The following is a 72089-nucleotide window of genomic DNA, read 5'->3' as shown; positions in this document are numbered from 1 at the left end:
TACTGTCTAACATTACTGTCCCTCTCGTACCAATCCCAAGGGAACACACTGAAAGGATGCCCTACAACTGTTATATTTAAATGACTGCTCTACTGGAGTGATATCTATGTCATCTCATTTGATCTTCACATCTTTATAAAGCAGGTATTACCATCCCTATTTTACAGGTAAGGAAACTAAAGCTAAGAGACAGTAAGTAACAGCCAAGGTGAGTCGATGAGTAGGTGAGCAATGGCTGATCTCTTTTGGCCTCAACTGTCCTCTTTTGTCAAAGGCTGTATCTTTTTCCCTCTTTGCCAGTGACACTCAATCCTGGCTGCTCATCAGAATGGTGTGAAGTTTCAAAACACATCAATGCCTGGGCCTCATCATAGACCAGTTAAATCGGAATGTCTGGGCCTGGAGCTGGCATCTGCATGTTGAACTGTCTTCCTGGTAATGCTAATAAGTAGTCACCACAGAGAACCAATCTTCTCCAGCAAACTTTCATCTCACTGCTTCTCTCTGACTTCCTCAAAGTCAATCTACCTTTTTGTTAGTGTTTACGTTGGACAGTTAGAGCCAACACTGTATCAGTTATCTTAGATTTGCCAATTCCTGGTCACCTGTAACTGTCTCTGTTAACCGAGAGTTTATGATTCTGTGATTGGTACATAGAATGTTTTTTTTTTTTAAATCTAAATTTAGTTGCATGTAGATCTATTTTACAGACAATACTCATAATTCTTAGAAAACTATTTTCCACTCTTTTTCTACTAACATATATCCACTACTTTTTAAGCACTTTTCTGGGGGCTTAGGGGTATGGTAAGGAACAGGTGACAGCAGCTACTAAGTAGAGCCAGGATTTGAATCCAGCCTTTTAACTCTGGATTCAGTTCCCTTTCTTCTTCTTACAGAATATGTTTATGTAGCTATAATTATTAGGGAGAAAGCTATTATAAGCCCTGGGTTGCCTATGCAAACATGAAGTTTATTATTTTATATATTCTGTATATGACTCAATCTTCTCCCAAACATTTTACTACTATTCTATCCATTCTAATTCTCCTTCCAACATAAAGCCTGAAATTCCACTACTCTTTAGAAATAGATATCAAAGAGAAAATGATGATGCTTCAGTAACTATCATTACAGAGCACCTGAAACATACCAGTTCTTTCCTACCATTAATATTGGATCAGTGGCTCACAGATGTCAAACCTAGCCCCTCTGTAATTCTCATGATCAGAGTGACAAGATGGTGACAAGATGGATACCACAGTGCCTTCTCTCACATCTACACTCAAGGCCGACTAAAAAAGAGAAGGACTGCCTGTGCCAGTTGTGTCTGCCCCTTCCATCAAGAAAGCAAAAACATGCTCTGAATTTTCAGCTCGCTTGAGCTTACCATCTCATGTCAATGTGTTTGAGCATCCCCACCTACAAGGGAGACTTGGCAAATGTGTCCTTTGCTTCTCTTGCCTCTGTAGAAATGGGCATGGGAGAAAACTTCTAGGCTCTAGTCACACAGTCTTTAGAAGCCATATTTAAAGTGTACTGCACTTGTGAGGGGATGTGAACCATAAGGAGCGCTAGCCTTTTCTCTTCTGTTCATTCAGATTTATTAAATATTCTGAATGTTTTCTTGGAAAGCACAGAGTTTCAAACCAAGGAAACCAGACATTTCTAGACAAGAAGAGGTCGAACGCCAATGATAGCTCTTTGCATCTGGAAACACCAAAAGGGACTAAGAATTTCAGTCCTGGTGATGGGTAGTAGGGAAGACAGCTGCTCATAAACAACAGAGCTCCAAAGAAGAGGTCTGTGGAAAGGTCATGGAAACATGAAGACACAGTTTTGATGAGAGTTGGCCCTCTCTCCATGTAAACTGATTCTAATATTGTAAAAGTCATTTCATTTTCTAACAGCTTTAATGAGATATAATTTAAATACCATATAATTCACACATTTAAAATGTACATTTCAATGGTTTTTAGCATATTCATAGATATGTGCAAACACCACCACAGCCAATTTGAGAACATTTTTATCGTCTCCAAAGAAATGCTATAACATCACCTTTCTATCCTCCAACCCCTCCAGCTCTAAGCAACCACTAATCTGCTTTGTATCTCCATAGAGTTGCTTATTCTGGACATTCATTCAGATGGAATCATATGATATGTAGCTTTTTGTGACCAACCACTTTCACTTAGCACAATGGTTTCAAGATTCATCATGCTGTAAAATATCTCAAGTACCACATTCTTTATGACAGAATAATATTTCATTGCATAGATATACTACATTTTGTTTACCCATTCATTAGCTGATGGACATCTGGATTGTTTCTACTTTTAAGTTGCCATTGAATAATGTTGCCATGAACATTTGTGTGCAAGTTTTTGCGTAGACATATATTCCTTTTCTCTTGGGAATACACATGGAAGTCAGATTTCTGGGTCATATGTTAACTCTGTATTTACCATTTCAGGAATTGCCAGAATGCCTTCCAAAGTGTTTTCACCATTTCAAACTTCCACAAATAGCATATAATGTTCTTATTTCTACACATCCTCACCAACATTTGTTATCTGATTTTTTTTTTTTTTAAATTCTCACCATCCTGGTAGGTGTGAAGTGATAGCTCATTGTCATTTTGATTTGCATTTCCCTTATTACTAATGCTGTCAAGCATCACTTTATGTATGTATTGGCCATTTTTATATCTTCTTTGGAAAAATATCTATTCAAGTCCTTTGCCCATTATTAATTGGGTTATATTTTTATTGAGTTACACTTACTTATGTATTCTACCTATAAGCCTAACATTAGATGCATAATTTGGAAATATTTTTCCTCATTTTTTGGATTGCTTTTTTATTTTGTTGATAGTGTCCTTTGAAGCACAAATGCCTTTCATTTGGATGTTGTCCAATTTGTTCTTTTTTTTCTTTTGTCATTCATGCTTTTAGTGTCATGAATATTTAGTCCTATGTATGATTCTAAGATTTTTATAGTTTTAGCTCTTAAATTTGAGTTTTTGATCTATTATGAATTAATTTGTGTATATGGTGTGAGGTAAGGGTCTGACTTCATTCTTTCTTGTGTGGCTATCCATTTGCTCAAAAGATTATTTTTTGGCTATTCAGTGGTTTTGGTGCATTCACTGAAAGCTGTTTGACTATGGATACACAAGTCATTTCTGGTCTCTCAACTGTTCCATTGATTTATATGCCTGTCCTTGTAACAGCACACTATCTTGATTACTGTTGCTTTGGAGGTAAATTTGGAAAGCAGGAAGTGAGAGTCGTTCAATTTTAATCATTTTCAAGATTGTTTTAGCTACTTTGAATCTCTTATAATTTTACTTACATTTTAGTATCAGCTTGTCAATTTCTACAAAAAAAGCCACCTGAGATTTTAATAGGGATTCCACTGTATCTGGAAGTCAATTTAGGGAGCATTGCCATCTTAACAATATTAAATTTTTTGATCCATAAACTGCTTCTAATATTGTAAAAGACATTTCTTACTATCACTTCATTTGCCTTTGTGTGTTCTATTTTCAGTTTATTGATCATGTGTAAAGGGGCATATAATATGGAAATAGAGAATCAAAACACAGTGAGTATATGGACAAGGAACCATAATTAAGGAATAGAACATGGTTCCTGTGAATACACCCAGGTAGAACAGTTCCCTGCAAGTTCAGTCTTTTGTGTTCAAGGGGAAATCCTGGAGGAATTCCATTCCAGAGCTTCATTTGGGGTCATCTCTTTCTTCCACATGCTGCAGCCCCTGGGCTCCCTTTCTTTTTATTGCTGTGGCTGCCATGGCAACAGCTCAGATGGGCTGGAAAAGAAAAGCTGAGGCCTCTCTGGAGCCATCATTAGTGCTCCTCTGGCCAGCAGGGGGTGCCAAGAAGAGCAGCCACTCCCACCTTCTGTTTATAACTGCTCATATCCACCCCCAAAAAAGCTGAGGACTGGCAAATAACTGAAAGGTGGCATGTTACTTCTACAAAAAGAGATCGTGGGCTCTCAGGAGAGCTTTTTAAGAATTTGTGAGCATTTCACTAAGAATTCACATCAGAACAACAAAAAAATTTAGGTGTGATTACCTAGATAGGAAAAATTGAAACTTTTAAATTCTAACTGCAAAATAAGATCTTTCCAGAAATCAGAGATCATTTTCCTCTTTTATTTACTGATTTATTTATTTATTTATTTATTTTTGCCACACAGGTTTAATTTTTACATTTCCTGCTCTCGAAAGATTCTCACACATTAGCCTCTCTTCTCTTTATGCACAGTGCATTGAACATCCTAGGGAATTAATAAATGTTTATTAAGTTGAATTCAAATGCCTGGTCTCTAGATAATGAAGCAAATTCTATTTCCATTTAGCATATAGCAGGGGATCACCCACCAATGCTTTCCTAGCACCATAGTATGAATTTCAAGGGGACACAGGTTGTTCTCTTACAATTTCATTTCATCTATGCATCAGAATATTTTACCTCACACACATGGGCAGGCGAGCAGCTATTAAATTAAAATGTGATGCCAAATACACTTTAAAAGAACTGTGGAGAACAAGGTAATGGCCTCCTCTCACCCTCCCAGAGTAGCATCATGGGGATAGTCATGGATTTATATTTCTGGATTTGTATTATGTGGAATAATTTGCACATCTCTGGCCTGTGAGCTTGAAATCTCCACATCTTTGATGTCTATGACCAGCAGTTTTTACCTTTGCAAATCCTTTGGTATGCAACCAGTGCTGCATGATACACATAGTTGACTAAATATTTATCAAATATTCATACAGTTACTCAGCGGATTAATTATTGAACAAGCTTCCACTGAACTATCTTTCTTTTTGCTACAGCTAATTCTCTGTTGCTCAGTTGACATATGTTCTGGGGAAACAGGGAAATAGCCAACTCAGCAAGTTTTATTACTTTCAAGGTTATGCATCTAAGTGTGGGAAAGCAAAACACACATGAAAGCCCACATCACTGATTTGGCTTGCTTAAAAGATTGTTTAAAGATATACATGAACTTTCTAATGGGTTTGGCTTTTTCTTCTTTCTGAATAAATTTCATTTTTAAAGTAAACCTTTCATAACCTATTAACTACTGAAGTAAGGTAATTCTTTAAATAGGTAGAAGTAATTATTATTTTCATAGTAACTTATTACAAAATCTTGTCCTGTGCATCATTTCATTTATTTTTCCATGGGAAATCTAAGACGGCTTCTCTATCCCCATTTTACAGAGGAGGCAGATGAGGTTCTGGATTATCCATTGATATTCCCAAATTTCTGCAGCTAATAAGTGGCCAAGTTGGCCTGGGATTTGTGTTCTGTTTTATCCAATATAGCATAGTTGTGTACATTAAAGGGAGAAAATGGAAATAGTAGCTATTTGGATAAACAGGTTTTTATTTTACCAATTTTTTAAATCATTTTCTGTATTTAGAATTGGAATTATGCTATGTCCTATTCTTCTCTTGTTCTACCAGAAAGAAGTTACTGTTTCCATAAATCAAAGAAGAAACAGGGGAGGGGAGAACCCTGAGATCTTTGGTTGCTCACAGAGCAGATGCTCTAGAGCTTTAGGATAGATAGAAGCATGAGCAGGTTTTTGGTGACACACTGTTCATGTCATCTCCACCAATCAGTCATCAAAACATTAGTTAATTTTAGTGAGGACTGTCAAAATAAGAAGGGAGGTAGAGAGTCAACTTCTGTCACTAGCCAAGTATATGGCATTGTATTACATAGGACTTTTTTTTGATATCTTTAACATAAAAGTTACTCTCCCTCAGAGAATGCCAATTTCTTTATGGAGTTTGATTTCTACTTTCATTTAGATCTAAGTAATTCACATCTCCTTCAGAGAGGGAAAATAGATCCCAAGCTACCATGTATCGTGAATCTCGTATTTCCAGATTCAAATCCAATGCACTGTTCTCATTTCCACTTCTTTTAATTAGGTCATCATTTCTTTCCCCCATTAAACATTCTCAAAAAATATTAAAGTTTACTTCTAAATGCAACATTTCTTGACTCTTCTCTAAGAACATTACCATTATCTACCCATTTTGGCAGTCTACTTAAAATCTTAACAGTAGGAATTGAAACAATATTCTTGGCATCATAATAAATAAATATATTGCAATAAAACACTTGAACATGTCTTCAAATTATCCTTTTGTGAAGAAATGTTTAAAAGCAAACTATTTTCTACACCTGTAACAATTAATATCTGTGATAAATTGGCTAGGATTTCGAGGTTACTGACCAACCATTAATTTCTAATGTCTTATTTCAAATAAATAACACACACTACAACATTATCAGCAGATGTGTTTGTGTTGTAAAACAAGGATGGTATATTTAATTAGTGGTAAGTAATACAAATGCTTGACATAAACTCTCGAGACTTCAGATGTGGAGATGTTTTGTGAAAAGCTTTGAAATCCACTGGCATACGCCATTCTTTCATTCAAGACAAATATGTGGGCGAATCAGCAGGAGTCCATTCTGGTTTCCAGAGAGTGCCCTGGAGCTGTCCACAGGAAGGTGCTGGAAAAGGCAGCCGCAGATGGTTCAGGTACACAATTATTTCAGCCCGAAATGCTGCAGAATAATCAGACTCATGCTAGAGTACTGTTACCGTGTCCATGACCTGGAAACTGCTTCATGAAGGTTGCAGGGCCATCTCCAATCTCTTTGATAATTATTTTTAGAGAGACGATTTCTCTAAAAAATAGGGGAGAAGACTCAAATAAGACAAGGAATTGTGTATGTGGTCTCAAAGATAGAAATGACATTGTTAATAAGTACCTGGCTGAATTACTAAATAACTAGCATCTCATCCCAGAATATTTAAAGTTCTTTATTAAAGAATGTAAGTTCAGACTCTATGGATCTTCCTGGTATTTCCAACTCCGTGTTGGAAAATCAAACGTCATTTAAAATATCGGCTATTTACCCCCAGTAGAATTGCCCTCCCAGTAAACTGAAAAGGAAGGGAACAAAAGGATTTGTAGTTTTAGCAATATACAAGGACTGACTTTCAGATCCATGCTAAAGGTCAGGTGTAATATTCAAAAACAAATTAAAAGGCAGCCATTCTATTGGACTCAGAAGATTCCAGCAAGCATTGGGCACCCATGGGCATTGGCTCAAAATGTGTTTATTGTGATCACACCCCAGATGATGCTGCAAGCACTATTAAGGACCCTATTCACCACCATCCTTCTTGCATTATGTATGCAGTTATTGTTTTGCATTATGCACTATCTAAAATGATACAAAAACATTTTGCTGAAAAATAAACCACTGGTTTTATGCTTAACACCAGGATTACAAAATGTGATGTCATGAATTATTCATATCATTCGATTTAATGTAATCATTTTCTCCCCAGCACTAAGCCTCTGTGAATGGTGTCCTATGCAGCCACTGTTTTGAAGAACTTAATACTAGGGGGAGAAACACCTGGCATTAACTGACAGTGAATTAGGCTCATTGTCACTTTGGAAATAAAATTGCAATTTAATCTTTGATCTTCTGTACATCCTAATTCCAAGGAGTATTTATCAACACCACAAAATGAACCAACCTTAGGAATTTATAGGAATATTGACCTTGACATTTAGGCATAGACATAGACAAAAGTGCTCACATATATATGAAATTTGAACTATAGAATGGAATTCGTATTAGTTTCTTTTGAAGCAGTGATGGAGTGTATTTTGAATGTGTTTACGCTAATATCAAATAGATTTTGATACACATTTATAATTTATTTGGATAAAAATATTTCAAAGAAGTACTGACCTTAGGACAAAGCATGTTGAGAAAGATAAATATATCAATGAAACTTAGCTTACAGATTAAAGTAATTTATCTTTAAGGCAGTCAAAAAAAAAAATCAAAACCAAGAGTAAAGAGTGCTTCTGAATGCTTGAAACTCTATAGTGAAAGGACAGACATTGGCTTAAAACTGGTAGGAGCGACTTTTGAAAATCAGAATCCCCTTCTGGTATCTTATCTTTGATTTTTAATCCATGCTCCAATATGGTAAAGTTATTCCAAAATATTTCCATTACCCTTAAATTAGAAGATGCTTCATTGTGGGGTTGAATATAGAATTGTATTATAGTGAGAAAAGTAGAGATCCAACAAACCTGATCCCTATCCCCAGGCTTTTTCCCTGCCCAACTCCTGAGCTTCTGGAAATGATAATATCACCTGCTCTCCCACCCTCAGAACGGCGTAGGGAGATCCAACTGACAAAATGGGAAACAAAACACAAGAGGTGATTCACAAATATGAGGAGTGACTTCAGAAGTGTTCAAGTGGATAACTAAAGCTACTTTATAGGAATCAGTAATAAAGAAAGAAAGGTTTTAAAAAAAGGAATTCACTTAATAAGAAAAAAGAACACCATAACCATTTAAGAATTAAGTGGTATGCAAATCTATATGGGATAACTTACCCATGTAATTAGCAAAAGGAAGAAAAGTTTGTACATAGTGTTAGGAAAGAGCTCAATTACTATTCCAGAATAATTTTTCTCTCCCATGGCACCTAGCATAGCATCATGCACACAGTTGGGACTCAGCCCCTGTTGCCTGATTGATAATAAAGACAGTTACTGTGGTCAATCCAACAGTAATTGAACGTTCGTTTTTTATAAGGTCAGTGTAAAATCTGTCAACTGCTCCTCTGTGATAACAAATGCCTGGGAACTTAAAACTGAGTCTTTACCAAATAATAACAAATTGACAGTGTTCACTACTTCCCAAAACAGCAATAGGGTATTTAAGGTAAGGGAGGCAGAGCAGTGAATGGAAAACATCCCTTAAGCCAATGGCTTCTCGATTTGTTTCTACAACATAGTCTCTTTTCTACCTAATAGCCTAGGTAAAGAAAAAAATTTCTCTTTCCCCCAAATACAAATTATTAGGCATTTTATCTATTAATCTTAGAAGCATTCTCCAGCTAGTCTCATTAACATTGTGAACTGGGCCAGAAGAAACTATGTCACATTATAAGAGTTGCCTTTCTTTCATTTCAAGAGCACCTTGACCTTCTCCAGGAGTCACATCAAATACTCCTATCATGGTTCTCACTGTTTCCCAGGGCAGCCGCCCAATCTACCAGGAGTCCGGCCCAGCCCGGGTGGCCTCAGAGACAGTCTGCCCAGGAAGCCTCTGGGATTGGCTTTTCCTTTGCTCACTGCCACAACTCACTCACAGTTTTTAAAAAAATGATCATGTATTCAAATCCAAAAAAATGTTTGTGCTTAAAAAAAAAAAAAAAAAAATCTGGAGAACTGCGAACCAGAGCCAGTGCTTTAAGCCTCTCGGTGAAGCTACAGTCTAATTACTGCCTGCTGCGTGGCGCAGTTAAACACAATCAGTCAGAAAGCCTTAAAGATACAATATCCCTTTTCACAAACTGTCTGCTTGTCAATTCCAAGTCACCCCCCTGCTTTAAATCAACCAACCACAGAGCTGTTATGAACAGCAACTGATTTTCCATGCAGTGCTGCAAAACAAAATCACACCGTATCCTATTTTTAATGGCCACAGTTTTTCAACTGCATAACAAGAGTTAGCTGGCACTGCTGAGCTGAACGGTATCAAAAAAATGGGTTCAAGTAGAAATAGCATGGAACCCTTGACGTGAACAAGTACAGACCCAATTACAAGTGCATTGTGATGCTCAGTACCAATTACATCCAAATAACAGTGGAGCAAATTTCCCCTTAATAGTTATATTGTAGACATCAACTTCTTTTATTTTTGTTCCTCCAGGATATAGCTTGATACTTAAAGGGGGGAGGGAAGGCTGAATCATAAATATTGTTTTATTAACATATAGTTTATTTATGCACAAAGTCTCTTCTAGGATGTCAGCTTGTAGGGATGTGGCCCTTCGGTCATCACAGAGAGATGTTCGTTCCAGAGAATTCATGGTTTGTCAGGAATTTCACTTGGGAAAATCAGATTTTCTTTCTTGTGTACTACTCATTAGAAACTATCTTTCCTCAAATAATATGCTTTTTAATTATATGAGCCTTAGGGATATAAACAGGCAGTACCAGGCATTTTTTTTCCTCTCTCTTTTTTAAGGAATCCTACCCCCCCTCTCCAAAGAGGCGGGTAAAATTAGGCATTCCATGAATTGAAGGAACTGCCACTTGGGCCCCTGGGGGCTGACATATGACAGGCTCCTTAATAGCTAGAAGAAGAAAGAAAGAGAAATGGGAAAACAGATGAGCTGAATGGAAGTTGAAGAGATGGAAATGAAGGTGCAAACAACAAATTGATCCTTAAAACCAAGAGCCAAGATAAGGGAAGGCAGGGGGCAAGGGAGACCAGATTAAACAAAGCCAAGAAGAAAATGTCACTATAAAGTATGTGTTGTGTTTTGTTGACAGTCAGAGAATCACAGAAACAAGGGCTCTTCAATGTCAGCCTGTCTAACCTTGGACCACATAGTCACCCTTGCTCTGCTGGAACATTCTGCCACAGACAGGCAGCTTTCATTTGTTCCTTGGGTATTAACTTCACTTTCAATTTCTTCCAGGCCAATATGGGCATTATCGTAGTAACAGAGCACCACTTCTTTTTAAGGCCGGACACTCAGGCTTGAGGAAAGTAGCAAGAGAAATTAATGATGTCTCCAGGGCTTTATCACCATGCTTCAGAGGATGGGAGTATCATGTGAGCAAACAGATCTTTGTTATTTGTTCCTTTGCTCTGACCATTTCCTCTTTATTTGGAACTGTGAGACGGAGCACGTGGCCCAGTATTTCCTGCCAGCTTTGTGTCCTCTGCTCTTTCCTCTTTTCCACTTTGGCACGAGCCTCATCCTGAAACAAAACAAAGCCAGATAGGTGTAAGATCAAATTTAAAGTTCTTTAAAAGTCTTCATTCAGAATAAGAGATAAACTAGAGACATGCCACAGATTACAAGTAAGTGTTGGGAGCTACCAACTCATTGAACCCTCTCATTCTAGAGATGAGGAAACTGAGGCCTCAGAAGAACGTGATTCTAGAATACATCAGCTGTCAGCAGGCAAGGCATCAACAGCCGTCATGCCCGGCACTGATTCCAAGACTCGTGGTAACAGTGGGAATGCTATTTATTGTACATAGTGACTCACAAATCTAGGTTATGTGAACTATAAAAAGCCTGACTCAGAGCTCCAGAGAGTAAGGAGCTAATACTATTGAAATATAGGACGCAGATTGCAGTATTAGGATGCTTGTAGGATTATTTTCCAAGGCAGCATTATCCAAAGCAGAATTAAATAGAGTCATATGTCCACTAATGAATATGTGTCAAATTTCATAATGTAAACCCAAATGACTCGTAATGACAATCAGCCTATATACTTCTGGGGATTTTTGGTGAGGGGGAGGGAGAACCAGAAGGATGGCTGAGTTGGGGGTGGAAGGGAGCCAGACTCAGGCAGGGAAAGGAGGCTGGGCCATGCGGAGGGAGCAGGCCTCGGGGAGGCAAGCGAGGGCAGCAGCGCTTGAGGTCCATCAGCAACCAAGGACCAAGACCAAGTCTTTGTTCACCTTTGCTGACTGTGTTTTTTTACTCCAAGAGAAGACCTCAGGACACCTGGGAGAAAAGTTATAAACATTTCCACTCTCCAACTCAAGCATCACCCAAAAATGTTAAGTCAAGTTTACCTTCAGGACCTTTGAATGATTTCAGTCCTTCTGCTTTGCTCAGATTTCCCCAACCTCTGTCAATAGCTGCCATTCCTTTAGTCACGGAGAGCTAGAATGACCTAAAATGCAAATGCTTGGAGGAGGTAACGGTTAATCAGTGAATTAAAAAATAGAACCGATCCATCAAATAGAAAAGACTGATATGTGATCTTTTCCTGTTTTGATTGAGGAGAAAATCTGAAAACAAAGAGTACCAGCCACCTCATGTCAAGGGAAGAAGAAATATTTATTTATTTATTTATTTATTTATTTATTTATTTATGTGTGTGTGTGTTATGTTAGTCATCATACAGTACATTAGTTCCATGATTCATTTTTTATGTATAACATCCAGTGCTTCATGCAATCCGTGCCGCCTTTGATACCCATCACCGGGCTCACCCATCCCCTCACCCCCCTCCCTTGTAAAAGAACAGGAAGCCAAAGACACAGAAAGAAAACTTGAGCGACATCACAACACAGCGGGGGCATGGAAAGAGGCTTAGCATCAAGTGTATTTTAATCTGCAGCTCAGAAAATGGAGTTTTATCCTCAAATGATTTAGGAAGATTTTTGTGGGGGTGTCTGGTAGATGTTATTGGGAGTTTTATTGTTTGTTGCTTCTGTTGTTTTTAACATCTCTTGCTTCCTATAAAGAAATTTTCCCCCCAGGGGATCCTATCCCTGTGACTATATAGACTTAATTCTGAAACACCAGTGCAATTAAAAGACGGTTCTAATTAATAGGCAACAGAATGGTCGTATGTAAAAGATTTAAGCAGTTTATGCTCGGTGTACTAAACGAATCTGAACCAAGTCACAAAAAGCGTCAGAGCCCCATTAGAATTTATCAACTGAGATGCTTGGAATATTTTTCACACTGGATAGTCACATTGCTCTCTGCAATTGGGGTTGTACTAAGAGGAGAGAAAAAGAAAAAGAAAAAAAAAAAGGTCAACATATTTTTCTGTACCAGTAAAATGGCTTCTCATTTTGGCTGAGAAGTGGCAACCATCAAAGCGGAAGCAGCCTTACTGCAGGCATGAGCCTTCCGCTCCACCAGAAACCTGATAGAATCACTGTGTCCAGTTTTCTATCAGGCTGCAGGGCTGAGTGGGTCAGACTGTAGGCCTTGCAGTCAGTCTCCCTGGCTTCCAGCCTGCCTCTGGCCATGTATGAAATGTGGAATCCTGAGTGGGTAACTACTCTCTCTCATTTCGATGTCCTCATGTGTCCGATGTGATCACAGCCCCTCCTCCAGGAGCAGTGGTGAAGATTGCTTTGAGTTCATTCACTTAAAGCACTCAGATTCTTGCCTTGAAGCCCCATGAGCACTAGATGAATTTTGTGTTATGATTATTATCTAGGTCCATCATTACACATCTGTGATGGTGTTGTAGGAAAGCTGCACGACCAAGTATATCCCATATTTCTTATGATTATTTTGTCCAGTGGATCTCATAATACATGTTTGGGAGTTGAGAGAAGAAGCTAGGAAGGCTCACATCTGGAATAAATGCAGTTCTGCAATGTAATCCTGGGCAAACCATTATCATTCCACATTCTCTCTTGTTAAGGGCAATGAGTTCTGATTACTTGGAGAAAAAGGACAACCTCTAGCTCTTCACAGAGGCTAAACACAGTCCACCTCCAATACTGTGTTGTTGTTGTTGTCACTCACTTACTTTTGAAAATTATGTCTTTGATATTCTTACTCCTACCCCTAACTCCCTACCTATCATGGAGCATCTTAGAAAAACAATAGATTGAGAGGTCTGGGCTTTGCTTGAGTCTAAGGGGGGAGAAGGCAGGGATTAAGGAGCTAAGGGGACACAAGTGGTCACTTTGCTAGTCTTGTCAACTGCCCAGTTTCTGAACTTTCTGCCTACGGTTCGAGAATTATCCCCAGTGTGCCGTTATCACAGTCACAGCACAAATGGAGGACTGGCCACACTCAGAGTTTGAATAGGAGGGAATGCGTAGCTACCATGCAGCATCCAGGCAGTGGGGGCTGTGTTTCAAGGGATGGCTTCAGGCTTCTAGTTCTGTATAACAGAAGTAAAGCTCAGGGTCCAGTGTCCAGTAGCAGTGGTCTCTCTACCAGGCTCCACCATGAAACGTGACTTTGGGCTCCATTCCTGGCTGCATAAATAGCTAAGCCTAGTTGTCTGACTGCTTAAGATTTTGTAAGTTGCCTCATATCTTTTTCATAAATGTCTTCCTCCCACATATCAATCATGGTGGCTAAGAACACTGACTGATACAGTGTACATATTCAGGGCTTTTGGAGCCAGACGTTTCCATAAATGTTTAAAAGTAAGAACTGAAGTAAAATCAGTTAAGCAGAGTTCCCTGAACTCTTCCTGACAGGGCATATCTGGAAACTGGATTGACTTCTGAGTACCAGGTAGCGGAGAAGATATCGTCAAAGTAGAACTTGACTCCAGGGTGGCCATGCTAGGATAACAGCGTTGGAAAATCCGTCAGGTGAGGAAGCTACTCACGCTGTTTCTCCAGATAGCAGCTTCTAGGCTGGACCAACACAAAATAACTGAAGTCTTCCATCATCTAATATAATCATTAGTGTTACTTTCCATGAATTAACTACATTCCGGGATTTCAGCATGATTCAACAGGTTAGATTAGATTACAGCCAAGATTCCTTCTCATGATGAGATGCCATTCATGCATGGGAAGACCTAAGATGCAAAACACTGTCTAATATCCATCAATGATGACTTCTAATCATCAGTACCACCATCTAATATAAAAGACAGGATATTTGACCCCACGGGTATAATGTCATGTGTGTTCACCATTTTTTCTTTCTTTGGTTCTCAAAGTTATGGATGGACTACATTCAACACCCAGTAGGAACTCAATCAATACTGCACTGAATTGAACTGAATTATGTCCACGGCTCCATTCAGCCAAGGACACCTTTTCCAATTTCTCAGTTTATCACCCTCCCTGGTTCCTCGACTGTGTTCACCTTCTTCCTGACCCTGAGTTCATTGGCATTGCTTTAATCACTTATCACTCAGTCTCCTTGGTCTATTCCCTGCAGATAAGCTCATTTCAGCTGTATCCTGACCCTAGGTCACCAGTTTCTTTGCCATCTTTGTTTTCTTCCTTTTCAATCCATCTATTCCAACAAGCCATAGTCTCCCATGGCTGCCCAATTACCTTTCTCAGGGTAGAAGCTCAGGAAATGTTTGATGGAATAAATGAATAATTCACTATCTCATAATGACTTTTTAAAACACCCATTGGCTTAATAAAAAAAGTTTATCATTTTTCTGATAGTTCCTGTAGTAAGCACATATTTTAAGTTCCTGTAATAAGCACATATTTTAAACACTTCTTAAAAAAGAAAAAATATTGAAATGAAGAACTTTTAAACATCACTTACATGTGTGCATATTTTTATTGTTGGTCAAAGAACTTGTTTAGAAATAAGGCTTTAGAGACCGCCTGTGGTAAACATTCTGTAAACTTTGAAAAAGGTAGCTCAGCTCATTTTCAATTCTTCTGCTCTTATCTTCTCATATTCTTAAAATTATGGGCTATAATGGCAATAATTAGCATTGCCATAAGCATTGCTCACAAAGAAATGCCTCTTTTCATAATACTAAATAAATGTAGAGGACTTTGCCCTTTATTTAGCAAAACAGGGCCACTTTGGCCTCATATAAAAAGGTACTGGTATTAAGTGATTAGGTATGAGAATTTCCCAATTTGCACTGGAACACTGGAAGTACTGGTTAAGTGATGCATAAGTCTTTCATTTTAAACATTCCTTTACAACATTTGCAAAAATAATGCTACTTCTGTTTTCCTCACAATTGGACAGTTGTTTCATAGGACACAAAGAGCTGAATTCATCAAAAGGATGACAGCAGGTAGCCGTTAAAAATTTCAGCCACTAAAAAGCATTTCTATTAATTTTTATCTTCCTTTAAATATTAATGAATAGTTCCAGTGATAATTAGCAATTTTCCCTAATTACAGAAAATTGGCACTTCACAAATAACAAACTCTGATATTATCTAGTATTGTGCCAGTTTTCCTATTAATTTGGAAATTCAGCAATTATCACCAGAACTATGTAGGTTAAAGTGTGTCACATTCTGGATAAACAACTTAAAATACCCAGCAATATGAGGTTCAATGTCATGGAAGTTCAATAATGGCATTTAAAGAAAAATATATATATATATTAGTGACCACCACTTGCTAGGGCAGCATCGTGGGAAGGATTTCCAAGTTCTGCTTGATTTCAGCCTGGCCCCTACAGACGACATCAGGTTGCAGAAGCTGGACAACATGCCTCATTATCTATTTGAAGAAAACAAAACAAAATTGCAAATTCTCAAATTGGAGAACAGATATACAAAAATGCAGTATCAGATCTTAAGTGGATGCTATTATGAATTTTATTCTAAACTCAACACAATTTAGGCAGACAGAAATCCTCCTGTCCCTTTGTTGGATGAGAAGTAACTGACACACTCATGGACTTACCAATCCCTGACCTGTGAATACCTCCTCGAATGCAAGCCAGTCTATACACAAACCGTGTTCTTGAGGCTCACCTTGATGTTGAGAGTTGGGAGTTGGAGGAATGCATTCTATCTCTGTTCGCTTTGGAAGAGCTTGTTTAATGCTGACCAATCACCAAGCCCATAATTAACTGTGGTAACAGCAGGAATCATAAGATTGACTATTATTTTTCATCTTAATGTGTGTCGGGATTACTCTCAACACAATGTCACTTAGTTTTATCTGGAGCAGATCCTCGTAAGTGCAACAGCGAAAAACAAATGCTTGACTAGGCCTTTCAGAAGTCTTTCTCGCACTCAGCAGTTCTGAGACCAAAATTCAGGCTTCATTTGCATGTCACCAAAATAACTGGTTTCTGAAATGTATAAAATTCAGTCAACTGAATCAATCCACAGGAAGCTTAATCAGTTTGACAGATATTTTTTCATTAAATTGATATGTGGTATGTTAGTTGCTCCATCCTCCCTCAAAAAGGAAAGTGCAGTCAGGTGATGGGTGGTCAGATTTCTGTTACAAGGTAAATAAAACTAGTTTCCAATTATGCCATTCAAAAATTAAGAACAGATTAAAATATCAGACTATAGCTATATTGAAAAATAGTGCAATTGATTTTCCGCCTTCATGGAGGGACCACAAGGGGAGAAATGGACTCAAATTCCAAAAAAAAAAGAGAAAAAAAAAGAGATTGAAGTCAAACAAAAACAAAATCTTCCTGTCTTTAGGGATTAGAAAACAAAAAGAAGTATTAGGGTGAGATGGCAGAGAATGTTTTTTCTGGTGATACTGTTTCCAGTTCACCAGTATTCAGAGACCAGGGACTTTATTGCCTGTATCCTTCCCTGAGGGGTAAAAGAAAACCACAATGGTTCTCCACTTTTCCTCAGACCCAGTCCAAACCAAGGCTGTGACACCACCTGACCCATTCAAATATCCCTGCCACAGCTCTCACTACCTCATCCACTCTTCTTGCTGCTCCACAGACGCCCTATTTATTCCTATCGCTGCCCTTCAGCCTAAAGATCCTGCCATATTTCAGCCTATGTGTTAAAGTTATACAGGATATATGAAGCAATGCTTCATTCAGTTGGACTGTCTAGTTGAACAGATTTCCTCTATCTGAATCCTATCAGTACTTACAGTATTGTTTTAAATCCCGTGTCTTTCTTCTAATAACTGCAGGCAGTCATGACTTTTCCTCGTTATTATGACAAACTCATAATACTACACACATTGTACCATGTATTTTGACACATGAATTTCATGTTCAAATTTTATTATTTCACAAAGGAGTATCATTTACTAATTATTTTAGTAGATGAAACACATGTCCCTAATAAGATAATAAGGTCCTAGAAAGCAAAAACACATCTCACCTTTCTTTTGTGTCATCTGCAGAGTCTAGCAAGCACTTGACAGAAGAGGGTTATGCTTTAGATCGAGACTCTGAGCTCCAGGGTGCCTAGGTGGCTCAGTGGTTTAGCCTCTGCCTTCAGCTCAGGTCCTGATCTCAGGGTCCTGGGATCGAGCCCCACATTGGGCTCTCTGCTCAGTGGGGAGCCTGCTTCCTCCTCTCTCTCTGCCTACTTGTGATCTCTGTCTGTAAAAAAATAAAATCTTTAAAAAAATTTTAAAAAGACCCTGGGCTCAGACTAGATGTCATTCTAGGCCTTTCACCGGCCAACGAGGTGATTTTAAACAAGTTGCTAAGTCTCACTTACAAAAGGGAAATAATAATTTCTACATCACTTATTTGTTAAGAGGACTGAATAAAACAATCTTTAAAAAAAAGATTATTTATTTTAGAGACAGAGCATGCAAGTAGGGGAAGCGACTGGCAGAGAGGGACAAGAAGACTCTCCACTAGCACAGAGCCCAGCACAGACTCCATCCCATCCCTAGGATCATGACCTGAGCTGAAATCAAGAGTTACAGGCTTAACCGACTGTGCCACCAAGACACCCGTCGAATAAAATAACCTTTTGAAGTTCTTACATTCAAGAGAATATGGTGTATACTAGGAAGCTATTACTATTTTTTCATAGTCTATGTCATACATTATTACTTGCATTTATACTATAAATATTTATGGTCTTGTCTTAAAACAGGGGACTCAGTTTGAAGCTTATTTTTATATTTTGAAATAAAATACTGGAATTTCTATTTTATTGCATTAAAAAAAATAAATAAACCCTTGACTCTGCTCTTTCCTCATGAGGCACCTTATTCCTGCATTCAGTCTCTGGTTTTCCTTCCCCAAGGCTGTCTGATCACCCTGCTTTGTCTGGAGTAGTAGGATATGTCAACATAATTAACAAGTTTGATCTAACTATACTCAACAAATAAGGAATTCATATATTCTCAAGAAAACCTGACACATTTACAAAAACGATCATTAAAACTATCAAGCAATATTCAAAAATCAAAGAATTGTTAACACTCAAATCATATATTCTGTCATAATTTTATGATAAGTCAATAACAAAAAGATAAATTTTAAAACACCATATATTTTGAAATTTGAAATAAAAATTCTGCATTAAATATCTGAGGGGTCAAAAAAATAATGATGAAATATAAATTATAATGAATATCATAACTGAAAGGTAATAACTTTTGATTTAAAAAATATCAAAAATTATGCTATTCAGTAAAAGCAGTTTCTATACGAAAATTTAGAGTTCTAAACTTCTCACATGAAAAAAGAGAAATGACTGAAAATTAATGATATAATTCTCCAATTTTAAAAGTTTTAAAGTATTATAAAATAAGCTCAGATAAAAGAAGGAAAAATAATATTAAAGGTATCAATCAGTTAAAAAAAGTATTAATCAGTGAATATAAGAAAATAAAGATTCAAAAGAGAAATAAAAAAGGCTTTGATAAAGTAGAAAACTCTTTAGTGAGTTTGTCCAAGGAGAAAAAAAGAAAAAATAATAATATAAATTAGGGTTGCTATTACAGCTAGAACAGAAATTACAAGGCTAATAATCCGTCAGAGAAAATTCAGTTTTGGGTTTTTTTTTTCCCCAGCAAATTTGAAACTTTCAGGACAAAGAACAAAGTTCTAGATGTACATGATGTGTAACTGATTTAGAAAGAATACAAAAGCCTGAAAAGTCCCATAACTATTAAAGAAGTTGAAATAGATGTTTAAAATCTTCACACAGGGCGCTTGGTGGCTCAATTGATTGGGCGACTTCCTTTGGCTCAGGTCATGGTCCTGGAGTCCCAGGATGGAGTCCTACATCAGGCTCCCTGCTCGACAGGGAGTCTGCTTCTCCCACTGACCTCCCCTTCTCATGCTCTTTCTTTCTCATTCTCAATCTCTCTCTAATAATAAATAAAATCTTAAAAAAATAAAAAAGATAAAATCTTCATGCAAAAAAGTAAAAGTTCTGTAGATTAATTATACAAAAGTTTAAAGGTGAATAGCTTTCAGATTATGTTTGCTCTTGCAGAACATAGAAAAAAGGAATACGTCCCACCCCATTAATGAAGTGAGTATAACCTAAATATCAGCATAAGAAATGCATATTACCTGCTAACCTCACATGTCATCTAGGTAGTTTATGTGAATTGCCTTTTTTTCTTTTTAATTTAATTTAATTTAATTTTTATTTTTATTATTATTTTTTCTTTTCAGCATAACAGTATTCCTTGCTTTTGCACCACACCCAGTGCTCCATGCAATCCGTGCCCTCTCTAATACCCACCACCTGGTTCCCCCAACCTCCCACCCGCCACCGCTTCAAACCCCTCAAATTGTTTTTCAGAGTCCATAGTCTCTCATGGTTCACCTCCCCTTCCAATTTCCCCCAACTCCCTTCTCCTCTCTAACTCCCCTTGTCCTCCATGCTATTTGTTATGCTCCACAAATAAGTGAAACTATATGATAATTGACCCTCTCTGCTTGACTTATTTCACTCAGCATAATCTCTTCCAGTCCCGTCCATGTTGCTACAAAAGTTGGGTATTCATCCTTTCTGATGGAGGCATAATACTCCATAGTGTACATAGACCACATCTTCCTTATCCATTTGTCTGTTGAAGGGCATCTTGGCTCTTTCCACAGTTTGGCGACCATGACCATTGCTGCTATAAACATTGGGGTACAGATGGCCCTTCTTTTCACTACATCTGTATCTTTGGGGTAAATACCCAGTAGTGCAATTGTAGGGTCACAGGGAAGCTCTATTTTTAATTTCTTGAGGAATATCCACACTGTTTTCCAAAGTGGCTGCACCAACTTGCATTCCCACCAACAGTGGAAGAGGGTTCCCCTTTCTTCACATCCTCTCCAACACATGTTGTTTCCTGTCTTGCTAATTTTGGCCATTCTAACTGGTGTAAGGTGATATCTCAATGTGGTTTTAATTTGAATCTCCCTGATGGCTAGTGATGATGAACATTTTTTCATGTGCCTGATAGCCATTTGTATGTCTTCATTGGAGAAGTGTCTGTTCATATCTTCTGCCCATTTTTTGATATGATTATCTGTTTTGTGTTTGTTGAGTTTGAGGAGTTCTTTATAGATCTTGGATATCAACCTTTAGTCTGTACTGTCATTTGCAAATATCTTCTCCCATTCCATGGGTTGCCTCTTTGTTTTCTTGACTGTTTCCTTTGCTGTGCAGAAACTTCTGATTTTGATGAAGTCCCAAAAATTTATTTTTGCTTTTGTTTCCTTTGCCTTTGGAGACATATCTTGAAAGAAGTTTTTGTGGCTGATATCGAAGAGATTACTGCCTATGTTCTCCTCTAGGATTCTGATGGATTCCTGTCTCACGTTGAGGTCTTTTATCCATTCTGAGTTTATCTTTGTGTATGGTGTAAGAGAATGGTTGAGTTTCATTCTTCTACATATAGCTGTCCAGTTTTCCCAGCACCATTTATTGAAGAGACTGTCTTATTTCCACTGTATATTTTTTCCTGTTTTGTCAAAGATTATTTGACCATAGAGTTGAGGGTCCATATCTGGGCTCTCTACTCTGTTCCACTGGTCTATGTGTCTGTTTTTATGCCAGTACCATGCTGCCTTGGTGATCACAGCTTTGTAGTAAATCTTGAAATCAGGTAACATTATGCCCCCAGTTTAATTTTTTTTTCAACATTTCCTTAGTGATTTGGGGTCTCTTCTGGTTCCATACAAATTTCTGGATTATTTGCTCCAGCTCTTTGAAAAATACTTGTGGAATTTTGATCAGGATGGCATTAAGAGTATAGATTGCTGAATTGTCTTTATCTTGCATACTGCAGCCTTATAGGACAGTGTAGCACTTAAGCTCAAGAAATAAAAGAATAAAAGTATAGGGCGCCTGGGTGGCTCAGTGGGTTAAGTGTCTGCCTTTGGCTCAGGTCATGTCCTGGGGCTGAGTCCCACATAGGGCTCCCTGCTTAGCAGGGAGACTGCTTCTCCCTCTGCTAGTCCTCCTGCTTGTACTCTCTATCTCTCTCTCTCTCTGTTAAATAAATAAATTCTAAAAATCTTTAGAAAAAAAGAAAAGTATAATAATATTATTTAAAATTATAAACATCACAACAAATAAAATTACTGACACAAAAGTAGGTCACCTCTGGGAATAAGAAAGTTGGTGAATGGGAAATTGTATTCAGAAGCACTTTTAAACTATAATCAAGTGATAAAGCGTGTATTTTGGGGTGCCTGGATGGTTCAGTGGGTTAAAGCCTCTGCCTTCAGCTCAGGTCATGATCTCAGGGTCCTGGGATCAAGCCCCGCATCGGGCTCTCTGCTGGGTGGAGAGCCTGCTTCCCCCTCTCTCTCTGCCTGCTTCTCTGCCTGCTTGTGATCTCTCTCACTCTGTCAAATAAATAAATATAATCTTTGAAAATAAAAATAAAAAAAATAAAGTGTGTATTTTACCAAAAACAGAAGTAGAGGAGGATGTATGAATTAGAAGTAAAGATAAATAAGTAGAATATAACAAATATTCAAAAAGAGGAACAGGTCAAGAAGCATTTGAAAGTTTAAATCTTATTTTCTTCCTCCATCATTGAGCAACCTGCTTTACAGTCTAGAGAAATGGGGATGACCATAGGATAAGGGCCTGTAGCCATAAGCATCATGTTGATTGGTATTCAGATCTATCATCTGTTTTTCAAAATAGCTATCAAGGCTTTGCCATGAATTACATTATCTCCTTTCCCCATTTTGTTTTGAGGTTCTTGAACTACTAGAATTACTTTGATTAATGTGCACAGTTCCCTCACTGGCTTTTATAATGAAAAATATAAATATAAATGTGATAATATATGTAAATTATCTAGAACATGGTGGGCATTCAATTAAATATAAGCTTTCTGTTCTCTGCTTGGGCTCCTGAACCAACATGCTTTTCAATGGCAGATTAAAGAGAAAGTTACGTTCAAACCGAATTTTGCAGACTATAATTAAGCACTGCCATTTTCTTAAAACTGATGTACTTTCTTTTGCTTTTGTTTTTAAGAGAGAGAGAGAAAGTGCAAGGGTACACATGTCAGGATGGGGAGAAGAGGAAGAGGGAGAAGAAGAGAGAAAATCTTGAGTAGACTCTATGTCCAGCACCGAGATGGAGGTGAGGTGCAGTCTCACAACCGTGAGATCATGACTTGAGCCAAAAATCAAGAGTTGGCCATGTAGCCGACTGAACCACCCAGGCTCCCCAGTACTGATGTCCTTTTTTTACTACAGCCCATGACTGACATTTGCCATTCCAGAATTTCATTAATACATAATAAGTATTCTATGTTGTTTATATGTCATGAAGGAATCAGTACATTGAAATCATTTTAGTGTATAAGATTCTGGAAAGTACATTTAATAGTTTTCATGGAGTATTTAAGTGAATACCAAGATTGAGGAACATCTAAATAGTTTCCATATACTAAGAATCAAAGTCACCATTATCATTTCAAGACAATTTGAGAAAAAAAGAAAAAAATCAAGAGTTCTTCAATAACTTCATTCAGTTGCTCTTATTGTATGCAATAAAAACAAAAAAATCATCCTGTAGTTCAAACATTAATAAAACATTCTAGATAGCTCTCAGTATCTTTAATTATGTATATTCCTGAAAATATTAAGTTATTGTAGCTATTTTCTTAGCTATAGGCAGCTTATCCTTAGCTATCCCAGCTAACCATATCCCCCCGCCCCCAGCCAGGGGATAAAGTAATTCCAAATGGGTCCTAGCCCCTAAATGACTCCTGCAAATATCTCCTAACACCAGAAAGATACCTCTCTTGCTCATTTATTCTTGTAGTAACAAAGTGATCTAATTTTCCTTTCCTTTACTGGAAGGAAGGAAGGAAGGATGGACGGAAGGAAGGAGAAGGAAGAAAGAGAAAGAGAGAAAGAAAGAAAGAAAGAAAGAGGAAGAAAAGAGGGAAGGAGGAAAGGAAGGGAGGGAGAAAAAGAAAGGGAAGGGAAATGAAAGGAAGAAAAGAAAAAAAAGAGAGGAGAGGAGAGAAGAGAAGAGAAGACACTCCTCAGAGGTATTAGCATTATACTTGATTTTCTTCAGTGTCATATGTCGTAATTTATAATGTAGAGTATCTCTGCTTAAACAGAGCTATTTCAATACAGTCATTGAAATTCAGATTGTGAACCTCACTAGCGACTACCTTATGGAATTTTTATATTTATGTATTCCTCCACAAAGGAGCTTTATCTGTGGATTGAGTGAGTGCTGCCTATTTGTAAAGTCCCAAATGGGTCTTCCTGTGCCAATGCCTATTATGCTACCATTACAATTCCATGTCTTGGAGTCCTGAAAACTTTTTGTATTCAGAAGTTCCCTATTATACTTGGACACACAGCTCCTCAAGCTTGTGTTGCTAAAATTGTGGTTGATGTACCACCTGGCACATGCGGAATTATGTCAAGGGAATGAGAAACTATATAACAAATATGACATATCCTCCTGGAAAATAAATTTTACTTGAAAATTTTGAGGCAGAAATTTAAGTAATTTAAATAAAAATTTAAACATGTTTTGTATTTTTAAATTATATTTTTAAATTATATTTATATCATGGAGTAGAATGCAAAGTGTGTGTGAATTGTTAGGCTAAAACCAAAAACTTCAAATAATTTTAAGGAGGTAGGGTTTATGTTAGTAAATCAGTAAGGATTTTTTTTTTTTTAATTTGTATCAAAAGGCAGAAAGAACTCTGTGTGACTTTAACAGAAAAAGCTTGTATAAATGAAAAGTCAATGGGAGGGACTGGATTCAGATAGAGCCTGCCCAGAGGCTGCCTCCTAGACTTTGTTTTTTAATCCATCTTACAATCTTCTCTCTTCCATACTGACTTCACTCTTAGAACCCAAAAATGTGTGCCAATATCTTCTCCATTTCAAATCTCAGGGGGGAAAAACTATAATCTCTCTCCTAAAAGTCTCAGGAAAAAAAAGTCTTTTCTGGTTCCAGCTGTGTCACTAATGAGTCACCATAGCCAGCTATAGAATGTTCCAATTGGTCAAACTTCACACCCACCCAGGAACTTCAACCGAAGTCTAACTGAGAGTAGAAGAATCAATCCAATCTTCACTATGTACATTGTGTTGCGTTTTCTAGAATAGAAGTGAATAATACCAGGTGTCATGCTTTACACACACAAATGTTACCGTCCACCAATGCCTAACTTCTCCACCCACAAAATGCACTCTTCCCAGGTATCAGGAATACATGAGTGGAAAAAATCTGAGAAACACTAGCTTAAGGTATCCATTAGAACTTTACTAGAGATGAAAAGTAGAATCTAGCAATGTTCACAGGCAATAAGGATCAAGTCCCTAGAGGAGAGGCTTCAGGGATGGGCAAGTGCTTCAAGGATGATAGCAGGCGCACCAGAGATTCTAGTCTGTATTTTCCTGATTCCCGGTTTCATTTAGAACGTGCCTTACCTAATGAGTTGCTGATTGGAGGTAAACCTAGCTGATTTAATTAGCGTAGGCAGAGCTGGAGAAGTGGTTGCAGGATCGGCGGGTTTTTGAGCCCATCTTCAAGGTTGGCTAAGACAGTTGCAAACAGTATAATGAACCATACATAGTAATAACACTGCAGAGACCCATAAAATGCAGGATGATCAGTGCTGAGCTCAGGAAGCATCTGATCTTCTGGGCAAACCACACAACTGGGAAATTCCTTGCCAATAGGAGGAACTTTGTTTCTCTTTCAACCTCAACAACATTGGGTTTTGTTCCACATGCTACAGCATTGTGTGGTTTTTGCCCATACGTCTTTTCCCCAAAGAACTGAAATCCCGTTTGCCTTAAGATATTATATTGAGAACATATTTATGCAATTCATTAGTTATTATGTAAGTATCAGCCAGGTGGTAGATTTTACCAGTTGCTGATCCATTCTCCTCTTCTTTAAAGAGAGAAGCCAGATTTTGTTTAAGGTGACAATGTTCCCAGCAAAATAAGGCATTTATATCCAACCTTGATCACAGATATGGGAGGTCTTGGGACACTCTCTGGATAATGATATATAAGCAGAATGCTTCTGTGGATTTGTGGAAATACTTTTGATTTCTTTAATGGTGCCATCTCTTTGCTTCTCTAAGTTTGTGACCCAGACGTGTTAACAAGAAGATGAGTAAAAGAGCCATTCTATGACCATGTGGTGATAGGCATGAGGATAGTCCAGGGTGTGGGGGTGTGGAGAACCTGGGACAGTAACAGAATGTGCTGGACCACTCTAGATTCAAGGTGCCTGCAAGGCCGCTGAACATACTCTTGGCCAATAAAGGACCAGTTTTCAAAATTCTACAAAGTCTACTGCTTTTCCATAACAACAGCAGAAAATTAATCCAAAATTATTTATTCTTCTGGAATGTTAATTTGTAAAAATTCTATACATTCTTCAGGGCTATATAAACAGTGGTATCTTGGACAAGTCACTTAGTCTTTCTAAAACTTATTTTCTCTGTTTCTAAAGTGAGATTAATGTGTCACCTACTTCATAAAATTGTTATGAGGATTAACTGAGACATTCTGTAAATATTTCACTGCAAAAGATAAGCACTAAAATTGTATCATTATTACTAATTATCATTTAAATTGTATAATCTTTACTTGAAAGGAACATATCAAAGACCACATAGTAAAATCCTAATAGATATTAGTGAATGAGTGGTTAACAATGGCTGTCTAGCTGTTGGGAGTAAGAGTTGGTGGGGGGTTTTCTCTTTTTCTGCATTTTCTAAATTGTACTGATTGAAATATATACTATTCATAATGAAAAATCACTTGTATAAAAAAAAGAAATACCTGAGTGAGAGCTGGTGTTATAAATTGAATGTGAGACATCTTTTTAGAATTAAAAGCCAAGTCTTGTAATGAACATCTTCCCAGGTGCTTCCTGACACTTGTATATTGCTTGCTTTTTTGCAAGTACGATTACAAGCACTTCACATGTATTAGCTTTTTAAACTCACACAACACCCCTATGATGTGGGTGTTACTGAAGCCTCTTTTAATAGTTGAGAAGAATGAGGTTAAGATAATTTGTGCATGGTTTCAGTTGCTGGCCTGAGACAGAACCCTGCCAATCTCCTCTGGGTTCCAGACTCTTAGCTTGCATGCTCTATTGCCATTATAAGGACTCACGTGATACGCAAGGTCTCAGATGGTTCATAGTAAGTGGTTAACTTTGTTTTAACAACTTCTCTACAACAAATGTTGACCTGTTCCTTTTCCCTATAGCAACTCTACAGGAAAAATTTCTATGTGCTTTTAACACTGCAGAAGCAGTAGAACTGTGGAGTTGAGTCCCTGATCAACACAGCTCTTTTGTTCTGCCCTCAGCCAGCACCCTTCACCTTTCTGGGTTCTTCACTCCTTTCACTTCATGTCCTTTTTTCACTGCTTGTCCAAGAAGGTGGAGCTTATGTGGTATAATATCAAGATGCTGAGAATCAATTTTTATTCCCTCTCTTCCTCTCAACCTCTTCTCCCTCTCTATGTCTCATCTTTCTCTCTCCTCCCTTTAAAGGATGTGTCATAACTGTTAGAAGCCCTGAAGCAAAAATTAAAGGCATGATTTAAGATTCACCTTCCCCATGTAATAGCAGTTATCTTGACAATTTTCTTTAACTCTGTGTTTTAAATTCTTCATGTGTGAGCTCTAAATAATGATAATAACTACCTCATGGAACCCCTGAAAGAATTGAAGAAGTAGGTGCGCATAGCACCTAATAATAGTTTATTACTTTTATTATCTTCCCTGAAATAATGCCTAAAATTTCACATCCTTTTAACTACCTACTCTAAACCTAAACTTTAAGCTGTTTGTAGCACTTGGCCAACAGTTAATTGAGAGTACAATAGGTACTAGAGAAAATGTTAATTACTATGTCTTCAGTAAAAGGGTGAGAGCCACCCAAATATGAAAGTTTAGAAATGCATATTAGAAATGCCTACTAGAAATGTGTACTAGAAAATACTAACTTTTACTCCTAACAACAGTGTTCTCTGTCACCTACTTCCCTACTCAAGCAAAAGCATTTCTTTTCATTTGTTAATTTATAGAAGAGTCATTGAACATCACTTTTTTTTTCCATCTCCTGTAGACCAAGAATAGTATTTCCAGTAATGTATTTATTTTATTACATACTTATTTTTCCTATGCATATGAATAGTCACACAACTAATTATTAGTATAAACATCGGCTTTTAAGATTATTGAACTCTTAACTATGATTTTTAAAAATAGAGTTTAATCTTACTCAAACCATTTAAGTATGTTTTTTAAAATGATTTATTTATTTATTTGGTGGGGAGGAGTAGAAAAGGAGGGCTGGAAAGAGAGAAAGAATCCCAAGCTGACTCTTCCTCACTGAGTGTGGAGCCTGACTTGGGCCCATCGTGGAACCCATCGCAAGGCTGGATCTCATAGCCATGAGATCATGAAATGGGCCAAAACCAAGAGACACATGCTCGACCAACCAAGCTGCCCATGTGCCCCAACCCATTTTAGTATTTGTAAAAAAAAAAAAAAAAATTAAAGTAAATACTGGTGTGGATCATGATAGCATAAGACCATTCACTGCTCCTGCCACCTCATATCCCTAATCAAACTTATACACATATACTTTATATATAATATACACATATATATATGTATGTATTTAAAGTAAAAAAATTATAACATATCTGGGGCTCTATTTAAAAGACTGAGAATGTCGGGGGTGCCTGAGTGACTTAGTTAAACATCCCACTCTTGGTTTAGCTCAGGTCATGATCTCAGGGTCCTAGAATGGAGACCTTAACTGAGCTCCCTACTCAGTGAGGAGTCTGCTTCTCTGCCTCTTGCCCTCCCTGCTCTTGCTTTCTCTCTCTTTCTCTTAAAAATAAATAAATAAATAAATATTTAAAAGAATAAATAAAAGACTGAGAATGTTAGAATGAAAGGGAAATGCAATCATGTATATGGGGATACAAACACATATGTACATAAAGACATATAGAATTTTAATGATAAGCTATTTGAAAAAGACACATCTAATTCATAGCACCAAAAGTTTAAATATAAAGATGTAGTCTATAAATAAAGGAAGTGTAACAATCGTATTATCTGACATATGAAATTCAAAGTGACAAGCATTAAACAGGAAAAAGATGAATGTTTCATATTGTTAAATTGTATCACCGATTATAAATAAATAACAGTTTTGAACTTTTATGAACCTCACAGCACAGCTTTGAAATATAAAATAGAAAACAACTTTGAAATATAAAATAGAAAAAAAAATTAAAAAGAGTAATGGAAAAATCTATAATCATAGTTGAAGCTTTATTGCACCTCTTTCAAAAGTTAACAAATCAAGTAAAGATCCAAAAAATTTAGCTATATAATTAATAATGTGATACATTTTATATAGTAGAATATAACAAACATGTAATTATGGCTGTTGTAAGGAAATAAGAATTTTAGCGTATGAATATAAGGTATAAAAATAAAATGAAAGAGCAAACACTTGTAGTGTTAAATTTGAATTATAAGTAATATTAAATTATGACCTTTTCCTTTAAAAACATATATGTCTTGGTTATTTTTATTTAAAGGGCCTAAAAGCTCAGCATCAGTGAGTCTTCCTATATGCAGATTGCAGTCCGTAAATACTAAGGTTCCCTGGGGAGTGTCTGGTTACAAGTCTGAAACATAAAATATAGATCTTGTTTCAGAACTTAAGGACCCTATCACAAACTAAGGGAGTTAGATCCAAATGACAGGAACTAACATGCAGAAAGATGGAACACATGTACACCAAAGGGAACAAAGTCCACAATTTATGAAATCTATTGAATAGAAAAACCCATGAGTTAAAAATAAAAATAAGAAAATGGAAACAGGGGCACTTGGGTGGCTCAGTTGTTAAGCGTCTGCCTTCAGCTCAGATCATGATCCCAGGGTTCTGGGATCAAGCCCTGCCTTGGGTTGCCTGCTCAGCAGGAAGCCTGCTTCTCCCTCTCCTATTCCCCCTGCTTGTGTTCCTTCTGTTGCTATGTATCTCTCTGTTAAATAAATAAATAAAATCTTTTTAAAAAGTGAAAACAGAAATTCTTAATTATATTTAATAAGAGCAAGCTAAAATGGAAAAAAAACTCAAATTTTGAATTTGAAAAGAACTGTTACAACAAAATAAAACTAGTTAATAAATGTGGAGGGGAAGACAGAATTTAAAAAAGAAGTGGACTTCTCATTTCCAGTTTTATATGTACAAAACTTGGAAATCACCACTCAATTCTAACAACAGATAAAATACTGAACAGACTGAAAAATCGACAATTCTTCATAGATCTATAAAGTCACAGCACAAACTACCACCTTAGTATGGAAGAAACAAAAAGGTGAATACAGGGAGAAAGAGAACAGAAACCCTTACAGAACGAGGGCAGGGTAGGAAAACCTAAGCTTTAAACAACAATTGGCTGGAAGTCCAGTGTGGACAAATACGAGAGTTTAAAACTCCACAGTGGCTCAGTCCTAGAGGAACTCCTACACTTTCATGAATTTTACCCCCAGGAGCTTGACCAGACTCTCATGGCAAATATCAGGGGAAAATCCCTTCATGCTTCCAGCAAGGAGAAGAGGGAAAACAGTAACTGAAGATTCACCATAACACTCTTCTTTGTAACAAGGCCTGCCTTCAGGAGAAACTACTTAAGGAGAGCTTAACCTGCTGAAATATACTAAAGCCTAACTGACCTGGGGAGGGAAATAATCCGTGAGTTCAGCCTTCCTTGGGGAAGAAAGGAAACACCCAAATCCAGCCTTTCCTGGACATCTTGTCCCACCAAAGGAGAAAAAAAAAAACTGAGAAACATTTGTGAAGTCCACAGCCTAGAGGAGGCTCACTAAAAACCGAGACCCAGTCATACAACTGTATAACTATTCCCCTCCCACACATGATCAACACATTATTAAAGACCAATTTATAGAAGTTACTTTTATCCAGAACATGTCTGGCTATCAAGAACAAAAAATTATAAGGCATCCTAAAAGGCAAAAATTAAACTTGAAGAGAAAAAGCAATCATCAGAACCAGATATGACAAAGATGATGAAATTATCAGACCAGGAATTTAAAACAACTAGGATTAATATACTATGTTCTCTAATGAACAGAAAAGAAATGAAAACAGAGAGCTATAAATCCTAAGAAAGAACAAAAAAAAAATGCTAAAGACAAAAATATTTAATAGAAATAATGTATTTGATGGGCTAATAGTAGACTGCAGACAACTAAGGAAATAATCTCTGAGCTTGAGACTGTCTCCACAGAATCTTCCATTATTGAAAATCAGAGAACAAAAACTAAAAGCAAGCAAACAAAAAAACCCTGGAAACCCAATGATAGTGAGACAACTACCAAAGAACTAGCATACACATAATGGGAATACCAGGAGAAGAAAGAGAAAAAGGAACAGAAAACAAACAAACAAACATTTGAAACAGTAATAACTGAGAGTTTTCCCAGATTAATGTCAAACACCAAAGCACAGATCCAAGAAGCTCCAAGAATACCGACAGGATAAATGCCCAAAAAAATCCTCAACCCACGTGTATCATTTTCAAATTAAAAGAAGTCAAAGAAAAAACAAAAAACTATGAAACAAGCCAGAAGAAAAACAAATAGTCTACCTATAGAAAAACTAAGAAAGTTATTACATTCCACTTCTTCTGAGAAGACATGCACACAAGAAGAGAGTGGAACAAAATATTTAAAGGGTTGGGGGGGCGGAACCCAAAACCTAGAATTCTGTACCCTGCAAAATTATTTCTCAAAAGTAAAAGAGAAATACTTTATCAGGCAAGCAAATGATGAAGAATTTGTTGTTAGTAGACCTGCCTTGCAAGAAATGTTAAAAGAAATTCTTTATAAGGAAAAAAATAATACAGGTAATGAAATTCAGATTTACATAAAAAAGGAAGAGTGTTAAAGAAGAGATAAGTAAAGGAAAAATAAAACCTTTTCTCTTATTTTTAATTGCTCTAATCAATAACATTTTTCAAAATAATAATAGAACAATGTATTCAATTATGTATGTTTATATATATATATATATATATATGCATGTTATATATGCTAGAATGTAAGTAGAAATAAATGACAACAATAATACGGGGGTAAGAGGGAGGAGGAATTAAGATCATTTTGTTATCATAATATTCTGACAACACTAGTAAAATGGCTTAGTGTTATTTGAAAGTGAATTTGGATTAATTGTAGATATATGTTGCAAACTCTAGAACAAGAACTAAAATAGGAAAAGATGAATTATAACTGATATACTAAAAAAAGTTAAAAAATGGAAAGTTCAATTAAAACCAAAGGCAGAAAAAGAATAGACGACAACAACAGAAACAGTAAATAAAGGCAACAAGTAGAAAACAGTAACGGATATGGTAAATATTAATCCAAATATATCAAGAATCACTTTGAACATCAATGGTCTAAAAGCACCAATAAATGATAGAGATTATAAAAATGGATCAAAAGACAGGATCCAACTCTGTGCTGTCTGTAAGGAACACACTATATCTAGAAAGAAATATACAGATTATAAGTAAGTGGATTGAAAAAATATACAATACTAACACTAATCAAAAGGAATTAAAAGTAGCTATATTAACTTCTGATGGAGGAGACTTCAAAGTTATAAGGGATGAAGAAGGGCATTACATAATGATAAAGGGGTTGATTCTCCAAGAAGACATAACAATCCTTAATGTATATGTACCCAGTAGCAGAGTATCAAAGTATGTGAGGCAAAATAGACATATTGCAAGGAGAAATAGAGGAATCCACTATCATGGTTGGAGACTTCAACTTCCGATATTACAAATGGAAAGATTTAGCAGGCAAAAAAATCAATAAGGACTTAGTTGAACCAACTAAGGATCAACAGGATATAATTGACATTTCTATCAATCAATCAATAGGATATAATTGACATTTATTGACTCCTTCATCCAAGAACAGCAGAATACACATTATTCTCAAGCTCACATAGAACAATCACAGGAGAAACCACATTATGAGTCAAAAACATACTTTGACACATTTAAAAAAATAAAAATCTTATGTTTTCTATTCTCAGACCACAAATGAAATTAAGGTAGAAATCAGTAACAGAAAGATAAATGGAAAATCTCAAAGGTTGTAGAGATTAAATAATACACTTCTAAATGAAATATGGATGAAAGAATAAATCTCAAGAGAAATTAAAAATATTTTGAATTAAATGAAAATGAAAATACAACATATCAAAATTAGTAGGATGCAGTAAAAGCAGTGCTTAGAGGAAAGTTTATAGCATTGAATGTACCTATTGGAAAGGAAAAAGGTGGGAGGTAGAGGAGTGGGAATGGGAGGTAGGTGGTCAAAGGTACAAACAGCCACTGATAAGATAAACAAGTACTGGAGATGTGATGTACAACATGATGACTATATTCACCACTGCATATGATATATTAGAGAGTTATTAACAGTATATCCTAAGAGTTCTCATTATATTATTTTAATTCAATTTAATTTAATTTAATTATTTTAATCTTTCCATTTATTTCTATTTTACCTGTATCAGATGGTGAATGTTTACCAACTTGTGACAATCATTTCACAATATATGTAAGTCAAGTCATTATGCTGCACCCCTTTCACTTATAGAGTGCTTTATGCCAATTATATCTCCATAAAACTGGCAAAAAAGATGAAAGATCTAATATTAGTTACCTACGTTTACACCCTAAGAAACCATAAAAAGAAGAGTAAGTTAAACCCCAGGTAAGCAGAAGAAAAGAAATAATAAGAATTAGGTCAGAAATCAATAAAATTGAAAACAGGTCATTAATAGAAAAGAATCAAGGAAACCAAAAGTTGGTTCTTTGAAAAGACCAATAAAATATGTAAGCCTTGAGCTGAGATAGCTAAGGAAAAAAAAGAAAGTAAACACAAATTAGTTATATCAGAAATGAAAGAAAGAACATTAGAGATCCTTTCAATGGGCATTACAAGGTTAATAAAGGAGTACTCCGAATAATTCTATGCCTACAAATATGATAACCTAGATAAAATGGACCAATTCTTTGAAAGATACAATCTGACAAAAGTCACATAAGAAGAAATAAATTATCTGAATAGGCATATATCTATTCAAGAAATTGAATTAACAATTAAACTTCCAAAACAGATAGCACCAAGCCCAGATGGGTTCATTGGGTGAATTCTACCATGTATTTAAAAAAGAAATTATAATAATTCTCTACAATTTCTTTCAAAGGATAGTTGTAGAGGGAATTTTTCCTAACTCATTCTATAAGGCCTGCATTACCCTAATAACAAAACCAGGCAAAGACACTGCAAGGAAACAAAACTATAGACTAATATCGCTAATGAACATGGATGCAAAAATCCTCAACAAAATATTGAATTGAATCTAATAATTTATTTTTAAAAACTATATACCATAGTCAATAATTATCCTCCATCCTTGGGATTTTCCCCAGGTTTGCAAGGCTGAATCACCATTTGAAAGCAATGAAGGTAATCCATCACATTAACAGCTTATAGAAGTTTATATGGCAAGGCAAAAGACCCAGAATTGTCAACACAGTACTGAAGGACAAGAACAAAATTAAAGAACTGACTTTACATGACTTGAAGACTTACTTTAAACTACAGTAATCAAGAATGTAAGTTAGGGAAAAAATAGACAAATAGATCAATGAAACAAAAATTGATCAATAAGAAAGAGCCCAGAAATAGACCTACATAAATATAGTCAACTATATTTTGACAAGGAACAAAAATAATCCAGTGGAACAAATTATTAATTTTGTTAAGTGAGATAATGTCTCTGTGGTTGTGTAAAAATATCCATATATTTTAGAAATAATCTCTGAAATATGTGGAAGTTAAATAACATGATATATATTAATTGCTTTTTTAAAAAATTAAGTAAAAAAGGGGTGTCTGTGTGGCTTAGTCAGGTAAGCATGCAACTCTTGGTTTTAGCTTGAGTCATGATCTCATAGGTGGTGGAACTGACCCCCAAGTTAGGCTCTGCGCTCAGTGGGGAGTCTGCTTGAAGATTCTCTCCTTCTGCCCCTCCCTCCACTTGCATACACATTCTCTTTTTCTCAAATAAGTAAATAAACCTTTTTTTTTTTTAAATTCAGCACAAGAAAGAATGAAATAAAATGGAAGAACAGAAGGAAGGAAAAAGGAATAAGTGAGAAACATTTGGCAAATCTTTATTCAGAATATTGACTCCAAGTGATGATTTTACTGAGGTTCATTTTACTATCTTCTTTTTTGTGTGTAAAACTGAACATGTTCATAGTAAAAGAAATGAAGCTTCTCAGATCCAGCAACCATCTTGTCAGAGTAGTGTCTAGAAGCTGTATGCTCTTATTAGAGCTTCTAGTGGTCCAGACAAGTGGCTGAAATCTGATACATCTGTTTTGTTCTATGCAGTCACTTCTCCTCTATTAGGTTAATTAATTTTGGCTAAATACCTTAGAAGTGTGATACAATTTGCATCAGGATTAAGAGTGCAATAGAGAGGGTTATGTCTATAACTTAATCTATAATACATTAAAAATACTGTCAAAACCCAATAAATCCAGACTAAATTATGTCTTTATGTCTTTACCTAGACTAAAAACCAAGAAAGAGTGAACATAAATGGCTTAAATGTACAACTTGAGAACCAATTTTGTTTAAGAATAAATAAACCTGAAAAAGAATGTAAATCCTTGCAAGTTTGATCAAGAAAAAAAAGGAAAGAATATAAACAAGCAACATTAAAAAGTTAAAAGGGGATATGAGGCACAAGAAATATTTTAAATTATAAAAGAATATTATAAATATATGTCAAACTTTGAAATGCAGAAAAAAATTAATGAATTTCCAAAAACTATTTATCTTATAAAATTGACATATAAAGAGAGAGAAAGCCAGAAGAACCCAATGACATTAGATAAATTTTTAAAGCTAGTATAATATCTTACTTTTAAAAAGGCAACTGGCCCAAGTATTTTTACATAATGACCAGGTATAACTTACCAAAGAATACGAGGTTGTTTTATGAACTGTTGAGCTGGAGTTGCCTTAGATTGGCACATGAAAACTAAATGTTACATAAGCAGTAATTCTGTGAGCCAAGTGATAGCTTGAAATTAGCTATAAGGGAAGTATGTACATAAAGCATGGAACTTGTCAAATGCTACAAATCAAGGCATTTCTTTTCTACAAGGGGTCAATTTACTGGCACACCAGTGTTGTGTTAAAAATTTTTTTTTTTCAGGGACACCTGGGTGGCTCAGTTGGTTAAACAGCTGCCTTCGGTTCAGGTCATGATCCCAGTGTCCTGGGATCAAGTCCCACGTCAGGCTCCTAGCTTGGCAAGAAGCCTGCTTCTCCCTCTGCCTCTGCCTGCCACTCTGTCTGCCTGTGCTCACTTGCGCTGTCTCTCTCTCTCTCTCTGACAAGTAAATAAATAAAATCCTAAAAAAAAAAAAAAAAATTTTTTTTCAAAGGAATTCACTTCATAGAATAAAGAAAAATATTTATTATCTCAATAGATGTAAAAAATGATAAAGACCAATACTCATCCTTCCCAAAGGTCCTTTGTAAATGTAAATTAGAAAAGCTTCCTTAACTTTCTAAAATATTTCTTCAAGACAACTTCTGAAAAAATATGTTCAATGCATCTTACTAAAAATAGAAATAAGACAATGGGTTTATCTATTACCACCCTCTAATATTTATTGGCAGTCCTAGAGGATGCATTCAGAAAGGTAAATACGGAAGATAAAGAAAAGAACATGTATAATCTTCAGACAATTAGAAAGATTAACTGATAGCACATTAATACAAATGATGGAGTTCAGCAAGGTGACAAATATAAAATCATCATAGATTTTAGTTAGAAAATGCAGTTGAAAAAGTTTTCAATAAAATTTTAATAAGGAAATTCCACAAATAAACAAAAAATTACCCAAGACCTAAATAAATTATAATATTTTCTGAATCCAGATAAATGAAGATATAAACTATATAGATAATACTGTAAAATTATAAATTTTATTCAAATTACTGCTTTTTGCAAGATTTTTTTTAATGATTCTACATACTGGCTACAATGTTCATATGTTATAGAAACTGCACAAGAATAACCAAGAAACTTTGATAAAGAAGAATATAAAGGAATATGTCCTAACAAAATTAATATAAACTAGTAATTACAACAGTTTGGTATTGGCATAGCCAAAAAAAATTAATAAGTAGAACAGACAAAAACCACTTTATATGTTATATAATTTAGCTTTTAATAAAGAACTTAAAGTTCTTTAGTTTATAATAAAGAACTTAAAATGAGCTAAGATATAATTGTCTATACAACAAATACATGTGTAAAAATTTGCTATATTATAATGCTATAATATGCTTTATTTTCAGTAAAGTTAAGCTAGATTCATCTCCCCCAATGCATACATAAATTAATTCCAAATAAATTTAAGTAAAAAGCAAAGTGATAGGGAAAAAAAAATCAAGAACCATTTTCTAATCTTAAGGTAAGGATGGCAGGGATCTACCAAAGGACTATTAGGAAAAAAACATATGCTTTCAATCTTAAATGTTTGGTAATGTTATAAAGGCACTAACTAGTTTACCTTTGTGTATTGTGTAAGAGAATGGTTGCATTCATTCTTTTATACATAACTAAACTCAAAAATGGATAAAAGACCTCAACGTGAGGCAGGAATCTATCAAAATCCTAGAGAACATAGGCAGGCAGTAACCTTTTTGACACTGGCCACAGAAACTTCTTTCCAGACATGTCCCCAAAGGCAAAGGAAACAAAAGTAAAAATGAACCTTTGGGACTTCATCAAGATCAAAAGCTTCTGCACAGCAAAGGAAACAGTCAAGAAAACAAAGAGGCAACCCACGGAATGAAAGACATTCACAAATGACACTACAGACAAAGGGCTAATGTCCAAGATCTATAAAGAACTCCTCAAACCCAACACACACAAAGCAGATAATCATGTCAAAAAATGGGCAGAAGACATGAACAGACACTTCTCCAAAGAAGACATACAAATGGATAATAGACACATGAAAAAATGCTCATCATCTTTAGTCATCAGGGAGATTCAAATCAAAACCACATTGAGGTACCACCTTACATCAGTTAAAATGGCCGAAATCAATAAGACAGTATACAACAAGTGTTGGAGAGGATGTTGAGAAAGGGGAATCCTCTTACATTGTTGGTGGGAATGCAAGTTGGTGTAGCCACTTTAGAAAACAGTGTGGAGATCCCTTAAGAAATTAAAGATAGAGCTACACTATGACCCTGCAATTGCACTACTGGGTATTTACCCCAAAGATACAGATGTAGTGAAAAGAAGGGAGATCTGTACCCCAACGTTCATAACAGCAATGGCCACAGTTGCCAAACTGAGGAAAGAGCCAAGATGCCCTTTAATAGATGAATGGATAAAGAAGATATGGTCCATATATACACTGGAATATTATGCCTTCATCAGAAAGGATGAATACCCAACTTTTGTATCAACGTGGATGAGACTGGAGGAGATTATGCTGAGTGAAATAAGTCAAGCAGAGAGAGTAAATTATCATGTGGTTTCACTTACTTGTGGAACATAAGGAATAACACAGAGGACATTGGGAGATGGGGAGGAAAAGAGAGTTGGAGGAAACTGGAGGGGGAGACAAAACATGAGAGACTGTGGACTCTGAAAAACAAACTGAGGTTTTTGGAGGGGAAAAGGGTGGGGGGTTGGATGAGTCTGGTGGTGGGTATTAAAGAGGACACCTATTGCATAAAGCACTGGGTGTGGTGCATAAACAATGAATCTTGGAACACTGAAAAAAAATTACAAAAGAAACCCCTAATCTTTTGCAAATTCTAACACAATGAATAGAGGGCATTTATGCAAATCGTTGCCCTCAAGCACCATTTACTTTCTCTGTATTACTAAGGAAAGGCAAAGCTAAAAATGGAAAAGCCTATTCAATTCTCCCTGTTTTCCAACTAAGTATCTCTGTGAGGCCAGATTTTCTTCAGGTGAAAGACCCGCGGATCCCCTTACCCAAGAATCCAACACTGCCACTGGATGCAATCAGCAAGAGGTTCTTTATTGTTACGCAGGCGCCTGCGGGTGGTCAGCAGCTCCTGCTAGCTGAGCACACCCGGCTGGGGTGGTGCCGGGTTTTTATAGACAGGTACAAACAAGTTTTGGGTGGGGCGCAACTGATTGGTTGACAGAACTTTTGAAAAAGGCATACGTGGAGTTTGCTGATTGGCTTTGGGGACCCGCGCGCGCGAAGAGAGAGGCGGGAAGGGGGAACAAGCTGATTGGGTCTGAGGGCCCGCGCGTGGGAGGAGAGAGGCAGGGAGGGGGAACAAGAAGGGGGAAGGTAGGAATGCCATCATGGCGTCTTCTATTATTTCTATAAGCCAAGCAGTTACAGAAGGGCAAAAGAGCAATTAATAAGCAATTAATAACCTAATTTACGCCTAAAAGCCAGCGGTTCACAGAAAAGCAAACAAGCGGTTAGTTATCCTATCTATCTTCTAGGGTAGGGGTCTTTCATTGGTACTTCAACACATACAACATATTACAATAGATTAAATGCAGAAGTTGATATGAAAATCCAGTTGTCTTTCATGAAGCCAAACATTAAAGAGATTTGCAAAAATGCAGGGGGAAAAAAAGCCATTCTTCCCAGTAACTTATTTTTGAAAAAAAGAGTTTATTATATGGGGCACCTGGATGGCTCAGTGGGTTAAGTCTCTGCCTTCAGCTCAGGTCCTAATCACAGGGTCCTGGGATGGAGCCCCACATCAGGTGCTCTGCGCAGCAGGGAACCTGCTTCCCCCCCTCTGCTTGCCTCTCTACCTACTTGTAATCTCTCTCTCTTTCTGTCAAATAAATAAACAAAAACTTTTTAAAAAGGTTTATTATGTATATTTCTATAAACATATAGTGCTGTTTTAGTACTTTTCAAGTAGCAATAAACATATTTCAAGCTTTTCTCTTTTGATTTTTAATAGACTAAACATCAATAGATATAAACCCACATGAACAAAATCTTAATAAGAATACAAAGGGAAAATGTGATCAGAAAGTTTGAGAACTACTAAACACTCAAATTAAAAGGGAGAAATTATCATGTAAAAACAAGACCTATCTCTCTGTTGTTTAATAAGAAACCCCCTTAAATACAAAGACCTAGATTAGTTAACAGTAGAATTATAGAAAAAGATATACATGAAACCATAATATGAAAGAAAGCTAGAGTTGCTATGTTAATATCAAACAGTATAGATTTCAATTTTATAACTGATAAAGGGGTTGTTTCATCAAGAAGACACACACTACTAAATATGTTTGTACCTAACACTGAAGTGTCAAAATATAAGAAGCAAAACTGGTAGAACTGAAAGGCAAAATAGAAAAATTCAAATTATAATTGAATATTTAAACACTAATCTTAGTAATTGATGGAATGTATAGAAATCAGTAAGAATGGGAAACTTGAAAAACATTATCAACTAGTTTTTTTCACAGAGTATCTATTCTTCTTAAATTCACAGGAAACACTAAGGGCATATTTTGGGCCATAAAACAAAACACAATCAATTTAAGAGAATTTAAATCATACAAAGAATTTCTGTAAACATGAAAAAAAAGATTCTGTAAAATCATACAAAGAATTAACCTAGAAATAAGTAATAGTGAGATACCTGGAAAACTTCCAGATATTTGGGATTTAAACAACATGATCTAAATAACACATAAATTAAAGAACAAATCATACAAGAAACTAGAAAATATTTTGAATTGGTTGAAAACAAACATAAAAAACTCTTGTGGATGTAGCTAAAGCATTGTTTCATGATTACTATATAGAATTAAACTTTCATATTGGAAAATAAAAAAAAAAGATCTCAAATTGATGTCCCAAGATTCCACCTTAAGGTGTTGGGAAAACAAAATAAATTAAACCCAAAGTAAGTAGAAGAAACTAAGAAACACAGGGCAGAAATTAATGCAATAGAAATCAAAATAAAAGGAAAACTTGAAAGTTGCTTCACTGAAAAGATCAACAAAATTGATAAAACTCAGTAGTATTAAAAAAAAAAAAACCCAAACAACAACAGAAAAGAGTCTGATTTAAAACTGAACAAATATGAACAAATATTTTTTCCAAAAAAGACGCACAAATGTACAGCAGGTACACATGCTCACAGTCATTAATCATCAAGGAAATGAAAATCAACCAAAATAGGTTATCACCTGACACCTCTCGGAATGACCATTATCAAAAAGAAAAAAAATAACAAGTGTTGGCAAGGTACAGGAAAAAAGGAACTTTTGTACAGTGATGGTAGAAATGTAAATTGGTGCTGTCACTAGGGAAAACAGCATGGAGGCTCTTCAAAAAATTAAAAATAGGACCACTATATGATTCAGCATTTGTGTCTTTATTAAAAAGGGGGGGGGGGCGCCTGGGTGGCTCAGTTGGGTAAGTGACTGCCTTCAGCTCAGGTCATGATCCTGGAGTCCTGGGATCAAGTCCCACATCAGACTCCCTGTCTGCTTCTCCCGCTGACCCCTCTCCTCTCATGCCCTCTCTCTCTCTCTCAAATAAACAAATAAAATCATTGGGGCACCTGAGTAGCTCAATGGGTTAAAGCCTCTGCCTTCGGCTCAGGTCATGATCCCAGGGTCCTGGGATCAAGCCCCACATTGGGCTCTCTGCTCAGTGGGGAGCCTGCTTCCTCCTCTCTCTCTGCCTGCCTCCCTGCCTACTTGTGATCTCTGTCTGTCAAATAAATAAATAAAATATTTTTTAAAAAAGAAAGAAAAAAAAAGAAAATTCTAATTCAAAAAGACATATGCACCCCTATGTTTATTTCAACACTATTGTTGAAAAAAAGAGGAAGACACTTTGGGTGGCTCAGTTGTTTAAGCATCCGACTGTTGTTTTTTGCTTAGATCATGATCTCAGGGTCTTGGAATAGAGCCCCTCTTGGGTTCCACACTGGGTGTGGAGACTAATTGGAGATTCTCTCTCTCTCTTTCCCCTATCTCTTCCACCCTTCCCCATGTCATAAATAAATATTGATTGATTGATTGACTGATTGATTTATATATTTATTTATTTATTTATTTACTCCTTTCTCCCACCCTCCTCTCCTACCACTGCAGAGATGCAGGCTACATCTTTCTCCATTCTCCCGTTTTCTTTTTCCTTCTTCTCTGCAGTAACACCTCAGAAATACCTGGTATCCTCTCTCTAATGAGCTAAGCCATTTATAGAAGACAGAAAAGAGAAAAGAAGAAGGAACAGAGAAGAGGAGAGGAGATGAGAAGAGAGGAGAAGGAAAGGAAGGGAGATGGGAGGGGGTGAGACAGAAAAGATGTGATGAAAGAGTGAAATCCAATGCTCTGGACTATATCTGCTAAGGTGATTTCCAAGCAGAAAATGCAGGTTACTGGCTTATGAGGCAGATGTTATTATTATCAACAGTCTCTGGTAGCTAGATCCCGGATCTGCCCATTCCCCATGGCCTTTGGACATCATTAGAAAATCTAGGAATCCGAGGAAGAGTCAAGATGGCAGAGAAATAGCAGGCTGAGACTACTTCAGCTAGCAGGAGATCAGCTAGATAGTTTATCTAAAGATTGCAAACACCTGCAAATCCATCGGCAGATCAAAGAGAAGAAGAACAGCAATTCTAGAAACAGAAAACCAACCACTCTCTGAAAGCTAGGACTGGCGGAGAAGTGAATCCAAAGCGACGGGAAGATAGACCCTGGGGGGAGGGGCCGGCTCCTGGCAAGCGGCGGAGCAACGGAGCACAAAATCAGGACTTTTAAAAGTCTGTTCCACTGAGGGACATCGCTCCAGAGGCTAAACCGGGGGGAAGCCCACGTGGGGTCAGCATGGCCTCAGGTCCCGCAGGGTCACAGAAGGATCGGGGGTGTCTGAGTGTCGCAGAGCTTGCGGGTATTGGAACGGGAAAGCCGGCAACAGAGACAGAGTCGACAATAAACTCACAGATCGGGGTTACCTTGAACCGGTCGCAGGCTCGGTGAGCTTGGAGCACGGCCGGAGGTCAGGCAGACGGGAGTTACTGGGCACTGTTCTCTGAGGGCGCACTGAGGAGTGGGGCCCAGTGCTCTCGGCTCCTCCGGGCCGGAGACCAGGAAGCCGCCATTTGTATTCCTGTCCTCCGGATCTCCACAGAAAGCCCTCAGGGAACAAAAGCTCCTGAAAGCAAACCCGAGCGGATTACTCAGCCCAGGCCCTGGTAAGGGCGGTGAAATTCCTCCTGGGGCAAAGACACCTGAGAATCACTACATCAGGCCCCTCCCCCAGAAGATCAACAAGAAATCCAGCCAAGACCAAGTTAACCTACAAGGAGTGCAGTTTCAATACCAAAGAGAGCAGCAGAATTCCAGAGGAGGAGAAAGCAAAGCACAGAACTCATGGCTTTCTCCCTATGATTCTCTAGTCTTGCACTTAATTTAATTTTTTTTCTTTTTCATTTTTTTTCTCTTCTTCTGCTAAAAATTTTTTAACTTTTATCCTTTTCTTTTTTAATGTTTTTTAACTAATTTATCTAATATATATATTTTTTCTTTTTTATACATTTCTTTATTCGTTTTCTTTTTTTAATTCTATTCTTTTTTTTTTTCTTTTTTCTTTCTTTCTTTATGAACCTCTTTTCATCCCCTTTCTTCCCCCTCACGATTTGGCATCTCTTCTCATTTGGTTAAAGTATATTTTCCTGGGGTTGTTGCCACCCTTTTAGTATTTTACTTGCTCCTTCATATACTCTAATCTGGACAAAATGACAAGGCGGAAAAATTCACCACAAAAAAAAAGAACAAGAGGCAGTACCGAAGGCTAGGGACCTAATCAATACAGACCTTGGTAATATGTCAGATCTAGAGTTCAGAATGACAATTCTCAAGGTTCTAGCCGGGCTCGAAAAAGGCATGGAAGATATTAGAGAAACCCTCTCGGGAGATATAAAAGCCCTTTCTGGAGAAATAAAAGAACTAAAATCTAACCAAGTTGAAATCAAAAAAGCTATTAATGAGGTGCAGTCAAAAATGGAGGCTCTCACTGCTAGGATAAATGAGGCAGAAGAAAGAATTAGTGATATAGAAGACCAAATGACAGAGAATAAAGAAGCTGAGCAAAAGAAGGACAAACAACTACAGGACCACAAGGGGAGAATTCGAGAGATAAGTGAAACCATAAGATGAAACAACATTAGAATGATTGGGATTCCAGAAGAAGAAAAAGAGAGGGGAGCAGAAGGTATACTGGAGAGATACCAGTATCTCTGGTATACAGAACAAGGCAAAGGGAACAAGCATCAAAATTCAGGAGGTTCAGAGAATGCCCCTCCAAATCAATAAGAATAGGCCCACACCCCATCACCTAATAGTAAAATTTACAAGCCTTAGTGACAAAGAGAAAATCCTGAAAGCAGCCCGGGAAAAGAAGTCTGTAACATACAATGGTAAAAATATTAGATTGGCAGCTGACTTATCCACAGAGACCTGGCAGGCCAGAAAGAGCTGGCATGATATTTTCAGAGCACCAAATGAGAAAAACATGCAGCCAAGAATACTATATCCAGCTAGGCTATCATTGAAAATAGAAGGAGAGATTAAAAGCTTCCAGCACAAACAAAAACTGAAAGAATATGCAAACACCAAACCAGCTCTACAGGAAATACTTAAAGGGGTCCTCTAAGCAAAGAGAGAGTCTACAAGTGGTAGATCAGAAAGGAACAGAGACAATAAACAGTAACAGTCACCTTACAGGCAATACAATGGCACTAAATTCATATCTCTCAATAGTTACCCTGAATGTTAATGGGCTAAATGCCCCTGTCAAAAGACACAGGGCATCAGAATGGATAAAAAAACAAAACCCATCTATATGTTGCCTCCAAGAAACTCATTTTAAGCCCAAAGATACCTCCAGATTTAAAGGGAGGGGGTGGATAAGAATTAACTAATGGACATGCTAATGGACATCAGAAGAAAGCAGGAGTGGCAATCCTTATATGAGATCAATTAGATTTTAAGCCAAAGACTATAATAAGAGATGAGGAAACACACTATATCATACTCAAAGGGTCTGTCCAACAAGAAGATCTAACAATTTTAAATATCTATGCCCCCAACGTGGAAGCAGCCAACTATATAAACCAATTAATTACAAAATCAAATAAACACATCAACAATCATACAATAATAGGGGACTTTATTACTCCCCTCACTGAAATGGACAGATCATCCAAGCAAAAGATCAACAAGGAAATAAAGGCCTTAAATGACACACTGGACCAGATGGACATCACAGATATATTCAGAACATTTCATCCCAAAGCAACAGAATACACATTCTTCTCTAGTGCACATGGAACATTCTCCAGAATAGATCACATCCTCGGTCCTAAATCAGGACTCAGCCGGTATCAAAAGATTGGGATCATTCCCTGTGTATTTTCAGACCGCAATGCTCTGAAGCTAGAACTCAACCACAAGAGGAAGTTTGGAAAGAACCCAAATACATGGAGACTAAACAGCATCCTTCTAAAGAATGAATGGGTCAACCAGGAAATTAAAGAAGAATTGAAAAAATCATGGAAACAAATGATAATGAAAATACAACAGTTCAAAATCTGTGGGACACAACAAAGGCAGTCCTGAGAGGAAAATATATAGCGGTACAAGCCTTTCTCAAGAAACAAGAAAGGTCTCAGGTACACAACCTAACTCTACACCTAAAGGAGCTGGAGAAAGAACAAGAAAGAAATCCTAAACCCAGCAGGAGAAGAGAAATCATAAAGATCAGAGCAGAAATCAATGAAATAGAAACAAACAAACAAAAAAACAATAGAACAAATCAACGAAACTAGGAGCTGGTTCTTTGGAAGAATTAATAAAATTGATAAACCCCTGGCCAGACTTATCAAAAAGAAAAGAGAAAGGACCCAAATAAATAAAATCATGAATGAAAGAGGAGAGATCACAACTAACACCAAAGAAATACAAACAATTATAAGAACATACTATGAGCAACTCTATGCCAACAAATTTGACAATCTGGAAGAAATAGATGCATTCCTAGAAACATATAAACTACCACAACTGAACCAGGAAGAAGTAGAAAGCCTGAACAGACCCATAACCAGTAAGGAGATTGAAACAGTCATTAAAAATCTCCATACAAACAAAAGCCCAGGGCCAGATGGCTTCCCGGGGGAATTCTACCAAACATTTAAAGAAGAACTAATTCCTATTCTCCTGAAACTGTTCCAAAATATAGAAATGGAAGGAAAACTTCCAAACTCATTTTATGAGGCCAGCATCACCTTGAACCCAAAACTAGACAAGGATCCCATCAAAAAAGGGAACTATAGACCAATATCCTTGATGAACACAGATGCAAAAATTCTCACCAAAATACTAGCTAATAGGATTCAACAGTACATTAAAAGGATTATTCACCACGACCAAGTGGGATTTATTCCAGGGCTGCAAAGTTGGTTCAACATCCGCAAATCAATCAATGTGATACAACACATCAATAAAAGAAAGAACAAGAACCATATGATACTCTCAATAGATGCTGAAAAAGCATTTGACAAAGTACAGCATCCCTTTCTGATCAAAACTATTCAAAGTGTAGGGATAGAGGGCACATACCTCAATATTATCAAAGCCATCTTTGAAAAACCCACTGCAAATATCATTCTCAATGGAGAAAAACTGAAAGCTTTTCCGCTAAGGTCAGGAACATGGCAGGGATGTCCATTATCACCACTGCTATTCAACATAGTACTAGAAGTTCTAGCCTCAGCAATCAAACAAAAGGAAATTAAAGGCATCCAAATTGGCAAAGAAGAAGTCAAACTATCACTCTTCACAGATGATATGATACTCTATGTGGAAAACCCAAAAGACTCCACTCCCAAACTGCTAGAACTTGTACAGGAATTCAGTAAAGTGTCAGGATATAAAATCAATGCACAGAAATCAGTTGCATTTCTCTACACCAACAACAAGACAGAAGAAAGAGAAATTAAGGAGTCCATCCCATTTACAATTGCACCCCAAACCATAAGATACCTAGGAATAAACCCAACCAAAGAGGCACAGAATCTATACTCAGAAAACTATAAAGTACTCATGAAAGAAATTGAGGAAGACACAAAGAAATGGAAAAATGTTCCATGCTCCCGGATTGGAAGAATAAATATTGTGAAAATGTCTATGCTACCTAAAGCAATCTACACATTTAATGCAATTCCTATCAAAGTACCATCCATCTTTTTCAAAGAAATGGAACAAATAATTCTAAAATTTATATGGAACCAGAAAAGACCTCGAATAGCCAAAGGAATATTGAAAAAGAAAGCCAAAGTTGGTGGCATCACAATTCCGGACTTCAAGGTCTATTACAAAGCATCAAGACAGCACGCTACTGGCACAAAAACAGACAAATAGATCAATGGAACAGAATAGAGAGCCCAGAAATAGATCCTCAACTCTATGGTCAACTAATCTTTGACAAAGCAGGAAAGAACATCCAATGGAAAAAAGACAGCCTCTTCAATAAATGGTGTTGGGAAAATTGGACAGCCACATGCAGAAAAGTGAAATTGAACCATTTCCTTACACCACACACAAAAATAGACTCAAAATGGATGAAGAACCTCAATGTGAGAAAGGAATCCATGAAAATCCTTGAGGAGAACACAGGCAGCAACCCCTTTGACCTCAGCCACAGCAACATCTTCCTAGGAACATCACCAAAGGCAAGGGAAGCAAGGGCAAAAATGAACTATTGGGATTTTATCAAGATCAAAAGCTTTTGCACAGCAAAGGAAACAGTTAACAAAACCAAAAGACAACTGACAGAATGGGAGAAGATATTTGCAAACGACATATCAGATAAAGGACTAGTGTCCAAAATCTATAAAGAACTTAGCAAACTCAACACCCAAAGAACAAATAATCCAATCAAGAAATGGGCAGAGGACATGAACAGACATTTCTGCAAAGAAGACATCCAGATGGCCAACAGACACATGAAAAAGTGCTCCATATCACTCGGCATCAGGGAAATACAAATCAAAACCACAATGAGATATCACCTCACACCAGTCAGAATGGCTAAAATTAACAAGTCAGGAAATGACAGATGCTGGCAAGGATGCGGAGAAAGGGGAACCCTCCTACACTGTTGGTGGGAATGCAAGCTGGTGCAACCACTCTGGAAAACAGCATGGAGGTTCCTCAAAATGTTGAAAATAGAACTGCCCTATGACCCAGCAATTGCACTACTGGGTATTTACCCTCAAGATACAAACGTAGTGATCCGAAGGGTCACGTGCACCCGAATGTTTATAGCAGCAATGTCCACAATAGCCAAACTATGAAAAGAACCTAGATATCCATCAATAGATGAATGCATAAAGAAGATGTGGTATATATACACAATGGAATACTATGCAGCCATCAAAAGAAATGAAATCCTGCCATTTGCAACAACGTGGATGGAACTAGAGCGTATCATGCTTAGCGAAATAAGTCAATTGGAGAAAGACAACTATCATATGATCTCCCTGATATGAGGAAGTGGTGATGCAACATGGGGGCTTAAGTGGGTAGGAGAAGAATCAATGAAACAAGATGGGATTAGGAGGGAGACAAACCATAAGTGACTCTTAATCTCACAAAACAAACTGAGGGTTGCTGGGGGGAGGGAAGTTGGGAGAAGGGGGTTGGGCTATGGACATTGGGGAGGGTATGTGCTTTGGTGAGTGCTGTGAAGTGTGTAAACCTGGCGATTCACAGACCTGTACCCCTGGGGATAAAAAGATATGTTTATAAAAAATAAAAATTAAAAAAAAAAGAAAATCTAGGAATCCGTATATAAAACATGGCCTGTATTTAATGCTGCTTGTCCTTAAAATTGTATTGACTTTGTCAAGATGCCCTAAATATCTGTGTTCAACTTTCTTCTTTTTTTTTTTCACTAAATTATAAAAATATAAAAATAAAACTCTGATGAAACTTACCAGGAGAAAAGAAAATGCAAATTGGTAATTTCAGGAATGAAGGAAGAGATAGCACTACAGGATCAGTCTTACATTAAAGAGATAATAAGGATATACTATGAATAACTATATGGCGATAGATGTGGCCATTTGGTTGAAAAGGACAAACTTTTTCAAAGATGTAAATTACAAAAGCTAACTCAATAAATAATAGATCATCTGAATAGCCTTTTATCTTTTAAGGAAATTGAGTTTGCAGCTAAAAGAAATCCTTTTCCACAGTAAAATCTCCATACTCAGAATTTACTACTGAAGTCTACCAAATATTAAATGAAAAAATAATACTAATTCTACACCTATACTCCAAAATATAGAAAAGAGACATATCCCAACTCATCTTATGAGGTCAATATTTCTATGATCAAAAAACCAAAGACATTAGGGGTGCCTGGGTGGCTCAGTGGGTTAAGCCTCTGCCTTTGGCTTAGGTCATGATCCCAGGTTCCTGGGACTGGGCCCCGCATTGGGCTCTCTGCTCGGCAGGGAGCCTGCTTCTCCTTCTCCCTTTGCCTGCCTCTCTGCTTGTGATCTCTTTCTGTCAAATAAATAAATAAAATCTTAAAAAAAAAATCAAAGACATTAAAAAACAAAACAAAACTATAGGCCCATATCCTCCTATTATATATGTAAAAACCCTTAACAAAAATTATGAAAATTACATCTAGAAATATAGATATATAAAGCATAAAATATTACGACCTATCTGGGTTTATCTAAGGAATGCAAAGTTGGTTTTACATCCCAAACTCAATGTAACTCATTATATTAGTATACTAAAACAAGACAAATCATATAGTCTTCTCAATATGTGCTTAGAAAGCATTTGAAAAAAAAATCAGCAACCATTCACTGTAAAAACTCACAGCAAAGCAGGTATAGAAAAGAGATTCCTCAAACTGACAAAGGTATTTATAAAAAAAACAAAAAACAAAAACCAACAACCTATTGCCAATCAACAAATTTAATGGTGAAAACCTGAAATATTTCCTAAGACTGAGAACAAGGCAAATGTTTATTTTTACCATCTCTATTAATCATTATCTTGGAAGTCCTAGACATGCAATAAAGAAAAATAAATAAATAAATGGCCTAGAGAGAGATAGGAAACAATACACATGTCTTTATGTGCATGTGACATGGCCATCTAAGCAGGAAATCCTAAAGATTCTACAAAAAAGCAAGTAGACTAATACGTGGATGAAGAATAACAATAATAAAGAATGTATTAGAGTTCTCCTGAGGAACATAAATAATAAAATATATAGAGAGATTTGTAGAAGTTACATAGATAAAGGTTAATGTACAAAAATCACCTCTTTCTATCTGCTAGCACAAACAACTAAAAATTAAAGTATAAATAAGAATATCATTTAAAGACAGCAAATACTCAGGGACAAATTTAACAAAGGATGTGCAAAAATTATACTGAAAACTACAAATTGGGGCTCTAGGGTGGCTCAGTGGATTAAAGCCTCTGCCTTCTGCTTGGGTCATGATCCCAGGCTCCTGGGATAGAGCCCCATATCAAGCTCTCTGCTCAGCAGGGAGCCTGCTTCCTCCTCTCTCTCTCTGCCTACCTCTCTACCTACTTGTGATCTCTGTCTGTCAAATAAATAAATACAATCTTAAAAAAAAAAAAAACCCACAAATCATTGCTGTGAAAAATTAAAGAATGGCTGAATAAATGTGCAAAAGTTGCAAATTCATGGATTGGAGAATTCTATGTTGTCAAAATATTCAAATTTACATTGTGAATACACAAAATCTAAATCAAAGTCCCAGCAGACTTTTGGAATAGAGGTTCATAAAGTGATTCTAATATTTGTTAAATCATGAAGTTTAGACTACTGAAGAAGCATTTTTGAAGAACAAAGTTTGATGACTTATACTACCTGACTCTAAGATTTATAATAAAGCTATTCTAATAAAGATAAAGAGGTGTTGGCAAAAGGAGAAGCATATGGATCAATGAAGTAGAATAAAGTCTAGACTTGGACCCATACATAACAAAATGACTTTTTACAATGTGCCAAGGTAATCCAAAGAGGATTAAATAATCATTTAAGTAGTGTTAGAACAATTTCATATGTACTCAGGAAAAAGTTAACCTTGACTCTTATTTAACATAAAATCTAGAAGTTAACTACAACAGATTATAAATCAAAATGAAAAAAAAAGGAAAAAATCTCTGTAACTTTGGAATAAAATCACAAAAACTCAAATAATTAAAATTGATGAATTTTCCCAAATTTAAAAATGTTTGCTCTTCAAATAAATATTAAAAAAATAAAAGGCAAGCCATAGACTGGAAGAAAATATTTGAAAACATATATCTGATAAGAAACTTGCAACCAGAATACAAAAAATATCTGAGAATATATATAAGGAATATTTGCAGACACGGATCAGTTGTTGAAGATGAGCAAAACAGTCGAGCAGATACTTCACTAAAAATGGTATATGAATAGCAAATAAGGACATAACAAATATATGTAACATTCTTAGTAATTAGAGAAGTGCAAATTCAAGCCCATAATGAGATACCGCTGCATATTCATTATAACAGCTAAAATTTAAGATTGACAATACCAAGTATTGGAAAGGATGAGGAATATATCAGAGTTCTCCAGAGAAAAATAAAGAAGTTACATGTAGATACATAGGAAGAGACATTATTTGTCTTTGGTCCTCTAAATTATGCAGGATAAATTCCACAATCTGCTATCTGCAAGCTGGAGGCCCAGCAAAGCTGTGGTGTAGTTCTGGTCCAACTCTGAAGGCCTAAGAACCAAGAGCACTGATACATGAGGGCAGAAGAAAGTGGGTGTCCCAACTCAAATAGAGAGTAAATTTGCTCTTTCCTTCCTTTCTCTATTCAGGTCCTCAATGGATAATAATTATCAGCCTTGATGAGGGTGATTTTCTTTACTTAGTCTACTGATTCAAATGTTAATCTCTTCCAGAAACACTCTCATAGACTTATATGAATAATAGTTTACCAGCTATCTGGACATCCCTTAGCCCGGTCAAGTTAACACATAAAATTAAATATCACATGGAACAACTAAAAGTCTCATATGTTGCTGGTGGAAATAAAAAATGCTATAGCTTCTTTAGAAATATGTTTGGCAATTTTTTAGAGTTAAACCTACACTTAGCATTTAACTCAGAAACTCCACTGCTAGAAATTTAAAGAAGAAAAATGAAAACATATGTCCACAAAAGGACTTGACAGTTGTCCATTACCTAGTGAATGCACTTGCAATTCTGGTATATCCATACGATGGATTAGTCCCCAGCTATATAAATAATAAACAAAAAAGGAATTAGTGTTACATGTAACAATATAGATATTGGAAGCTTTATTACAAGTGGAAAATTCATACACAATAGACTACCAATTTTATGATACAACTCATACCATTCTGTAACAGTCACACTTGTCCCCCGAGCACCTTTCCAGTCTTCACTAGGAAATGCACCAGTTTTCCTCTTAACTTTCCAAATTCTGCTCCTTATTCATTGTACAAGCCCCCAACAGTGTATCAATCATTCATTTCTCAGGCAACTTTTTGAAGCTTCAGTTACAGGAATTACTTTGTTTCAGAGTGTTGTGTTCCTCTGTTCTCCCTAGTAAATGGGCATTCTTCAAGGACAAAGTCCCTACCGCCTTTGTATACTCAATATTTGACAATGGCTGATACATGATAAGACCTCAGTACATGTTGAACAATACTTTCAGTTTTCTGTATCCCAGATATCCTTTTAGCTAGCATTTCTATGATGAAAAATAATTTAACTATAATGAACTTATTTCTATTTTAATTTATTGGTATTGTCTAATTATATAGAGTAATCAAAAGAACCAGAGAATATCTTGGCTTAAGATGTACACAGCCTTGTCTTCCTGTCTTTCCTTCTTTCCTTCCTTTTTTTTTTTTTTTTAAAACTTTGTCAGTGTTTCTAGCTAAGGAAATAAAATTAAATCACATTTAAATAGAGATGGAAGAGATATAGAAATTCACTTAGTGGACACTGAGAAGATTCCACTATGTGATGAGGCTGTTGATAATTACATTTTCACAGACACATTGCCACTGATATTTAAGCAAAATACACTGAGAGGCAATGCATATAGAAACATGGCATTTCATTCCCATTTTCAAGCAAATTCCAAATTCCAAAAACCTCTAGAATAAAACAATATGTACTCTCATTAATTTTTTATGTTTGATTGCTCCTGAGAAAACAGTTAAGGGTTGTTTTTTTTTTTTTAAGATACAAACATGTGTCTACCTATACAGACATAATTAAGAGAAGTGTGCATAATTAAAATGACTTTTATAGCTTAATAAAAGATACCTTTATTTAAGGGCCTTAAGGTAGGCGTACAATAAAATATAGAGCTAATGACAACATTTAAAATAACCAAGAGCAACAACAACAAAAAAGGAAAGAAAGACAAAGAAGATCAAATGAATATGCAAGCAATAAACACACACACACACACACACACACAAATTCACACACTTTCAGGGGCATCTATTTTAAAGGGGAATTTTAATACTAAATAGCAGACATTTAACAAAATAACATTTTCATGGTGGAAATAAGGAAGGAGATCCTAAAATATGGGCTCTCCATAAGGTTTGCCTTGCTTAAACTAGTCTCCAGGCAATCCATTGCAGAGAGTCTAGAGCGTCGATCTCCCAGGAAGAATGGCAAGAGGAAGAGAGACGGAGAATCCACCAACTCAAGTTCTTCAGTTCAGCATTGTTATCCTTTTGCCTGGACTCTCTCTGTTCTCAAGGACCTGCTTCAGATCACTCCCTTCTTCTTGCCCTATACATATCTAAAATATCTTGAATCTTCCATCTCTGCTCTGCAATGAGCTAGTTTTATGCATTTTTGTATAACTTAGCTCAAAATCTTGGAATGCTGGTGTGAGACAACCTTGAAGGGAAGGAAAGTCAGACAGAAAGCCTGTGATACTTGACTCAACATCAATCCAATGTATTTTGCTTAAATCAGTGGCAATGTGTCTGTGAAAATGTAATTATCAACAGCCTCATCATATAGTGGAATCTTCTCAGTGTCCACTAAGTGAATTTCTATATCTCTTCCATCTCTATTTAAATGTGATTTCATTTCATTTCCTTAGCTAGAATTTACAATCCTCTAGGAAGTAGAAAGAACACATGCCCTACTTTATTCACCCAGCTTCCTCAGGGAAGAATCCTAAGAAACACCAAAAATCAACACATTGGTGTTCTATAAGAAGACTGAGGAGAGCAAAATAAACACTAAACATAACTGATAGAAAAAATCCAAAGAAGGTATAAATAGTGGCAGGGATAATCACAGATATCCCTGCATGTCTTAGAACATTCTGTTCCTCTTTACCAAAAAAAAAAAAAAAAAAAATTGTAGATGTGAAGAAATTTCAAAGTGGCCCAATTGGCCCTTGAGATGTTTGTGTTTTTGAAAGATTTGAACTCCCAAGGCTTATAGAAGGAATTTCTACTCCTGAGGTCTCTAAGTCTCCTGAGACCATTGTGTCAAGGGGAGGGGAGGTTTTTCTAAGTTTCAATGAATATAGTCCATACCCAAAAAGGAAAAGCTGGGACTAACTACTTAAGGTATACTTGATGAAAGGTACGGAAGATGTTTGAATTCCCTTTTTATGCTGTTCTCCTTATCAGGAAACAGAATTTCAAGGCAAATATCATGTCTATAAATTTAAATTAAGAAGATGATTTGGGGAGGAGTATTAACCACATTCTTCTAAAATTTAAATGAGATAATATAGTGCCTGGCACATAAAGGATGCTAAATAAATGGTTTTTGTTCTTCTATTAATGTCTACTCTCCATCATCCTGACTTCTCCTTACATGCAGCCTTAAGGCCCCACCCCTCAAATTCCTGTTACCATTGCAAGCTCATGTCAGAATGACCCAACACTGGGTCTTTAGAGATAGTGGTTTCTACATTGCCCTTAATGTTGTGGGTGTGGGATGTAGATCAGCTGCAGTTACATTTTAATAGAAATGGAGATTCAGAACACAAATTTAATAGCAAGTCAAGGAATGTCTATAAGAGTAGCTCGCTAATTACATGTACCAAACACTATAATAACATAGCATCTATCCATCCGGGAACCGTTTCTTTACTTGCTGTTTGAAAGCAATGATTTCCATAGTTGACTTGTGTACAATTATTCCTTCAGTGACTTGAATGTCTGCTTAAAGTAGTTCAAGAGCTCAAAAGATTTTCTCTGATGTGACTATAAGGCAGGCGTAATACTAAGAATATTCTAAAATTGCCTCCAGAATTAAGGTTAGCAAACATTTAGCAAGTGTCCTATACTGTAACAGGTACCTGGGTGCTAAGAAAGTAAAGACAAAAAAGACTCAACCCTGTGAGCTCAGTGAGACAGACAGATAGGCAGATGACTTCAGTACCATGAGAAATCAAGTGTTATGATAGAGAAAGTTTACCTGCTCCAGCCATCCTGGGAGCAAAAGGCTAGAGCAATGACTGCCTGTAGGAGGTATCATATGAGGAGAGACTTAGACAGTGAGGACCGCAAGCCAAGTAGAACAGTCTGGAGTGGAATGCTGGGAATGAGAGTGGGGCAGAGAGTGGAAAGCAACAGGGTCAGGGAGTGAGCATCAGGGCATGGAGAACCTCGTTTTGAACTCACACCAAAATAGGCAGAGAGCTGCTGCTGAGAAGCTCATTCAGAGGAATGTCATAGTTTAAGTTGTCTTTTTGATAAATGACTGGTAATCAATCTAAACAAATTTGGCACTACAGTTAGGAAGTTACTGCAGTGGCCCACACAAAGGATAATGAAGACCAAATCTAGGATAGCAGCTGTAGGCTTGGAGGAGAAAAGTTGGGTTAAAAACATACAGGAAGTAAAATCTACAATACTGGGTTCTACATTATACCTGGAAGGTAAGGTAGAGAATGAATCAGGTTCTTCGCTTGAGTGAATAAGGACACCAACATACCTGATGGGAGTAGAAGATAATTCTCTTAACCAATAGCAGCCACATAGTGCTGAGGGGCCCTTCAGCACGTTGATGAATAGCATGAGCTTTTGAGCTCTATTTCCATTTTTAAGAATTTAGATTAACTTGAGAAAGTGTCTGAATCTTTCTAGTGTTCTCACATATAGAAAAAGATGATAATGATAGTACCAATGTCATAAGAGTATTATGAGGATGATGTAAGTGATTATATTTAATTGCTTAGAATAGTTTCTGGGTTATGGCAAGAGATAACTATATACGTGTGTGCGTGTGTGTGTATATATATATATATATGTATGTATATGTGTACACAGAAACACACACACACATATATACTCATGGTGTATATACATAAAATGATGAGCAGTACAGAACACAAATGACAGGAACACTGACACTCAAGAAATAGAGCATAAGTGAAGCATGAGGGAGATCAAGAAGGAGAAAAGAAAGAGATATAGTGTGGCATCAGAAAGCCCAAACAAGGTGCACCTGGGTGGCTCAGTCAGTTAAGCATCTGCCTTTGGCTCAAGTCATGATCCCAGGGTCCTGGGATTAAGTCCCACACTGGGCTTCCTGCTCAGCGGAGAGCCTGCTTCTCTCTCTTCCTCTGCCTGCCTCTCCCCTCCTTGTGTGCACTCTCTCTCTCTCTGTCAAATAAATAAATTTTTAAAAAATCTTTAGAAAAATAGAAAGTCCAAACAAGAAGTGAGCAAGTATTAGATACAGTTGAGAGATTAAGCAAAATAAAGACAATAAAGAATTTTTAAGGTAGCATGTAGGTGTACAGTGAAATATCATTTCTCATACTCTTCTTCAGATGAAGCTTTACTGTGTTTGGAAGTGAGAATGAGGACTACTTCTCTCTCAGATGTTGTCAGTTCCATTTTGCCGAATCAATAAAAGGCATAAGAGCAAACACAATTCAACCAGATCCCTACATCACTCCTCAGATCAGAATAAATCCAGATGTGTCAAAGATAGATATGTAAAATATGAGGCCAAAATATACAAGAAACAAATTCATAAACATTATGTAATCTAGGGGTTAAAAAAGTACTATATTTAGACATAACAAAATATTCAGAACTATAGAGAAAATAATTTACAACTTCTCTATAGCAAAAAAAAAAAAAAAAATTTAAAAACTAAAAAACAAAACAAAAACAAACTAAGTATTTGTCAAGATTTGTTGGAGCAATTCAGGGCCCCTAGGTGGCTCAGTCAGTTAAGCAGCTGCCTTCTGCTTCTGCTCAGGTCCTGACCCCAGCATCCTAAGATCAATGGAATCCCCACATCCGGCTCCTTGCTTAGTGGAGAGTCTGCTTCTCCCTTTCCCTTTGCTGCATCTCTTTCTCTCTGTCAAAAACTAACTAGCTAAATAAATAAATCTTTTAAAAAATTTTTAGAAAAGATTTATTGCAACAATCATAAGGCCAAGATCTGTGCTATGTGAAAAATTCAACAAATTTATCAGAAAAGTCCAACATCTTAGTAGAAAAATGGACCACGGACATGAGCGATCAACTCCGAGAAATGAGAAACAAATAAAAAGTCTCCAAAAGTATTCTCCATACACAAATCAGTTAAATCCATGAAACAATTCCATTTATCCTCAGCCAGGTAGACAAAGTTTAACAAGCACTAATGTCAAGGTTATTAGAAAAAATACTCACTAACATTCACTAGTATTATAGACTATTAAAACATTCTTTTTCTTTTTTTTTAAGACTTTATTTATTTATTTGACAGAAAGAGAGAGATCACAAGTAGGCAGAGAGGCAGGCAGAGAGAGGAAGGGAAGCAAGTTCTCTGCTGAGCAGGGAGCCTGATGCAGGGCTCGATCCCAGGATCCTGAGATCATGACCTGAACCGAAGGCAGAAGCTTAACCCACTGAGCCACCCAGGTGCCTCCTAGCCCCCTATTAAAACATTCTGGAAGTTAATTGGCAATAGCTATTAAATTTTAAGTGCTAATATCAATCAATCCGTCCTACAAAATACCTGTCCAGTACTCTTCAGAACTGCCAGGGAGATGGGAAACAATTGAGGAGTGAAAATATTCACAGCCCTGAAGAAAGAAGAAACATGCTGACTGAGTGCGATTACTCTGGATTAGATTCTGGAACAATCCAATGAAATGCATTAGTGAAAATATCCTACTGAAATATGGAGTCCAGTGAATAGTAATGTACCAATATTGGTTTCTCAGTTTTCATACCTAAACACAGTTTATGATGTTATCATGATAATATAAGATATTAATTTTAGAGGAAACCAGGTGAGGGATATATTAACTTTTCAACTTGTCTGTAACTCTAAAATAACTTCAAAATAAAGGGTTTGTTTAAAAAATTCATTTATCCTGCTGGTTAATTCCATTTTTGAGAAATGTATCCTACAGAAATAGCTTAACAAGTGCAGGAAACAATGTTTATAAGTATATTCAGCACATATTAATTGTAATTAGAAAAAACCAAAATGCTGCACAAAAGGAGATTTAATAATTAAGTCAGGCTATAAGTACAAGCTGGAATGCCATCCGTCCATCAGAAAGGATGGATACTAGACTTATAAGTACTGTCCAGAAAGTTGTCTATAGCATATCATTTAAAAAAAAAAAAAGTCAAGTTGCTATACAAGGGTATAGATAGAGAGATAAGAATAATATATGTAGGAGAAATTGGGAAAAATATAAATGGTTTTTGAGAGATAGGAAAATGGAGGACTTTTGCTTTCCACAAAAATCAATGTCTATTTTTAAAAACTTCCCTTCAAATATTATTATCTTAGTTATATAGTTATATCTAAGTTAGTAGATATGTTTCTTTTTAAATATCACATTGTAATGAAAAGAATCATGGACAATTAACAATCAGAAAATAGAGGAAAGTTTAAGTTTTGCCATTGACTAGCTCTATGAGATTGTGCATATGGCTTAACTTATTTGACCTCTGTCTTTTCCCAGATAAACAGCAGAAAGTAGGATTTAATCACCTCCTAACATCTTTCCCTTTAGAACCTAAAATTCTAATAGTCGATGGTCTTGAAGATTGGGTAATCCTTCAAGACTAAGCTCTGTAGAAATGTGGGTATTTGGTCTCCCACCATCTCTTTTAGGAGGTAATACATATTATCTTTAAGCTGATGGAGGAGGACCTATGGGATTGAAAAAAAAGGGGGGGGATATATTAACTAATTTACTCAAGGGAGTTAATGAAAGCAACGTGGAACTCTTGTGTTCAACTCACAATGAACACAGCTAGTTTGTTGGAAATACATTAGACTATTTGGTACATTCATCTTTTAGAAACTAGTTTTGACCAAAGTACTGGACAACATCAGCCGGAGAGACTATATATGCTCTCAGAGGTTAATGGACATTTCAAAGGCCCCATGGTTTCAAACTTTCTTTAAACTCTTTTATTCACTTTAATGAGTTGCTGCTAGTCAACCCTGGGCACACTCATTACTAGGAGAATTCAAACACAGTCTTTCCATTCCTTACAATTATATATTTTTCTAAAATCTATTCAGTTATTGTAGGCAGTGTAGGTTTATCAATTACCTCTCCAAGCTGTCCATTATCTATTTTGAGAGTATAATTTGTTTCCCGCATAGAGTATGTGTTAACAGCATGATGCGTTTTACATTTGTAATTAATTTTGACCTGACAAAGAAGGTAGGAAAAATTCTCCCACAAATAAAAGTAATGAATGCAAGTATTTAAACAAAAGGTCCTAGTAATTTCCAGCAACTTAAAAAAAAAAAAAAAAGAAAGAAAGAAAAGAAAAAAAAAGCAATTTGCTATATCTTTTAAACTAAAATACCAAGATATCTTGTGTTCCTACTTCATGATACTCTAGAGATTTTGAAATTCTAATACTAAAAAAGATAATAAATAACAGGTAGGCACACTGCATTGAAACTGGGCCTGAGAAATAGTTTACTTCCCAATAGCATTAATAGCATCAGTTTTACCATACATGACTAATTGGCTAGTCCACACAAAGTTTTATCAAAAAATCGGTGTTGTAGACATAAATTCCTACCCATGATGAAACTAAATATTTTGCTACTCATAGCACTTTTAAAATGATAGAGAGCTTGAAATTAAATTACACTAAATGCCTTTATATTTATTCGGCATTAAACCTTATTTTCCTTACTGTCATCCTGCCAGCGTGATATCATCGGAGTTGAAGAGGGATGCTAATGCTATTTATATTACACTGCACTGTCCTCTAATTGACCTTGTTTGTGCGATGGAATGGCTGCTTTTCTCAAGCTGCCAGCCCTTTATTGCAGCATTTTGACCATGCACTAGTGGCTCTTTGTGCTGCTGCTGAGTTCAAGAATCAATACTGCATTCCCCACAGCCAATAAAGGCAGCTGACAGCATGAATTAACTGAGTGTGGCCAGTTGCATGGAGGGCCATTGTCTTTAAGGAAAATCTGGATGTGATTACCAGCCTCCATCTCCGAGTGAAGGTTTTAATGCAAAGTGCGAGGTTGCTGTAATTTAATTTTGGCCTGCTGCTCTGACACACTCCCCTTTGCCACTGCTTCATGGAATCTAAGCTATTAATGGCCGCAAACCAAAACACATACGGAGACAAAGGCAAATACTCACAGTCATACGATAGCGGTTTCACCTGACTTGGCCCTTCTTTTCTGATAGTACTTGTACAACGGGTTTTATTTCTTTGAGCTGGGCCTTCTGCCATTGTCATAAGTCAAGTCAAAGTTAAAAATAAAACTTGTTAGGATCACTGTACCTAAATGAAGTTTTCATATGTGGCAGGGTTAAAATTCTTGCTTAAGGAATTCACTGCCTTTGCTTCAGCTGTCAAAATTATGAAAAATTTGTCTATGCTCCTCACCTTCTACCCAGTGCCAAGGTGATTTTCATCTTCCTACCCCCCAACCTCCCCGCTTGCATGAACCTATTTTCTCTCACAAAGAAATCAAATAGATTCCATTCCATCTTCATCTTCCCCATAGAATTTACTATCAACTACTTCCTCCTTCATAAAACATCCTCATCTCTGGGGTTCTGTTCTCCTTGATCCCGTCTTCTCAGTGCGCTGTTCCTCTCATTTTATCCTGGGCCACCTTCTCGTCTCACGATAATAGGGACCCTCCATGAAAGTCCTCACCTTCTTTATGCCCACAAATACTTGAGGTTTCCAAGTGCTTGATTCTATTCTATTCTATTATCTGCACCCCAAACATCTTAATAAATTTAGTTGTCTGTATTTTGAGGTCCACATTATCTCAACCTAAATGTGTCATCTCCTGTTAGGTTTTCCCAATAAATGACTATCTGTTACATATGCAAGAACATGTACCTTATCTTTGAATCTTATCCTTTCCTTCCCCCAATCAGTTAGCAAGTTCTACTCCAGTCCTTAATTTCTCAACCTGGCTACCCCTGCCCCCCACATCTGACATTTCTCTTACTCCTTCTCCAGTCAGGCTCTCCAAGGTTTTCCTCGCCACTTCTCCAGACCCTAAGCTGGTCCCCACCCCTCCAGCTGAAATCTCTATTCTGCAACTAATCTTATCTTCCCCCAAATCACATCTGTTCACATCACTTCTCCACTTAAGACACGTCAAAGACTTCCCACTAAGACTTTATCTCTTCAGCTTCAAGTTTCACAGTGTTTTGTCTTTTGCTTCTCCCCAATGGTGGCTACTAAGTCGGTGATTTAAATACAAGACATGGACCACGGCAGAGACTTAGTTTGAAACCAGAACAAAGGAAAACATCTATTAGGCACTTGACTGCAATCATTATGCTCCATGGCTGTAGGTATTGCCTAAGCTTCTACAAGTGTGTTAGACAAAGAGAAAATCCACAGAATAACAAAGTGGGATTTATGTAAGCCTTTAAAAGAGGAAATGACATGTCATTTCTTGCTTTATCAAAAGACCTATATTTCTGAGAGAATTTTGGTATTGAAAACATCAGTTCTGTTTATAACAGGCAATGTTCTTGGTTGAAATTAATTCAAGCAGAGTTATTCAAGGGACAGTGTATTATATACAAACCATTTAACTTGAGCTTTAAAACGATTTTTCATGTCTGAGAATTATCAAGAAGATACCAGTTTGGATCAACACTTTCCATAAACTCGAATAAAACCTGTGGTTTCAAAGGCTTTTATTTTCAATGCAAACATTTGTGAGACTCTTAAAGGCACAGTATCTGATCTATTCCTACTCGAAACTTTTGTTGTTATCATTAATTTTTTCAAGAAAGTTTTATTCTACCTGCATTGTCCCCAAACCTCCTAACTAAAAAAACACATACACATTAAAGTATATAATTCTCACCTTCCAGAAAGCCTGAAATGAAGAAGCCAATGTCATGGTCCTCCCTGAACAGGCAGCCATAAAGCAAGAAATAGGCATCTTGAGGGAAACCTGGGTGGCTCAGTTGTTAAATGTTTGACTTGATTTCAGTTGGGCTCATGATCTCAGGCTTGTGGGATCCAGCCTCATAGAGAGCTCCACACTGAGCGCAGAGTCTACTTGAGATTCTCTCTCCCTCTGCCCCTCTAAACAAACAAACAAACAAACAAGAAATAGGTGTGCTGAACTTCAGATCAGCATGTGATGATCTGCCCAGGATATCTGAAGGAAAGATGTTCCTTGTTTCCCTACCCTTCTTCTTATCAGCTTTCATCTTTCATATTACACACTTCCCTGGCCAGGGAATGGCCAAAGTTTTGTGGGTTGGCAGCTCAACACCATTTGATCATATGTGAGAGAACAAGAGGCAGATAATAGGAAAGCATAAAACACACTCTGCCCGAATCCTTGTCTCTCAAGGCTATAGCGTGGAAGGAGACACAGGTATCTCTGCAGAGATAAGGTTGCCGCTCTCTGTAATATATGATGAGCTCTTGGGCAGGAGTGGGAGGGATGTTTTGTGATACAAAGATACATTCACTTTGCCTTTAGGAGAAGAGGAAACTTGGTCCAAGGAGCCCAACGAGGAATGGACAAGTATACATCTCTCGCTCATCCTCCCTTATTATGTCAGGAGCTGCCTGGCACACAAGCATAGATACTAGCTTCCTTGAAAAGAAAGTGGACACGAAGAAGGACAGAATGTCTCGCGCCCTCTATACTCGGGAAGGTACACTGGTATAGCTACTCCCACGACTTCAAAGTGACTAATTAAACCCATTAAATATCTGTGCTCTTGATTTATTTTACCTAAAATGATTTTTCTGAGTAGCAAGATGATTTTTACCAAGTTTCCTTAATCAAAGGCATCATTCTCCAGATTAGATCTGTCTAAAAATATATTTCATGGGATTTAGCATACTTTACACCTTCCTGAAATAACCCTACATTTTTAATGATGCTTGTGGTTGCCTGGCCTCTCGACCTGAGAGAAGAACGATCGCAGCCCAGTTCTTCAACAGCGTGCAAGGGAGTGGGGGAGTGGAGTGCTATCCATCAAATCCCTCGCTATGGGCATGTCCACACAAATGGCTGTGTGGATGTCAAAGCCTGAAATATATAGGCTTTTGCTCTCTCTTTGGTAATGTTCAAGAGCTCTGTTTACTTGTTATGCTCTTTTCTATTCCTCATCCTCAACCAAAAAGTGATGTTTCCATGAATAAGAAAATGTGGCTGCTTTTTGTTTTTCCTTCCCCATCTCTGAGTGAATTATCTGGCCAAAGCAAAAGGCCAGGGGGCCTTCTGGATGCTCTTGATGATATATGGGAAGGCTATATGGCATCAGCTGGGAAAACCACAGCCAACATTGGAATAATCAAAAGTGACCTACATGCAATAATAACCCGTGTGACAGTCAAGAGGGGACACCGGGAGGCAGGTGGTCTATATGACAGAGGATCGATACTCCCGTAGCAGGGATAAAATAGATTCCAAATGGAAAATAAACTCGCGGAGCATACGTACAGGAAGACAAGAGAAGGGGAGGGAAAATAAGCCAAACCTGCAGGAAACAACACAACAAAGCGAAAGTGAGGGTGAGTGCGGGGGCCCACAGCTGATGTGATGATGAAAACTAAATGAAAAAGGGGGGAAGACAGTCAATATGAATTTGCTTCCACAGCAAAGAAGAAAGCACACAATGCAAGCCCTCAGAAGCTCGAGCTATCCAAATTAGCCAGGATCTTCTCCATTCTAATTTAACATGCTTACAAAAAATGTCATCATTTGTAAGAAGTGTTGACAGCCTCAAAAACTTGGTTTTGTTTAGTGAGGCCTAGTTTTTACTAAGAAAACAAGGACAACCCGTATTTCATTTCTTTGAAAATATATTCCAATGAAAAGGGAGATGGATAGAGGTAAACCTAATTTGCATTATTTAGTTCAAAAGAAATGTTGCTTTGATGCCACTGTGTATATTTGCCGTGCTTCCTTGCTCTCTTGGGAGCTGGTGTGTATTAACATTCCATTCCTCTTTTTCATTACTGCTATCACATATATTAAAACATGCGCGCGCACACATACACATGCAGTATTAGCTGATAAAGCCGTAACGGCAACCTCCAATATGAGAACTTTCTCCAGAATTCAATCCCAAACATCAATAAAACTAAAGACTCTGATAAATGTTAATAAAATTTCATTACATTTAAAAAAAAAAAACAAACAAATAAAAAAACCACACACTGGAATTTCGCGACTGTGTTCCCATCGTGGGTTGTGTGAATCTGAGCTTTTAGGGAGTCACACTACTCTGTAGTTAGGCCCGAGGAATATTTCAAATCTCATTCAAATGGTAGAACATCGCATTATCTACAGCATCATCTTGATTTCTTCCTTTTATTTTTTATAACCAAAACTCGCAATGCATTATTGCTCCTATGCCGGGGAGGAGTGGGGCATCTCATTTCCTGGCTGCTTGCTGACGCATTGGGAGGATTTTGCTGCCAGCCCTGCAAGCCTATGTGGAAATCAGAAGTCAAGGACTGTGATCTTCCTAAAGAAACAGCTTTAAAAAAATCTCAAGCTCTTCCTGCAATGCGGCAGATGTGCCCGTTGTAGCCAAGCTCCAGCCAGCTCTCAGAAACGCAAACAGCAAGCCTGGGACTCTGCAAGAGACCAAAATGATGTTTACACAGTGCTGTGAGGGTCTGTGAGACACCCTCCTTGGAGGACCCTTCAAGTATAGCTTCAAGTATAGCACCCCAGTGGGGCTTCCACTGGTCGTGCCCTCCCTGTGCCTCTGCTTACTCAGCCAGGGTTGGAAGCTCCATGAGGGGAGCTCAGTGTGGGCTCTCACCTCCATCACAGAGTCTGGCCCAGCGCAGGCAGGGGCTTGACATTTCCATGCTGGGTGTGGACATACACATAGAGAATAACCTCGAAGGAGCCTTCTAAAAGCTGAGTCACTTCCTGAATCTGGCAGGTAGCTCTCATTCCTAAAGGAAACCATATCATGGAGGACAGCTGACTCCCTTCTACCTGGAAGGGAAGAAAAGCCCAGTGTGCCCCTGAGGCAGATGGCATGCCTCTTCCTTCCCCTTTTCTATGAAGTGGTTTCTCAGCCCAGCCCTCAGTGAGAGGCTGCCCTGTTGCTGGTCTTTGTTTCCGGGCTAGAATTCCTTTGCTCCTAAGGATGACTCTCAGTTCTGGTCTGAGTCACTTCCCTGCGTCTCAGCCAATCGGTGAGGGAGATGCTGCTTCCCAAGTCAAAATCAGGGTTGTGCTTTTTTCTCTCAACCCTAGTATTTGCATTTGGGGTAAGTAAGAAGAAGTAGAGACACCTGGATTAGGACAATTCCCCCTCAGCTCCAGCCCCAACGCCAAGCTCATTGTAGAACTAACCTCCATGCCTGACTTAAGGGGGGAAAAAAAGGAGGGGGGGAAAAAAAAAAAAGGCCTGGAGAGACTGGAAGGATGGTGAGCCTCTCCAGCTACTGCCTTCTTCCTGAGAGCCCACCCTGCTGGCCAGCCGGCGCGCTGCAATGACCGTGCATGATTCATGGCTGTCTGCTTCGAGAGAGCAGGGCCTTCGCTGGAGTCTGCACATCTGCTGGATCCTAAGAAGAGCCCACGTTTTATCAAGTCTTTCCCTTAGGAAGATCACAAACCACTTCACGCACAATCATCTCTTCATGCAGCCCTGTCTCTTGGGAAGTGAAGACTACAGGGAGCCGTAAGATAAAGAGGCTATAATAACTCTAACTAAAATTTGGCTGGGATGTTGAGGGTTACTCTGTCCTCCAACTGAACATGCCATATGTTCTTCTGTAAGCACAAGTGACTGAATCTTTGAATTTATTCTTTATCTGAAAGATAGTTAAAATGAGTTGTCAAACACTTCAGTTCAGGACCATATTTAAGACTCCTTTTTTTTTTTTTTTAAACCCCCCAATTGGTTCTTTGGGTAATCAGGACATTCTTAATTTTATTTATTATATATAAATATATAAAAATAAAATTTAATATATATTATGTATTAAATAGATATATATATATTTTTTAAAAAAAGGTCTGTAGTCTATTTGCCTATTTAATAATTTTCATATTTGACTGTCAGAACTAATCCAGGGAGATATATAGTATAGAAATGGCTTCGATATTATTAAACCATGCATTTAACCTCCAGCACATTTAAATAGAGAAAAAGACCTTAGTCTGGAGTGAGTGGACAATGATAGCAGCCCTCACCACCACACACAGACACACGTGCATATATCTGGATGTGCACACACATATGAACACACACACACACACATACTTTTATCTTTCTGAAAACTGCTACCATCTCTTTGTTTAGGCCACAGGATACACAAAAGTGAGAATTAAAGTCCTTTGTGGTTTAATAAGGAGTTAAATGAAAAGAATCAAGAGTTTTCCTTTGGTTCGAACCCCAACCTCTATTTGTTCATCCTATATGAGTTTTAAATGACCCCACTTCCCTAAGACTTAATTATGTTATCTCATTCTCCGTGAACCCCCTGTGAGTACCTCACTGTGGGGACTCGAAGACTGTGTGGGAAGTGTCAAACGTGTTTTATAAGGAAAACTATTTTTTACTCTTTTGAGGCTAACAAAGATAGGAGTGCTTCTCTGTATCATTTTAATGTATGAACCTAGGGATAATTCACTTAACCAAATAAGGGAGCTTTTCTGACTTGATTTCTCTGCAAGTTTGATGTGCACTTGAACCCACCCACCTGCTGCTGTGTACGAATGGATAACTAGGGAAATTTTTTCTGCCTATTAATTTGTTGAACTCCAATATGATTCCTGAAAAAATAAATATTCTAAGGGAAAAATTTTAGATGATATCCGCTTATCTCTCCTTTTTAAATAGTGACCAACGAAAGACTTTGCATGAAGAGGGGACTCACAAAATAAAAATGTGGCTTTTTAACACGTTATCCACAGCCTGAATAAAAAATTTCAACCCAGGTGAAAGCTTTTCTTTGGAGAAGTGGGCTTCACTGATGCCCTGAACTCAAATTGTATGAAAACATTTGGGCTCCTTGTCTAGCCACGTGGGCTGCCTTTTGGATTCCACAAAAATAACTTTTTTTCTTACTCATAAAAATCATTTATTTTTTTCATTTAGATATTTAAAAGGGAAAAAGAAACAGATAAAAATAAAAATTACTGAAGAGGGAACCTAACAAATCATTCCCTCAACAGTGGTGGTTGGGGAAAGCAGCCTTTCACAATCACTAACTTTTCATTTTCTAAGTGAAAAACAAAAACAAATTGGAGACATTTTCCCCTGAAAGCTGCAAAATGATTTGTCTTCTTAGAATTATCAAAGTGATTTCATGTTCTCAGAAGTATCAAACCATACTTGGTAGGAAAAACCATAACTACTAACCTATTAGAAATGATATCTTAAAAAGTGAAGTAGAAACAACTAAGGAGAGACTTTTTCTGAAGATATAAGTGTAAGAAAAGCAGGAAACTCAAAATGACCTGTCAATCTTAGAGCAAGATTTTTTGAAATAATAACTTAGTAACCCTGATCTCTAGAGTTTTGCTTTTTTAACGCTGAATGCATTGTATCTATTTTCACTTAATCTTCCTTTTTCATAAGGTTTAAAAGATAAATTTTCTGATATAAAATTGCTGAATTAGACAAATGCCATTTGTTTGATTAATGTCTCTCATAAGCAAGAACCGCATGACCTCTGCATGTTTCTGTCAGGTGTCATTTGGGCTACATTTAAATTTAAGCAGGATCAAGAAAGGGTTGATTTCACTGTGATGATGTGCCTTTCTTGTTTGCAGATAATTAGGGTGAAAAATTTTTCATATATATGAAATGCCATGATAAAAGAAGAGAGAAGGAATAGTGTCAACTAGAGCATGTTTTATTTCAAAACTAGAAAAAAATAAATTTAAAATAAATTCCCCAAGAATTGTAAGTAGCTTTCTCTCACCTATGTGGCATCTACTGACTTCTATTTAGTTATCGTATTTTTATTACTATGTGGCCCGTATTAAACGAATTTAGGTTTGGGGATGGATGAGCTGATCATTTTGATTAGCACAAATATTATTTCCCTAATGGAATACTTTTAATCACTTGTTCATTTAAATGGCTGTAGTTGATATTATAGGTATAATCTCTCTTTTACCAGTTAGGAATATACTTAGCTGCAAGTAACAAAGAATTGAAATGTGGTATCTTAACAAAATAGTGTTGAGTTTTTCTCACAAACAAAACAAAATAACAACAACAACAAAAATCCAAAAGGCAAGCTGTTTCAATGTGTGTCCAGCAGTTCCATGATGGCAGGCCGGACATTTCTGTCCTTTTGCAGTTAAGATGGTGGCACATCTGCATTCTAAACAGGAATAGAGGTGAAAAGTGGTGCCAACTCTGTCTGTTCCTTTTTGTAGGAAAAGGAAAACCTTCCCAGGAACAATCTGAACAGACTTCTTAGATCCCATTGGCAGAACTGACTCATGGATCCAACTGACATTGGCTGCCCCTTATGCCGTGGACACTGGGAAGGCAAGGAAGATGACGGCTGTGATTGGCTCTGACAAGTTTCAGTCTCCATCAGATCCAGCGAGGCAAAATCCATCACCATTCTGAACCAATGCTGAGGAAAGGAAGAAAGGAAAATGGATGTTAACCAGGTGGTAACATTGCCCTTTCCATATCCACAAAGACATATCCATCGTTCTCTTGCTTTTTGCCAAAATATGCCACCTGCTATGTGAGCTTCAGTCTTCAAACTCCAAGTCCTTGACATATTGCAGCAGTCAGTCCCATCATCTTGTTGTGGAAAGAAGCATACTTCCTACTGATTTCCACAGGGTCCTTAACCTCTATCATTAGAACTGATGCTCTATGACAGTAGAACTTAATTGAAGTACAAATAAAACCTTTTATTTCTCTACCATCATTGGGAAAGGGGCTTTCATGGGCCCATCTATGTTTTCACATCCATTTTCTCCACATTTGCTCTCTCAGGCAGTAAGGAGCAAGTGGTTTGGTTCATCGTATGGTTCCCAGAACCTCATCAATGGTTTTTTACATAGCTTAATGAAAAGCTCACAGACATTGGCCTAAGACAAACCTGAGTCTGCATGCAAGTTTTTCTCTTACTTGCCTCCTGAGCTTAAGTAAGTTATCTATTTTCTTTGGACCTCATTTTCCTCACCCATGCACGAACATACCCATTCCTGGGTCACCAGCAGCCACAAGGATGGGATGGGTTATGTAGACAAATGTAGAGGACACATCTTGATGTTCTTCTTTCTCTCTCTCTCCCTTAAAATGAAGTCTATTATGAGATCCAATCCAGTACTAAGGAAGAAGAAAAAAAAAACAACTTAAGGTTCAGTATGGGTTTTCAATCTTGTTCTTAAGTGCACACAGAAAATCTTTCAGTCAGTCCTGGGTAATAGAAAACAGACTACAATTACAGGGGCTGGAGTGTGGAGGCTGATAAAGACAGATATCTAGGTTTCCAGGAATGAGAGAGAACTGAGCTGCTCTAGGACAGTGAGTAGGTTCTAGAGGAACAGCTGTCTGTCAAGGCTTGCTTGCAATCTCTTTCCCAACATCTTCAACCCTCATTAAAGAAGTTGTTCTTCCCCTGTCGAACTCCTTTCTTTTTCTTAGCTTATTTCATATTCAATCTAACTCATCAGTTTTATAATTATTTCATGTACGTTATCTTCCCTCTCAACTATAAAAATAGGATAATAATAGTAATACCTTTTTCAATAAAATTATGTAGTGATTAAATAAGATACTGTAGGTGAAAGGGCCTAGTACAATGCCTGACTCATTTTCAGTCCTACAGACATAGTCATTGTGTGTATGTTTGCATGTGTGTCTGTGTGTGTATGTTTGTGTGGTGTGTACTTTCTAACTACTTACTCACCAGAGCTTTACAAAGTAATTTTCATCATTCTTGGAATTCTTTTGGGGTTTCCATAAATTTCCAACTTTCTCCACTTTATTCATTGTAGTCTTTCAGAAATCTTCCCGAGGGATAGAAGGTACTAACAGACGCTCTGCCTATATGGAATAAACATTTCCAAACCATTACATATATATAAAAATCCTTTCTCATCTATCTGCAAAATTTTGTCTACAGCAAAGTGTGCTTACGTTCCATCAATGGTGAATGGACTTGATGGTGACTTTTGTCTGAAAATACTCCTTAAAATGGCAAAAGTTACTACCTTTCTAAAGGAAAGTTTTGATGATGAGGCTAACAGGGCCCACACCGACTCTCCTATTAAAAAACTAACACCCTGCATGCACCAGTAATTCCTTCCCCAAGATTCATTTTATGATGGGTAGACACAGCCTTAATGGAAGTTAAAACTGTATTTGAGGGATTGTTTGTGAAAATTGGAGGCACATTAGGCATGAATCTCATTTATGTAGAACTAGAGAGAGCAGCCATGCTACTTACAAAGCATTAGAACCAAATCCTTGTCATCAATAAAATAAAAAGTCAGACGTAGTGTTTTATAGCTAAATTGATTATGCTGATTTTGGTACCTTTCCTTTCCTGGTCCCCAAACTATTTAAGTAATAAAGTTTTAATTGCCATACGTACCAATTAAGAGTCCTTGGCAAACTGTTTGCAAGTGAATAATAAATGATTCAAACCTATAAATAAAAGGAAAATATGCTAAAATAGTAATGATAGACTGTACATACAAATGAGCACACTGGGGGCTTCCCTGCAGGAGAAAAGAAAAGCCTCCCTCTCGTCAGCATTGCCATTTTTTTTATGTAGCAAGGGAAAAGGCAACGTTAGCAAACAAAAATTGCCTTTCACTTTGCCAACAAGATAAATAGAATGAAATTTCAATGAAAATGACTGGAAAATATACATGATTGATGCTAAATTTGCAAAAATTCCAAAGATATGGGTACAGTTTGTCATCAAAAATGATGTAGAAATCTTTTTGTTTTGTCAGAAAAATTATGCAAAGAAAAAATTGCCAATTTTCCTCCTCCAGCTCTTGTCCTTGCCTCCTCTAGAATCTGTTTGCTTTTTGAAGAAAAGCGACAGGAATATTTTTACTTTAAAATCTTTTATTTTGCTAATCACTAAGAATGTGTGGCAGACATGTTTCCGTGGGAGCTTTCATGAAGATAATGGGCCTGCATCTGTCCCTCACAGCGTCGGAGGAGGACCAAAGGAGGAGCCGTACATGAAAGCCCTTTGCAAACTTCAAAATGCCCCCAAAATGTTCATTTTCCTTATTAGCTAAATGCCAACTTAGATACATTTAAATACTGTTTGTGGAAAAGAAAATGAGATTCTAAACTCTAAATCAAAGGGAAATTAGATAGCCTTAAAAGTGGGGATGGAAGATAAGAAAAAACAAAACATGCTTTTACTAAGATTTAGAGATCAGGCCTATACTCAATCCTTATCTTTTATAACAACAACAACTCACTTTTCCTGCCTCCCCCCAACCCCCATAGATCAGGAGACCAGTCTCGTATATTTGAGTCTTTTCTGAATGTCCAGCCTTTAACACATATTCAATGAATGAATGAATGGTCACTAATGAACTAGGTACAGAGTTGAGTTCTTT

This window comes from Mustela nigripes, chromosome 3 (assembly GCF_022355385.1).
Source record: "Mustela nigripes isolate SB6536 chromosome 3, MUSNIG.SB6536, whole genome shotgun sequence".
Lineage (NCBI taxonomy): Eukaryota > Metazoa > Chordata > Mammalia > Carnivora > Mustelidae > Mustela > Mustela nigripes.
Note: the sequence above shows the minus strand (reverse complement) of the source record.